The sequence below is a fragment of the Pseudocercospora fijiensis genome (assembly GCF_000340215.1).
Source record: "Pseudocercospora fijiensis CIRAD86 unplaced genomic scaffold MYCFIscaffold_2, whole genome shotgun sequence".
NCBI lineage: Eukaryota > Fungi > Ascomycota > Dothideomycetes > Mycosphaerellales > Mycosphaerellaceae > Pseudocercospora > Pseudocercospora fijiensis.
In genome coordinates, this window is record NW_006921533.1 from 2,237,189 (window position 1) to 2,306,235 (window position 69,047).

General features: G+C 46.4%; 15 protein-coding genes across 15 annotated transcripts; 6 read left to right on the forward strand and 9 right to left on the reverse strand.

Annotated features, from left to right (window-relative positions):
• Positions 1–4,297: 4,297 nt before the first annotated feature.
• On the reverse strand, positions 4,298–15,399 carry MYCFIDRAFT_171624 (uncharacterized protein; the record flags this gene model as incomplete). Its single annotated transcript, XM_007925059.1, has 19 exons — positions 4,298–4,311; positions 13,536–13,552; positions 13,585–13,596; positions 13,628–13,683; positions 13,710–13,892; positions 13,919–13,963; positions 13,993–14,061; positions 14,094–14,245; positions 14,282–14,320; positions 14,347–14,456; positions 14,521–14,574; positions 14,610–14,636; positions 14,667–14,794; positions 14,823–14,878; positions 14,910–14,925; positions 14,958–14,979; positions 15,014–15,163; positions 15,195–15,222; positions 15,264–15,399. 19 exons carry the CDS (start codon positions 15,397–15,399, stop codon positions 4,298–4,300), a joined length of 1,314 nt encoding a protein of 437 aa, XP_007923250.1.
• An 84-nt stretch (positions 15,400–15,483) lies between these two features.
• MYCFIDRAFT_213980 (uncharacterized protein) lies at positions 15,484–21,101 on the forward strand (the record flags this gene model as incomplete). The annotated part of the gene is made up of 7 exons (XM_007925060.1): positions 15,484–15,664; positions 15,741–15,762; positions 15,904–15,924; positions 16,688–16,887; positions 16,941–17,557; positions 17,632–20,456; positions 20,513–21,101. 7 exons carry the CDS (start codon positions 15,484–15,486, stop codon positions 20,538–20,540), a joined length of 3,894 nt encoding a protein of 1,297 aa, XP_007923251.1. The 3' UTR covers positions 20,541–21,101.
• A 642-nt stretch (positions 21,102–21,743) lies between these two features.
• On the forward strand, positions 21,744–22,530 carry MYCFIDRAFT_16199 (glycoside hydrolase family 16 protein; the record flags this gene model as incomplete). The annotated part of the gene is made up of 2 exons (XM_007924124.1): positions 21,744–22,048; positions 22,146–22,530. Coding segments are annotated over 2 exons (690 nt in total), but the record flags the coding sequence as incomplete, so codon positions are not given.
• A 781-nt stretch (positions 22,531–23,311) lies between these two features.
• Positions 23,312–24,678, reverse strand: MYCFIDRAFT_82518 (uncharacterized protein; the record flags this gene model as incomplete). Its single annotated transcript, XM_007924659.1, has 5 exons — positions 23,312–23,342; positions 23,416–23,550; positions 24,001–24,151; positions 24,239–24,474; positions 24,530–24,678. The coding sequence occupies 5 exons, from the start codon at positions 24,676–24,678 to the stop codon at positions 23,312–23,314; spliced, it is 702 nt and encodes a 233-aa protein (XP_007922850.1).
• Positions 24,679–25,329: 651 nt separating this feature from the next.
• On the reverse strand, positions 25,330–26,362 carry MYCFIDRAFT_99678 (glycoside hydrolase family 43 protein; the record flags this gene model as incomplete). Its single annotated transcript, XM_007925061.1, has 2 exons — positions 25,330–26,158; positions 26,208–26,362. Coding segments are annotated over 2 exons (984 nt in total), but the record flags the coding sequence as incomplete, so codon positions are not given.
• Positions 26,363–28,484: 2,122 nt separating this feature from the next.
• MYCFIDRAFT_40633 (uncharacterized protein) lies at positions 28,485–29,291 on the reverse strand (the record flags this gene model as incomplete). The annotated part of the gene is made up of 1 exon (XM_007924241.1): positions 28,485–29,291. One exon carries the CDS (start codon positions 29,289–29,291, stop codon positions 28,485–28,487), a length of 807 nt encoding a protein of 268 aa, XP_007922432.1.
• Positions 29,292–29,324: 33 nt separating this feature from the next.
• Positions 29,325–29,579, forward strand: MYCFIDRAFT_171627 (uncharacterized protein; the record flags this gene model as incomplete). Its single annotated transcript, XM_007925062.1, has 3 exons — positions 29,325–29,335; positions 29,373–29,524; positions 29,560–29,579. The coding sequence occupies 3 exons, from the start codon at positions 29,325–29,327 to the stop codon at positions 29,577–29,579; spliced, it is 183 nt and encodes a 60-aa protein (XP_007923253.1).
• A 3,322-nt stretch (positions 29,580–32,901) lies between these two features.
• Positions 32,902–33,947, reverse strand: MYCFIDRAFT_171628 (uncharacterized protein; the record flags this gene model as incomplete). Its single annotated transcript, XM_007925063.1, has 5 exons — positions 32,902–33,514; positions 33,564–33,696; positions 33,729–33,787; positions 33,837–33,901; positions 33,933–33,947. 5 exons carry the CDS (start codon positions 33,945–33,947, stop codon positions 32,902–32,904), a joined length of 885 nt encoding a protein of 294 aa, XP_007923254.1.
• Positions 33,948–33,982: 35 nt separating this feature from the next.
• MYCFIDRAFT_171629 (uncharacterized protein) lies at positions 33,983–35,220 on the forward strand (the record flags this gene model as incomplete). The annotated part of the gene is made up of 8 exons (XM_007925064.1): positions 33,983–34,117; positions 34,166–34,259; positions 34,290–34,306; positions 34,332–34,370; positions 34,417–34,441; positions 34,495–34,976; positions 35,008–35,101; positions 35,132–35,220. 8 exons carry the CDS (start codon positions 33,983–33,985, stop codon positions 35,218–35,220), a joined length of 975 nt encoding a protein of 324 aa, XP_007923255.1.
• A 133-nt stretch (positions 35,221–35,353) lies between these two features.
• Positions 35,354–37,579, reverse strand: MYCFIDRAFT_41302 (uncharacterized protein; the record flags this gene model as incomplete). The annotated part of the gene is made up of 2 exons (XM_007924280.1): positions 35,354–35,508; positions 35,791–37,579. The coding sequence occupies 2 exons, from the start codon at positions 37,577–37,579 to the stop codon at positions 35,354–35,356; spliced, it is 1,944 nt and encodes a 647-aa protein (XP_007922471.1).
• Positions 37,580–41,168: 3,589 nt separating this feature from the next.
• On the reverse strand, positions 41,169–43,647 carry MYCFIDRAFT_213981 (uncharacterized protein; the record flags this gene model as incomplete). Its single annotated transcript, XM_007925065.1, has 3 exons — positions 42,840–43,647; positions 41,531–42,257; positions 41,169–41,466 (listed from the first exon to the last, which is right to left on the reverse strand). Exons 1-3 carry the CDS (start codon positions 42,877–42,879, stop codon positions 41,169–41,171), a joined length of 1,065 nt encoding a protein of 354 aa, XP_007923256.1. The 5' UTR covers positions 42,880–43,647.
• A 232-nt stretch (positions 43,648–43,879) lies between these two features.
• MYCFIDRAFT_150806 (uncharacterized protein) lies at positions 43,880–45,768 on the reverse strand (the record flags this gene model as incomplete). Its single annotated transcript, XM_007925066.1, has 1 exon — positions 43,880–45,768. One exon carries the CDS (start codon positions 45,766–45,768, stop codon positions 44,044–44,046), a length of 1,725 nt encoding a protein of 574 aa, XP_007923257.1. The 3' UTR covers positions 43,880–44,043.
• Positions 45,769–47,322: 1,554 nt separating this feature from the next.
• On the forward strand, positions 47,323–48,060 carry MYCFIDRAFT_40934 (uncharacterized protein; the record flags this gene model as incomplete). Its single annotated transcript, XM_007924260.1, has 1 exon — positions 47,323–48,060. A coding segment is annotated over one exon (738 nt), but the record flags the coding sequence as incomplete, so codon positions are not given.
• Positions 48,061–48,882: 822 nt separating this feature from the next.
• Positions 48,883–50,061, reverse strand: MYCFIDRAFT_171635 (uncharacterized protein; the record flags this gene model as incomplete). The annotated part of the gene is made up of 13 exons (XM_007925067.1): positions 48,883–48,994; positions 49,027–49,101; positions 49,130–49,174; positions 49,201–49,237; positions 49,282–49,328; positions 49,357–49,404; positions 49,446–49,657; positions 49,693–49,728; positions 49,760–49,783; positions 49,814–49,837; positions 49,866–49,930; positions 49,962–50,006; positions 50,040–50,061. 13 exons carry the CDS (start codon positions 50,059–50,061, stop codon positions 48,883–48,885), a joined length of 792 nt encoding a protein of 263 aa, XP_007923258.1.
• A 46-nt stretch (positions 50,062–50,107) lies between these two features.
• Positions 50,108–50,826, forward strand: MYCFIDRAFT_171636 (uncharacterized protein; the record flags this gene model as incomplete). The annotated part of the gene is made up of 8 exons (XM_007925068.1): positions 50,108–50,168; positions 50,198–50,252; positions 50,313–50,343; positions 50,384–50,502; positions 50,540–50,621; positions 50,670–50,696; positions 50,751–50,757; positions 50,810–50,826. The coding sequence occupies 8 exons, from the start codon at positions 50,108–50,110 to the stop codon at positions 50,824–50,826; spliced, it is 399 nt and encodes a 132-aa protein (XP_007923259.1).
• Between the last annotated feature and the right edge of the window lie 18,221 nt (positions 50,827–69,047).

Consider the following 69,047-nt stretch of genomic DNA (forward strand, 5'->3'; position numbering starts at 1 on the left):
TAGTTTATAATGCGAACGAACTAGGCTACGGAGTTGGTTGCCCCTTATAGAAGGGTAGTTTATCTATATAGCCTAAGAGGTGTCTCGAAACTAGTAAGGTCGCGGCTATTAGGATAGAGAGGGATCTAGTCGTAGCCCGAGAAAACATTAACTAGTAAGGCTACAATACAGTTAGTAAAAGCTTCCGAGAACCTATTAGTCTCCGGAGGGAGGTTAGTATCTCTAATCGTAACTGCGTTAAACTTTTATATAGCGTTAATTAGACGGTACTTCTTTAGTTCCCTAGGAGCTATCTTCTTCTAAACTAGGAAGTATAGGTTGCGATACGAGGCATAGGAAGGCTCTAAGGTACTAGCCTTTATACGCTGCCGTATTATATCCTTAACTATACCTCTTAGGCTTAGGTTTAGCTTAAACCCTAGGTAAGCCTAAGGCTTATACTCGATCGTTCGGATCCTCTATAGAGGGGCAACCTCCGGGTTGATCCTACCTAGATACGTAAAGTTATATGCTAATACGGCTTCGCGGTTATATAGAAGCTCGTATAGCAAATCTAGTTTAAGATCCGAAAGCTCGATGCTAGGTTTAATGTTCGCTAGTCTCTCCGGCGTTAGCCTCGATCCCCTAGGAATAGTAGAGAACTTTTTAGTAATATACCTCTAGTCGTATAGACTATCCCTAGGTGTTAATATCGCTTCGCGGTTAAGGCACTTTTGTCGCTAGTTAGGATTTCCGCTAGGATTAGACCTATCGGTTATGTGTACGCTGCCTTTTACGGGCTTAATCTTGTTAGCTACCCTCTTGTATAGGGTATATACGCTAACCGCTCGTAATACCCGAGCTCTCTCTCTTTAACGTTAGGCCCGGAGATTAGCGTAATAGAATAGCGCGTAAACTTTATTAGAAGTCTCCTTTAGTCGGTAGGTATATAGCTAGTAATCCTAATTTATAATTCCGGCGAAAACGTTAGATTCCTAATAATACCCCCGGGGTAGCATTAGCTCGGCGTTCTAATTAGTTAGTTCGGATTCGGATAGATCCGCTTCCGGCGGCGATGCCTACGATAGCATTATTACCGAGATTCGTATACTAGGTAGTCGTTGTACTGTTATGCTCGCTATCGCTTCGAGCATTCGTCTCCTTAGTATAGAGCCTAGAAACTAGCCTTATCGTACGGAGCGGCGCACCTCTAGATATAACCTATTTAAGCTATATTAACTTATAGCGCAGATTGCCGGTCTTACAACCGCGCTATAGCGTTTCCCGAAGAGCGCTTAGAAGCAGTAAGGATATCCTCGTAGGACTTGCAGCTAGTGTTTCCGACATAACTAGTGAATACGACTCGGTTGCCCTTCTAGTTAGCGATAGTTCCTTCCTAGGAGCTATCGTCGCAGTTACGCTAGACACCCCGGGTTATACGAGACTATAGTCGACCTAGAATAATTAGCGTATTCGAGTTAGCGGCAATCTAGAAGGTAAAGGAAAAGCATATACCGAAAGCGTCTACTATAATATTGTAGTAGGTACCTACTAGCGCAACCTCCCTGTTTACTCCCTATATACTAAGGGAAATATCTCTATTTATTAGCAGTCGGAGCTGTTTAGCCTAGCGCTTACTTATAATAAGTGACTCTAAACCGTTATTAAGTATTGCTAGCAACTGCTAACTATAGCTTCTAATAGTAACTTAAATATAGATAGCGGGAACGACGGTAAAGGAACGGGTAACTGCGGAAAGGTCTATATTATTAGGGATAGAGTAAAGTTCCTTAGGTCGAGGAGGTCCTACTCGACCGATTTGTTAGCCTATAAATCGGACAGCCTTAATAGAAACTGAAACCGAAGCAGGGTCGGTATTATTATTATCCCCTCGGCCTATCTCCTTAATCCCCTCTTCGTTAGCATTATCGATAGTCTCCTAGCTCTCGTAGGTTACTAATTCGCCTTCTGCTAACTCCTAGGCCCCTGAAAATTTAGGAAGGAACTATAGGGAAGAGACGTCGATATAGTCCTCTCGCCCCTATTTACGTTAGAGGGCTGCAAGGTCTTTTATAAAGGTAGTATCGTTAGGAATCCGGCTCTAGAATAGGTTAGTAGGTAAACCGTATACTAGAAGCTCCCCTATAGACACGTTAGACTTAAGGTCTAGGAACTATAAAGCCTAGAAGAGAGCATTTGCCTTTATATCGTAAGAGTTAGTAGGCCCGGCACTATACTTCTTTATATACCTATTAAAGCGAAAGCTCTTTAGGTCGGCTGACTTTCGTTTGTAGGCCGGCGGGTTAGCTAGGCCTAGGGTACTACTAAGGTCGGTAGTAGCATCCTCTATATCGATATCCGGAGTCTCTAGGACCTCCGGAGAGGCTATACTAGCTCGGGCTGCACGGTCTTCGGCTGTCTAGAGTGTCTTAGTCTTAGCGACTAATTCTCGCTGTTTCTTAGCCTTATTAGCTGCCTGCTTCTTAAGTATCCTAGTAGGGGCTGCCGCACTAGGGCGGGTAGGGTTCTACGGGCTCTTACCCTTACCCTAGGACGACTAGGTTTAGGACGACTAAGTTTAGGACCTTATAGCAGCGTAGACATCTATACTGTTCTTAGTAACCGCGTAAACATTAGTAACTGCGTCCGGGTCCTAAGACACAAAGTTGACTTTAATAGGCTTAGTAGTACTATTACTACTCCGCTCCTTAACCTGTTTTGCCCTAACCTTCTAAGTTTCTCGTTTAGTAATAGCGGCGAGAGTACTGTTCCTAGTGTCCTTAAACTCGATCTTGCTACTATACTTCTTCTCTAGAAGACTCCTAAGTTAAGGCAGCTTCGGGGCTCTACGATCCTACTCGAAGTTAATCTTATCGCCGGTATCGATATAGTAGAACCGACTATTTACTTATATAACGAGCTTCCTCTTAAGAAGCTCTTTCTAGATAGGGCAGTCTAATTAAACGTGTTTGAAACCGCCGTATATCTAGCACTTGCTATCTAAGTTAGAATAGATCTTCCGTATAGCGTAGACGTTAACTAAAGGGGCCTTAGGGTAGTTAGGATCGGAGACCTAGTAGACTAGTAGTACATCCTTTAGTATACTAGCATTAAGAACCTCCCTAACTCGCTATAGTGCTTTCGTATTAAGGTTGAGCTAGGCTAGGGATTTAGCTAAGTCCGCAACGTCCTAAGAATGCTTAGTAACGGTAGGAGTTACGGTACTAGGACTACTTTGCGATTTAGGAAGAAACTTAGGCCCTCTAGTTCCCGAGGTATCGCTCCTTACCTAGGCTAGGTTATTCCGGTCCTCGCCGTAAATAAACTTCTTTGTATCGGCGGAGCTATTAATATCGTCCTTAATAGCCTCTAGGACCTCTTTATACTTCCTAAAGGTCTTAGGATTAGCTTCGCTAAGCTTATAGCGACGGAAGACACGCTTAGCCGTAGACTACGGCAACCCTTTAAGGAGCAGTCTCGTTCTCTAAGAATTCTCGAGGTCCTACTAGTCGATGCCGTCCACTAACTTAACAAACTCGCGGACGTACTCCTTTAGGTCGTTATCTTCGGTACGCCTCTCTATATAGAGGTTCTTAAGCTACGTACGACTGCCTTTAATGCGACGGCTATCGCGATCCCGATACTCCCTTATAAAGGCCTATTTAAAGACCTCCTAGTCGGCATTAGACTTGTCGTCCTTTTCTAGGTAGCTAACTAGGGTTCTAAGGGTTTAGTAAAGCTTAGTAATAGTAGTCCTCGTAAGGGACCGGACCTTGTACTAGTCCGACTCCTCTTCGAGTCCGTACTCGGCTAAGTTGTCCTTAAAGCGTTCTACGTGCGCCGTAGCGTTCTACCCTTCGAACAAAGGGTTCCTACTACTTCCTAGCTCTAGCGGGCGACGCCTATTCTAACGGAGAAGGTTAGTTTGCCCTTGAATTATCTTTATAACGACATTGTAGAGGGCCTCGGGCGTAGAAGGCTCGACAGCCCCTAGTTCGATAGCGCTTATAACAACTGGTCGTCGCCTAATTTCTTCGTTAATAGGGTCTAGTAGGTTATTAGATTCCGAAGATTCCGCTAATTCGTAATGCTCGTTTTCGCTAGAGCTAGAGCTTATTCGATTGTCGTAAAGTAGTTAAAATAAAATGCTATAGGAAAGTGTTTTTAGTATATGTTATAGGTTTGGTTTGTTTCGATGTTGCTATACGAGAGAATAGTATGCTAGGCTGTTTTCTTCTAATGTTACCCCTAGGGTAGCATTAGAGTTTAGCCTCCTAGGGGTCGCCTAGACACCCCTAGGAGCTTTAAATTAGTAAATTTAGACAAAAGCCGCTCGGAGGAAGGAACTGCAATCTCTATTTACACCTAGATCCTAGAAACTAGCTACTTTACTAACTATTGTTATTTCCTTTAGCTAGGTAGAGGGCGGGGACCTTCTTTTTCTAGTAGAAGGCTAAGCACTATCCGAACGAGGTAGCGAATCCCGAAGTAATCTACCCGGTCGATAGGGGAACTGTCTAGGTATCCGACCTGTAATCTAGAAATTGCTATCGTATAGATAGTCTTAGCAAACCAAGCAAGGCCGATAGGTAATTAGTCTATCTCCTCCTTAGGCGGGGCTTATCTCGAGCAAGTAGTGCTAAATAGGTCTTCGACCTAGAGCCGAGTTCTTAGAAGCTAGCTATAGTTATAGACTAGGCCCTAAGCTATAACAGTCCTAAGGGTTTGCAGCTTTTCGGGGTTAAAGCGATGCCCTCGTTAAGAGGTTTCTTTGCTTGTCGTAACGGCCCCTTAAGATACTTCGGTATCGTCCGTATCGTAGGCTCTTATCGTACCCTCGCTTCGGTTATAGCTATTCGTACCTAGAGACTACCTTTAATACACCCGAACCTGTTAGATATAAAGAGATAGCCCTACCTTCGGCTCTAATAAAGGACGGAAACTAACACCACTACTACTACTTATAGCAATAGTATAGGCTACCGAGGGTAATATAACCTATAGCAATATAGGCAGCTATGTTTAGCAAGATAGGATAACGAGACTGTCGCTTAGGCTAATAACTAGAGCCCTACAACATAGGCATTGTAGAAGTGTAACATAAACAATGTGCTATACGAGGTTGATAATCTGTCTACTCTATAGAAGGAGGCCTCTTATATAGGCTCAAAACTAGCCTATAGGTGTAGGGCCGGTTACTAGCCAATACTATGCTATATAGTATATTAATAGAGACCTAAAACGTACCTAGGATAACTATTTTAACTCCCTTAATAACTAGACCGCTGTTTAGTAGCAAACCTATATAACTATTATACTAGACACCCTTAGAAACCCTATACTAAGGCAACAATACGCTTAGAACTAGTACCTTCGAGCTAAACAAAAGACTAATTAATCGGCTCGCTTATTTAAGGCCTATTTAAAGACCCTTAAAGACGACTTTCCGGCTAAGACTAATTCTATATAGATCTCGGAAATACGCCTAAAGCTTAGATAGGAGCTTATCCTTAAATTAGACCGCCGCTATATATTTAAATAAGCTAACCTTATATGTATTTAATTTATAGTTAAAGTCGAAACTATAGAGCGTATAGTATAGGTTTAGTAATAGTTAGAATCTAAGATACGCCTAACTACTAACCGTAGCCGCGGAGGAAACTAAGGTTCCTACTAGAATAATAATGCTAATAACAGGAATAGTAACAACGACCGTAGAAGAGGCCGTAGCCGGCGGCTATATAGAGGAGGCTATAATAGGGGCCGTAGAAGGGGCTCGTATCCTTATAATGCTAACCGCTTAACTAATAATAGTAGCAGCAGCTATAGCAATCTCCTAACCGGATTAAAGTGCTTTAATTGTAATAGTACTAGCTATCTACTAGGCTAATACGACAAACCTAAGGACTAGGCCCGAATCGACCGTACTGCCGCTAAGCACTAAAAGCACCTCTTAGCAGCTAACGCTACCCCTATAGGCTAACCTTCGAAAAAAGAATAAGCGCTATACTAACTATTAGCCTTATACGGCGTAAAACTATCGACATTGTGCTAGCTATTATACGCACCTACCTTATATAGGATACGTATAGAACTAACTATAAGACTAACTTGTTATGCTAGACCTAGGAAATTCAGTTAGTGCCCTTATTAGCTATCGCCTAGCTAAGCAATTAGAGCTTCGACAATTAAATAGGGCTAACCTACTAACCCTTGCTTAGTTTAATAAAGCCTAGCACTTAACCTATAGGGCCTATTATGTTCCTATAGTTCTAAAAGACGATCTCGGCAATAAGCGCCTATTAGATTTTACTGCCTATATAGTAGATATAGACAACCTTCTATCTAATATTGTCCTCGGAAACCCTGTTCTTAAGGACTACGCCGTAGCTATAGATCTAGGCAGCTAATAGTAGCGATTTAGAATCGCTAGGAAGGAAGACATTAAACACATTAACGTTAGCGAGTGTCCTAACAACATTAAGGTCCTATTTATTAGCAACCTAACCTTAGCGCACCCGACTGCCGACTTACTTAGTAGCGATAACGATAAACCTATGCCTCCTAATAGTATAGACCCTAATTAGCTTGCTCGTATACTAGATCCTATTCGAGAGACTTATATTAATGTGTTTAAACACTACCTAGCATCGATATTGCCTATATTTAAAAAGACGGATTATAAGATTAATATTATAGAGGGCAAGGAGGTTCCTTTTAGTCCTCTCTACAACCTTAGTAAACGAGAGCTTGCTATATTGCGTAAGTATCTAGAGGAAAACCTAGCTAATAGCCGGATACGGTATAGTAACAGCCCTACTAGCGCCCCTATCCTATTCGTACTAAAGAAGGATAGTAGCCTACGCCTATATATTAATTACCGTAGACTTAATACTATTACTATTAAAGACCGCTATCCACTTCCGCTTATTAATAAGACCCTCGATCGCCTTTCTAGTGCCTACTACTATACTATATTAGACATTAAAGACGCCTATTACCGCATCTATATTCGTAAGAGCGACGAATAGAAGACGGCCTTCCGTACTCGCTATAGCTATTTCAAGTACCTAGTTATGCTATTTAGGCTAGCTAATGCCCCTACAACCTTCTAGTCCTATATTAATCGGGCCTTATTAGGCCTATTAGACTATCTCTATATAGTTTACCTAGATAACATCCTAGTTTATACCTATTTACCTAATATTGCAGAACACTAGGCCGTAGTACGTAAGGTCCTCGACCGCCTACGACCCTATAGACTATATTGCAAGCCTTCTAAATGCACCTTTGCTACTAAGGAGGTAGCCTTCCTTAGCTTCCTTGTATTAACTAAGGGTATTAAGGCTAACCCTAATCGGATTAAAACAATTACCGAATAGCCTGTTCCTACGTCTATTAAAGAGCTTTAATTATTCCTCGGTTTTGCTAACTTCTACCGCCGCTTTATTAAGGGCTATTCGAGGCATATAATGCTACTAACTAAGCTTACTAAAACTAAGGCCAACCCTACTAGAGAGTTCAAATAGACTAATAAAGCATAAGCCGCTTTTAACGGTCTAAAGCAACGCTTTACTAAAGTCCCCTTATTGTACTATTTCGTACTAAGCAAGCAGATCCGAATTAAGACTAACGCTTTATAGTTTGCTATATTAGCTATTATATTATAACAATCGGATAAGGACTATTATTAGCACCCGATTGCCTTCTTCTTAAGGAAGATAATTAACGCTAAGCGTCGCTACGAGACCTACGAGCAAGAGGTCTTAGCTATTATCGAGGCCTTTAAGTATTAGAGGCACTACCTCGATAGGGCTTAATATATAATATAGGTCTATACAGACTATAACAACCTCCGTAGTATTACTAAGGTTACTAGGGTTATAGGTCGATAGGCTAGATAGGCCGTCTACCTCGCTAGGTTTGATTTTAATATATTATATCGGCTAGGCGTAAGTAACCCTACTAATAGCCTATCGAGGCGACCTAATTACAATAGCGAGACCTAACACATTAATTCTTTGTTTCTAACCCTATAGTATAAGATTGCTATAGATCTTGCTATAAAGCAAGCGTAGAATAAGCGGACTTCCGGACCCCGCGGCGGCAACAAATACTATAGCGGAGTTGTCGTTCTTCTAGTATACGTTAAAAGAAAGGACGTAGATCGCTCGAGCTATAATAACTCGATTAAAGACATTGCTATCTATAGTAATAGCCTATATAGCGATAGCACTATAGAAGAGGTTATAGTAGTTCTAGCTGCTAGTACTACTAGATGCATATAGTACGTACTACGCAAGATAGCGAGGGTGCTATTAAGCGAACTTATAGAAGGGGATAGACGAGCGTTTATAAATAAGCTATTACGTACTTAGCAAAGGGACGCTTTTGCTACTGCTTATATAGATTAGCTTAGAAGTAGCTATAAGACTAGATCTAGCAAGAATTAGTCGATTAATGCCGATAGCTATTTACGCTATAAGGGCAGATTGTATGTCCCTACCGAGTATTCGATCCGATAAGAGCTTCTTAAGCGACACTATAATAGTAAGCTTGCCGGTTACTATAGTATAGAGAGGTCGTACGAGCTACTATTATATATATACTACTAGCTAAATAGTAAGCGGGATATAAAGGACTACGTAAACACGTATGCCGTATATTAACGTATTAAGGCACTAAAGCATTAGCCTTTTAGCGAGTTGTCCTTATTACTAATCCCTTATAAGCTATTTGCAGAGCTTATAATAGATTTTATTATAGGTCTTCCCCCTACTAAGCGAAGAGAAAGCAAAGACGTCTTTAACGCTATACTAGTCGTTATAGACCAATTTACTAAGGGCGCTCGCTATATCCCCGCTCGAAAGGATTAGACGGCTATTAACCTAGCTAAGTTACTATAGAATAGCATCTTCTGCAGCTATTAGGGAACCCCTAAGGGGATAGTTTCCGACCGGGGCTCGATATTTATATCTTACTATTAGAGTAAGATATACCTATAGCTAAGACTTAAGCATCGGCTATCTATAGCCTTCTATCTATAGACAGATAGCTAAACCGAGAGGCAGAATGCTACCCTATAGCAGTACCTACGTAGTTACATTAATAAGAACCCCGAGGATTAGGTTAACCTCCTATAACTAGCTAAATTCGTATATAATAATAGTGTCTACTTATCTACTAAGGTCTCCCCTTATTTCGCTATAATAGGCAGCAACCCTATATTACTATAAGACCCCCTATCGCTCGAGGCCGAGCGTAAGGAAAGGGAAGCGGGTTAAGGTTAACCTAAGACACTAGCGGCTATTAAGAGGGTTTAGAAGATACGAGAAATTTACGCTAAGATAGCTAACAAACTAGCAAAGGCCTAGGCCTATTAGAAGGCCTACTATAATAAATACTACCTTCTAATAACCTTCCGGAAGGGCGACATAGTTATGCTTAGTACGAAGAACCTACGTATCCGCAAACACCCCTCGCCTAATAGCAAAACAAGGCCTAAACTCGCACTAAGGTATATTGGCCCTTTCCGTATCCGAGAACCTAGGGGCACCTAGGCCTATTAACTATAGCTTCTACCTTATTATACTATCTATAATACCTTCTATATATCCCTCCTTAAGCTATACTACCTACGCGAAGGGGATAAAACGCCTACTAAATCCGAGGATATACTAGCTAATAGCGAAGAGCTATAGTCTATAGAATATATTCTAAAGCACCGGACTAGGTAAGGCAAGACGGAATACCTCTTAAGATAGCAGGGCTATTTACCTAAATAGGACTCGTAGGAGGCTAAAGACTCCTTCGAGGATATAGCCGAGTTATTAGATAAGTATTAGACTATCGTAAAGAACAAGAAGAAGGCTAAAAACTCGTAATATTACTAAGGCTTAGGATTAATAGCACCCCTAGGGTGCTATTAGCTAACTAATTAGGGGCCGGCAAACTAGGATAATAAGACTATACTAGGCGCGCTACGACGCGTTAATTAGTCGCTGCTCTTTTAAGGGCTCTACCTCTTGCTTATTTATTTATAGGGCCTCGAAGCCTAGGCAATTAGCGATGCGCGCGCGCGCGTACGAATAACGGTAATAAAGATAATAGTATCGCGCTACGAGCTAGTAGTGTATTAGCAGCCGATATAGCTATATTAGTAACGGTATTGCGGAGTGTATTGCTATTTAAGAAAGGAAGGATATAGCTATATTAGTAACGGTATTGCTAAGTTGTTAGTTAAAGAAGGAAATTAGAAGCAAGGTAAGGTTAGCGCTAAGACGGCTAGCGCCGCTATTATTAACATTACTTGCTATTATTACTACGCCTATAGACACAACCTTACCTATACTACGAGCCTAAAGTACTATACTAACTAGGTTAAAAGATTGAACCTACTAAGGGTTTAATTAAAACTTTAAGCCGCTTAAAAGATTAACTAGGCTAACTAAGGGCAAAAACTATAGAGCTAAGCTAGCCGGGGTCGATCTTGCGGATAATAGGTTACTCCTCGATCTTTCCGATCCTTTAAGCGAGGCGAACCTTAACTATTGTACTTATAATAGCCTTTACCTATAGAAACTAGACGAACTGCGTTTTTAAAAGGATAAGATTAATTAATAATTAAAGGCTGCTAAACCTAACTAATTAGGGCTAGCGAAACTACGAACAATAATAGCCCTCGTAATAATAAGAACAACCCTCGGAAGCGGACATTTCTAGGTCTTTTAGAGTAGACGCAAAGAACTTAGAACGACATTACTTAGAACGGGGGCAGTGCTGTAATACCCCGTATACCTGCCTATTATAGTAGGGAAGGTGCGCTCGTATTATAATTAGTCGATAGTCCTTAATTCTATTAGTTATATATTACTTTATTATATATAAGGATAGCATAGTCGGAGTTAGATATTATGCTAGAAGGTAAGGTTTAATATAGTTATATAATTAGGTAGTTAAGCGTTTAATTTAGCGCGGCTAAACAGCTTAGTTAATCTACTAAGTTAGCGGCAATAGAGATTAGGTTAGAACATAGACAGGCTACGAGGGCGCGGCCTTTAGAAGGGAAGCGTATATTAGAGGTTATACGTAATTAGCATATAACTAGACCGAGTAAAGCTAGGGTCCTAATGCCTTAGGCAGGGCTTAGCACTTAGCGTTAGGCTAACTAGCCTGCCTTCCTCCCTCTCCTCTTAGATCTCTATCGAATACTACACTAATTTACTACTACCCTATCTACCTGCTAATATAACCCTTCTTATAAGGACTTAAAAGGAGAGAGAGTAAAGAAAGAGTTTTTATAGTACGCTAAGCCCTACGAATCGGGTACGTAGCGCTACCGAGGAGCTTACGAACTAGTTACAAACTACGGTTCTCTAATAACTAGCCTAGATAGATAGAAGTAGTACTAGCTAAGAACCTATTTCTATAACTCTAGCCTTATCTACTATATCCTCGCTACTAGCCGAAGGATACTTAGAAAAAGAGATATTTCTATAAAGTACTAAAGAAGTCGGCTAGATATAAAGGCAAGGCAATAGCAACTTATAGTACGGCCTATCTAGTAAAAATTAAAGATATATAGGATAGTAGCTACTATACCTAGCTATTTACTCTAGTATAGGTAGTAGTTATAGGCCTACTTTTAAAGTAGTAGATAATATAACTAACGCTAGGTATACGCTAAGACGGCTACTACCTTAATATCTACGCTATTTAGTTAATAATTCTATTTCTACACATCTATCTATAAGCTAACTATTAGTCTGTATTCCGATAGTAGTACCCCTAGCGAGCGTTTCTATCGAGATTTACGTATAGATTACTATAGAAAGCGCGATCTTACGTTTAACTTAAATCCCCGAGCTAGGCGAGGGGCGAAGTATATAATAGAGCTACCTCTATTTAGGCTTGCGGAATAAAGAATTACGTAACGAAGACTTTTATTAAGCTTTAATTAGACTTTTACGAGATTTTAACGATACCTAACTAATTCTTCTCCTATAAGCCTAATAACAAACCGCGCTAAAATAGCCTAGTAAAACAGTCGTTTGCCCTCGAGGCCTATAACCTAGCATCTCTACTATAAGATAGGGATATAAAGGCACGGAGGTCCTTCTAAATACTATAGATAAGGCCCTCTAATTCTAAGATAAGATACGATATATCGTTATTGTCGCGTTCTACCTACTACGAGGAAACGTAGATTACGATAAAAGTCTTAGCATTTTTCCTCTAGCTCTGTAATATATGCCTCCCGCTAATAATAATAATCTAGACACTTAGAGGTCTAAGTTATCGTCTACTAGAAGGGCCTCGGCTATCGTAGTATATAAAGACAATACGTTGTTATAGTGTCTTAGCCTTAGAGCCGCTAAAATTTCGTATTTTAAAAGGATTCTATAAATAACTAGCCTTAGTATATAGAAGATAGAGCCTATAGAAGATAGAGCCTATAGTACTTGTGTTAGCGAATGCTTTATATAGGAATATATAATCTTCTTATTAAGGCGTAGGACCCTTTTTCTGCGTTTGTCTTTATCTAATATAGTTATTATCCTATATATTAAAAAGTGCTAAAATCCTATAGATAATTATATAGAGGACGAACGGTTTAGTTTTAGGCGCTCCTCTATAGGCTTCGCTTAAACCGCTAACCTAAATACAGTATAGTACAAGATAATGTAAGGAGAGTTACTTATAGAAGGAAGAAACATAGGTTGTTAGAAGGTCTAAGCAGCCTATAAGAGCGGGGCGCCTAAAAGGAGGTAGTAATAGAGCCTCGGATAGTACTAGATAGGTCGTTCGTCGACCGCACTACGTTTAACTTCTAGCTATACAATTATGTCGAATCGGAGTGCGTGCGACATGTTTGTATTAAGTTACTATAGATATAGTATTTCCTACCGCCTACGCCTCTACCTCCGCCGCCGCCGCCGCGTAGCTTATATTAGACTAGGCGTAGGTACGTAGACAGACTACAGACCTTAGCTAGCTACACTCCGTGTTAGCATCCTACTTAGGCTATTAGAAATATCCGGGGTTGCGTTAGCCTACTTTACCCCTTGCCTACGCTTAGGGATTTAAACTATACGTAAAATCGTACTTTCTTAGTAGGCTATACGTAAAACTCGACGATAGCAATGTTATAGAGTATATATAATAGGAGACTAAACATAAGTAGAATAAGAGACAAGAAACAGTAGATTTCCGGTATATTAGTAACTAAATTACGACCGTAGGACCTCTCTTCTTAGCCTTATAGAGTGCGCGAATACTAACCTTCTTAGCCGATAGCCCGATTTAGCCTCTATTACGCGGTACGCGCCTTAGAATAAGGTAGACGCGCCTGCCAAGGATTACATAAGAAAACGGCGGCAGTAAGGTCTATAGCTACTATATACTCGGATAAGGCTATATATATAATATTTAGACTCGCGGTTCCTTACTGCACCTACCTAGATATCCGAATAGGACTGGAATATACGATTATATCGAGATTTACGTATAGCCTACTAAGAAAGTGCGATTTTACGTATAGTTTGAATCCCCGCGACCGCGGGGTGAAGTGTGACTGACGAAACCCCGGATAATAATGCCGCTCACTTGGAGGTGAATCTAATAGTGCTGCTGATGCCGTGCTACATACTCACTGCTATCCACGCTTCGCAAGTCCAATACTACTCCACTGCTTGCGGCACCCATCTACAGTCAAACGCGTCTGCCATCACTGCACTGCTCACCGCCACATGACCTTGCCACGCACGCACGCATGCATCTCGACCCATCTTGCCAACCACGCGATGCTCAATCGGGCTGACCAGAACAAAGTATACTATGTCCCCAACGGTCCCGGTGCCGGTCCCACACACACCGTCGCCAGCGTCATGCACTCGTGTTTCCGGAGCAGCAATCTGGTTGTCTGGTTGTTCTGCATGACGGAATCCTGCCCTCCATCAACTCCTTGCCAGTGCGTCTCGAAATGCTTTGCATTCACGCCCAACATAGCTGCACCAATCCGACAGCCGCCTCCAGGGTGTTGCTGGCTGTTTGTGAGGCACATTTGAGATTCGTTTGGCGTTCCTCACGTTTCGCACAAATCTGCCGCGGATCACCTGCTTTCCAGCCCAGCGGCCGCTGTCCTGGGAACATAGGCGCTTCGGGGAACGTTCCATCTCGCCATGGCCCCACTTCGCTTGATCGTTTTGTGACTTGGACGGTGAAACTATTCTTCGCGGATCGGGGAAGAGCAGCAGCACGGCTTCGGCTAGACAAGCAGCTTCAGCCTAGCTCCCGATCGAACTCCTCGAAAGTTGGTAGACACCACTTGGTAGTTTGTACACTGTCCCACAACTTCGACAGCAACACCGACCAGCAAAAAGGTCAACAGACGACTTATAACAGCATTCGAAAACAATGCAATGCGATCTGGCGCCATTTGGACGCCGAGCGCGACGCCTTGGCAATAATACTGATTGCTTTGCGACCGATCAAATCTCCCGTAGAACTAAGTTAGCCCGATTTCAGAGCCGGTCGTGGCACCGCTCAGAATGATATTTCCACCACACCAATAGAATACCATCTCGCCTGCCCCACCTTTCTATACGACAGACGAAGTAATGAATGCTCACATGTCGGCACTACTTCTCCCGAGGATTCTCAGCTTTTCCAGACCGTTATGCGATCACGCCTGCTCTCTCTCGTAGATGGTCCTGCCCATGCCCGTGTTGCTGCGTCTTGTTAGCAGCGTGCCTGGGCCCAGGAGTGGTGGAGCACTGGAGGTCATGAAGTATGCAAATCGAAAGAGATTATTAATCTGATGAATACCCCACATTCGACTAAACAGCCTTGCGCTTCTTGCCCAAAGAATCTCTTTTCTTTTCTGTTATCCCACCGGCAACTCGACCCAACTGCAGCAGCCTTCCGTGCACGACATCGCGGCAAAGTCTAATCTAAATAAACTTGTCTGGTCATGTCACTTCTTCATCAAGCACACCGATTCTGAGGAGTTGCAAAAGACAAGATACGTACATACTCATCATCAAACAAACAGCGAATCCAGACCCTGGTTGCTTCTTCCCTCCCTCGCGGCAGCCGGCTTGCGAAGCGGATCTCTTTCCCGCCTTCAACGCCATCGTCATGGCACATTATTATTGGCACGACGAGTAACATCTTCACGATGGTGCTGGCTAGATCTTCGGCACAGCAACAGTCACTTCCGGCATGATTTTAAAGCGTCGGAAGCTCGTTCCCCATATGATCCACGCGCTTGCTAGCGTTGTCACGAGTCAAGCCAAAACTCAAATGTGCCGTACCACTCGGGCTGGCCTTCGCTTTCTCTGACACCAAGAGGTTCGTGACGTCGTAGAAGAACAAATATGAAATACTTGGATGTTTGATTATCACCGAAGAGCTGACCATGTTCTACGGTTTCTACCGAGGCAGATGTTATGAACGAGTTGATGTGACAGAGATTCCAAGAGAGCATGAGCCATGTCGTGAACCATGTCGAACCAGATTGAGCGCCTCCAAGTCCATGGAACGACCTTGCCAGAAACCCAGACCGTCCAAACCTCCGCACAAGGGCTCATTAGCCGACCCTCAAGGGCTCTGGAGGACATGGCCTCAGAACAACATCTGCTCATCACAACAGGCAGTTCTGGAATCTGGAAGGCAAGTCCCACTGGTATGCACCATTCTCCCAGGACCCAGGCCGCCGGCGAAAAGCAAGAAGCTACCCTACTAGCATGATCGATTGGCAGAATCGTTTGCAATAGTCATGAGGTGCGCTCTCATGGTAGTTCTAAGTATTGGCTGCGTCACCTCAGCAGTGCCCGTCTCGCTTGCGTTCATACTCGATTTGCGACCTGGTTCTTTGATTACGTTCAAAGGATTCATTATTATACATTCAACAACCACATACAGGGTCACTTTGACACGTTCAAGGTGTGAGAGAATGGGGCGCATACATGATGTCTTCCCCACCATGCTGTGGAAGATGGCAAGATGGGCTATAAACTGCATTAAAACAAGCGTTCCCTGTCTGTCACAGAGGGAATGCGTGATATAAGTGCTTTGGCTGACTTGGTGTTTTACCCTGTTGGAGAAAGCCGGCGGGCGCGAGCGCAGTGCTTTATGCCTTGGACAGCTGAGTAGTCACCACGAGATATTGTCGCTTGTCGGGTGCGGTCATCTTATCAATATGCTTCTGGGAGCTATTTTGGTATAGAGGCGATCGGCATATTGTGGTTGTTTGATAATGCAATCGTCGTCGTAGAAAAGTAGTATACCCAGTTCTGACTCGGTTGGGCCGAAAGGCCAGATTGGCACTATTGATGCGCAATCTGCGCCATTTCTCATCTCTGCACAATGTACCTCTTTCTCTAAAGCGTGTAGCAGACCGCCCTGCCGTCGAATTGTTGCTTTGTTGCGAATCCCCACGTGACCGGCCGCTGCTTGGAGAGCCTGCAGCATCCCGTCCTCCAATTGAAACGGAGAGTCGCCTATGCGCCCTTGAAGCACGGGAGTAGACGCCGTTCCCCATTGCTTCTACCACTCATATCGTAAAAGCGCGCTCTGGACGAGAAACACATATGAGGATTGCTGGCGGCTGAGACCCTTTGCACGGTCCAAAGACGCTCCAGCAGCGCTGCTTCGTGCAAGGGCAGAGACATCGTGCACGAATCCCACTGCGATACTGAGACAGCAGTGAGCGCAGGAGCGTCGTCTGCATTCCAGCGCCGACCACATTACGCCTGCTTTCCGCCGCTCACTGCGACTGCTCTGACCTCCCGGCCGCATACCAGGCCGCCGCCGCGAAACGCACCGAAGCCGCCTGCTGCCCCTGCCTCCTGGAGACCTCCACCGCTACAGCACAGGGACAGCGCGTCGTGAAAGCCGCCCGCGATAGTAGGTGCGGGGCGGAACGGAGGACCCAGGGCACAAGATGAATGGGCTCGCAGGTAGCACGTCCACCGGCGGGCAGCTGTACGTGCGAGCACTTTACGACTACGATGCCGACGACCGAACGAGCCTGAGCTTCCGCCAAGGGGACATAATCCAGGTGATAACGCAGCTGGAGAGCGGGTGGTGGGATGGTGTGATTCATGGAGTGCGAGGCTGGTTCCCAAGCAACTACTGCGCTGTGGTGACGGCAGCATACGACGATGGCATGGGCAACAGGATGGGCAGGGCTGACGCAGAGGCGGAAGAATCGGGTGAAGACGACGAGCAGCACGACCAGTTTACAGTCAATGGCGCACATGGACCACGTCTGCCGTCAAGTGCGACTCAGCAGGAGGAAGCTGCGTTTTGGATCCCTCAGGCCACCCCAGATGGCAGGCTTTTCTACTTCAATACTCTCACCGGCGAGAGCACAATGGAGCTCCCGCTCGAGGCTCCCACATCCGCAAATGAAAGAGGTCCGCGCGACCAGACGAATGTCTCCATTCCTGACCAGACGCGCCCGCCAGCTGAGTTCCTCCACAGCGCCGCTTATGGAGTCGACGATGACACCGACTATGCCTCTGCCTCCGAGACCGAAGACGCGTCGGCGACACATGGATCCAAGGCCTCGAGCGTAAGTAACACTTTCACACGTGCCCTGCACCCAATTGCTACAATACCACTCTATGTGACACGCAACTAACGTAGTCAATCTGTCAGCATCGACGCAGACGTTCGTATCTGTCCGACGGTGTGTCACCTGCGACATCCATGGATTCTTTGAACGGCGCTTCTCCGATGACCCGCTCGCGCACAAATCTTACAGACGCAAGCAACGTATCGCTTTCGGCAATGCAGCAGGGAATACCTCCAGTTGGTACCACCATGCAGTCCTTCGCTAACGCGCAGGGTCACGCTTCGAGCGCTTCGTTATTACCTCGGCGCTTCTTCGACGACGCTCACGCTGTACCATTGACTTGGAACACGATGGTTGAAGACATGCGTCGCGCCGTTCAGAGATATCGTGAAGTCATCAGTGCTGGTGATCGATCGGAATTCGTTCGCAAAGCAGAAGACATCTCCGACCACTTGCGTTTACTACTTGCAGCCGGCTCTGGAACGACTGACAACCATTCTGGCAATCCTTCCATCATATCGACGAACAAGGCACTATATCCGCATTTCCGAGAGATGATGTCAAGGTTCTCAAAATTGGTTCTTTCATCGCATATAGCCGCTGCAGACTTTCCGGCGCCGGATTCGGCTCAAAAGTGCCTGCAAGAAGCTGAAGGGGTCCTGCATGGCGTTTATGGCTTTGTTGAAGTCGCGCGACAACAACGTGGCGAGGAGATCCCGAGGCTCACGCCTGGCTTTGTTTCTGGCAGCCGGACTGCAGGAAATTGGCGCAGCAATGGGCTGGACTCCAAAGACCCTATGTCCTCCATGTCCTCTGCGGACGACGAGATTGAACACTCCTCCGAACCCACTGAGCAGCCGAATCAATCTCTGCTCGATCGCCTCGAAGATCTCAAGCGACTGATCAACTCCAACATCAAGCGACTTGATGAACATTTGATTCTGCGGGACAAGCTCGTTACTCACCACAAGCATCGGCAAATCGGCGACGCAGTGTGCAAAGCTGGTAGCCAGGTGCTCGAAGTCTGCAGACCGTACCTGGCAACGCTTGAATCCGTAAACCTGGCTCCACTCAATTCCGGGCTCCAGGCGCATCAACTGAACGATTTCTCGGAACACAAGCAGAAGATTTACGACGCGGCCTCAGATCTCATCCTGGCGTGTCAGGCAGTTGCAAGCCCACTCGGGGACGAGTGGGCGGAGGTGCGAGGTCCTTCGCTGGAAGAGCGGCTGGCGAGAGTGAAGACTGTGGGAAGAGATCTGGATGTCGCAGCTTCGCAGATACACTTCTCCTTGCAACTCCTGTCTGAGTTGATGCCTTCGCAAGACTCTGGCTCAAGAGGATCACATCGTCTGACAGATGGCGGGGCACCTACAGAACAGCAGCACCAGAGAAACAGCTCCAAGAGCTTGCGACCAAGTCTTGCGGACGTTGGACCTTCAAAGTCGTTTACAGAAGGCACGGGGTCGACAGGACCGCGAGATGCGCAGCGTCAAGGCGAGAGCTCGAAACCTACGCGATTCTTTGGAGAAGTGCCGGCACCGCAGCAGGAACGAACGTCGTTGACCGCAACAAACCGCGACTCTGAGGAGATGCCAGACTATCTCAGACTTGACTACGAAGGCGACATGTCTTATGACTTGAAGGTCGAGCCTCCGCAACTCCGAGGTGGAACATTGACCGGTCTCGTGGAGCAGCTCACGCGACATGACAGACTGGACTCGCCCTTCAACAATACCTTCCTCCTCACCTACAGATCATTCACAACCGGACCAGAACTGTTTGAGATGCTTGTCAAGAGATGGATGATCCAACCACCACATGGAGTTGGTGGTCACGATCTCACAATTTGGACGGACAAGAAGCAGAAGCCCATTCGATTTAGAGTTGTGAACATCCTGAAATCGTGGTTCGACAACTACTGGATGGAACCGGGTAACGAGGAAAGCCAGCAGCTCATGTCGAGGGTATACGCCTTTGCCAAAGACACCGTACAATCTACAAGCACGCCTGGAGCTGGTCCACTCATGACCGCCATTGAGCAGAGGATGCGTGGACAAGACGCCTCAAGTAAGCGACTCGTCCTCACATTGAACTCGCAAGCGCCACCACCGATCATTCCGAAGAATATGAAGAAACTCAAGTTCCTGGATATTGATGCCTTGGAGTTTGCTCGACAGCTGACGATCATCGAATCGAGGTTGTATGGTAAGATTCGGCCAACGGAGTGCTTGAACAAGACCTGGCAGAAGAAGCTTGCGCCCGGAGAAGCGGATCCAGCGGAGAATGTCAAGGCCCTGATTCTCCACTCCAATCAACTCACCAACTGGGTAGCCCAGATGATCCTCACACAGGCCGATGTCAAGCGGCGTGTGGTTGTCATCAAGCACTTCGTGTCCATTGCAGACAAGTGTCGGAACCTCAATAACTTCTCCTGCTTGACCTCCATAATATCTGCTCTGGGCTCGGCACCGATTCACAGACTTAACAGAACGTGGTCGCAGGTCAATGCTCGCACGACGCAGACTCTGGAGTCTATGCGAAAGCTCATGGGCTCGACGAAGAACTTCAACGAATACCGAGAATCATTGCACAAGGCCAACCCTCCATGCATTCCTTTCTTCGGTATCTACCTTACGGATCTTACTTTTATTGAGGACGGTATCCCAAGCATCATCAAGAAGACACAACTCATCAACTTCGCCAAACGAGCAAAGACTGCTGAGGTCATCCGAGATATTCAACAGTATCAGAATGTGCCCTACGGTCTGCAGCCAGTCCCAGAGCTGCAAGAGTACATTCTTAGGAATATGCAGAGCGCTGGCGATGTACATGAAATGTACGAGCGCAGTTTGCAGGTGGAGCCACGTGAGAGGGAAGATGAGAAGATTGCGAGGTATGACTTGAACGCGCAGTCTCGTGCTTGCCAACGTATACTGACTTTGTCTGCAGACTACTATCAGAATCCGGGTTCTTGTAGGGCAGGGAACGGAGCATATCTGAAGTATCCTCATTCCCAACACAGCAGAAGCTCATTGCCGTCAAGAGCAAGAAGTCGAGGGCTTCACTCGAGCACCAGCACAGCTACGACACCAGTCCCAAGAGCGGCTGGTATACATAGTGATGCACCGCCATCACCAAGAACAACGATAAGCCAGCATTGAATAAGCTCTTGCTGCTGATCTAAAATTTCGACACTCGACCGTGAATGAGATGGAATGGCTCTCGTAATGACACGGGAAGGAAACGAATGTAACGACGATTCATGGATTGTGTGCGTCGCTGGACTCTATATGTTCCTCACTTTATTGATTCACAATCTTCTCTTCGTCGACAGCTTTAGTCTAGACTTATTTCCATTCCGTCCGGCGTTCGGCGCGCGGCAGGAACCTGCTATCAGGCAGCAGCAGCAGCAGCATGGAGAAAAACTCTCGAGGCGTTGAGAATCACGATGGCGTTTCCTGTCCGTCCCTTGCTTTCGGGACTTCTCATGCTGTGTAGCCACGCCTGTGTAGCTATTCTTATCTAAGATGTGTTTCACAACAGTCTTTCCAGCGGACACCTGCAGGAACGTGAGTAGCGCTTCGATAGTCCTTCTGGTCTTGTGTTCTTGTGTTCTTGCCATACTGCACTACAGTAGACTCCGTGGTTTGTTTGACAGAACTCGACTGCCGGATTCGATACCGCTTTGGAACAGGATCATCTGAGGCACGCGACCAAAGGTAAAAGCCGGTTGAACGAGCCTTGACGGCTTGGGCGTGTGGTCGAGAGAGCAAACGGATTGGATCGGTCACTTTTCTGACATGTTGACGAAACAGGTCAGAATCTCGTCACTGCGAAGTCCACTCACACCCGCTGAATCGATCACAAAAGTTCGCCAAATATGTCAGGTCCCATTATCACTATCACCTGATCATCACCACCTCGACCGAACATCTCCTTCCAAAGCTACACCACAACAACAACCATGCGCCTTTCCGCGCTCCTCCACTCTCTTGTCTTCTTCTTCTTCTCCTCCTCCATCTCGGCGCGAAGTGCGACCGCCGTCTCAAATGGTCCATGTGCTTATTACACAATCCACAACGCCACTTCCCACTTCACAGAAATCCTCGAAACGGATTTCTTACACTACACCCAAACATGGAATCCCATCACCGGATTACCCGAGTACGACAGAGGTCTGACGTCGAAGAATTGGGTTTTGCAGGCTTATCATGTTTCCCCCGATGCGAGCAATCCTTATGGGAAGGAAGCCGAGTATGCGAATGTTGTGACGAATTCGATTGAGAGCGAGGATGATTGGGGAGGTGAGGGGAAGGGGTTGGAGTTGTGGGTGAGGCGGGTTGAAAAGGGGGGAAATGGAAGGAAGATGGTGGTGGGTATGGCTGAGATTTCAAGTCGGAGAGATGATATTTTGTTTGGGAGTTTCAGGATTGGGATGAAGATGACGGATGTGCCTGGAACGGTTGGGGCTTTTTTCTTTTATTTGTGAGTTGGCATAAACCAAAAAACAAAACCCCCCAAAAAAGTGTTTCAAAGCCGATGGATTTGCTGATTTTTTTTCTTTTGAGTTCCATATTTTCAGCAACGATTCGACGGAAATCGATGTCGAGATCTTATCCAGGGAGAACTCGAATAAGACGGTGAATCTGGTTATACAATCTCCTCAATCTGCTGCTCAAGGGTATGCTTCTGGACCGGATTTCATCAACAAGAGCCTTGAGTTTGAGCCGGCTTCTGGGTATAATGAATATCGATTTGACTGGCTTCCGGAGCGTGTCGACTTTTACGCCAACGGTCAGCTGCTGACGACTGTGACTCGAAATGTTCCCAGAAATGCTGGAAAGCTGCATATTTCTCATTGGAGCAATGGAAATCCAGGCTGGTCGGCTGGACCTCCGGAACAGGATGCGGTTATGGTGGTGAGCTATGTGAAAGCTTACTTCAATACCTCTTCGAGTGTGAGGAGTTCGTTGGCTTGTGTGGGTGCTCGGGAGGAGATGTGTGCGATTCCGGATCAGAGGGTTCCACCAGAGATCGGTGGAGTGAATGGAAATGAGACGGGTAAGACTTTCTTTTTTGGAACGAGGAATGAGACGTCTGCTGTGATGGGCGGGGAAGAAGATGGACCCGAAACAAGCGATGGGATACGGTTGACTCAAAAGCTTTTCATGAGCTGTATATCATTGTTGTTGTGTACCGTGATCATCATCCAAGGCATATGATGAGAAGTCCTGCACACACATTCATCCTGCAAACCAAAACCCCCCAAAAAAACAATTTTCACACTCCTTATATCCCCAATCCCTTAAAGTAGGCAAACCGACCTTCTGCATACAAGAACACTACCCTTCCCTTCCTCAGGCGGGAAGAGACTCTTCTTGATAATCTCCTCATCATCGACATGTCCATTCACACGCCCTTCCACTCCTCACCAGGATGACTCAAAATAGGTGTAACCTCCCAAGCTAAGATTCGATGGGAATCTCAAATGAAAATCCTCCCCATTGCTTATGCCGTCTCTAAAGTTCACGAGATCTTTTTTCTACCCCGAGCTTTCAAGTCATCAAACTCGCTTTGGATTTCTTGTCGAATTCGATGTCTTCTTCTGGTTCAGGGCTGCCAAACGAAATGGTACCTATGTTCTGGCTCACCTGATTAGTGAACGACTCCAGATACGCGATGCTGTCTGTTTCAGCCCAACTTCGATATCCTTTACGCTTGTACCGGGGTGTTGTTTATTACACAGAACTAGACTTTCCAAGGAATGTCGCGAGGCATACTGTAGCGGGATAATAATCTGCTTGAGTTCTCCTTCATAGCACGCGCGGCAGTTCTTCGTCGTGCGGACGGACCTGCTACCTTTACATGACATGGTCATTGCGATTTTCCCACTGGTCGCACGCAGGTCAAAAGTCAATTCATTCAATGCTGCCAAGGTTTCCTTGAAAAGACCTCCCGTCATCTTGCCTGCTTCTATCTCCTCGAGGCTATTTTGAGGAATATCATAATCGTCATCTAGGTCCGTGGCCATATGGCGAAGTCGTGGTGGCTCGATGCCACAGAGATTCCGTCGGCGAAGTACCAAGCGTGCCGATAGATCAAGAGAAGGAGCCGCCTGATTCGAGATAGGAGGATCATCTGTTGCTGAGCGGTATCTTGTTGCAAAGCACTTCAATAGCTGTCGTGAGCTAGTCACTCGCTCCGCTCTGGTGAGGCGATATACACGCCGATGCATTGGGGGCATCTGCTCACATACCACAAGACTTGAAGCTGGGTAGGGTATGTGCTCATTGCAAATTTGGCGTGTGCTCATACTGCTTGAAGTCCTGATGCCTATGCTCATGCTCGCTCAAATACTCAATTTCGATATTCATTCTAAAATCCGAGTCGTTGAAGCTTTCCCATCCTCGTTCTACCGACACACAATCTCCTCTCACGTGGTCGTGTCGTTCGATATCACCGTCTCATTGCCGAGGCCAGGGAACGTTGGGAGTGTTGGCTGGACATGTAACTCGATCACCTGCGTGACTGATTGAAGCCAAATGGTCTCGAATTTGGTGTGCAGTTCAAGGACGACCGGCGTGCCGCCTATGACCACGGGTTTAGCATTTTATCAATAAAAGTTCTTGCTGTCGGAGTGCTTAGTGTAGCAAGAGTGCGAGATTTGTCACAGACCAGTAGGCTCCGCCTCGCGCTTGTTTTTCCTGGTCTTGACAAGAGTGCCGTATCCGATAGATCCGACACCTGGCGACGGCCATTGATCAGGTACTTCGGCAAAGGTCTGTGTGACGATGACCTGTATGTAGGTTACAGAGGTTCCGACTTGACTGGCTTGCCAGAATGTCGTGACGACTGGCGCTTCCGAAGTAGCAGTGACAGCGTCTTGGTTGTAGACTCTGTTTTGCCGAATCCTGAGACATTCGTCAGATCGATGAATTTCTATGCAGCTACACGAGGAAATCGTACTCCAAGTGACCATCCGCCACGAGAGTTGGAACAGATTGCTCGAGTTCTGGCTCCGGGATGCGATTGTCTGAAGGCTCTGCAAGTGCTGCTGCGGCTACATTTGTGGCGAGGAAGAAAGTTGTGGCGAAGAAGAAAGTTGAAAGCTTCATTATGAGCTGCTGGATATTCTTGTAACTTGTGCGTTCGGTATATGTCGAGAGGTAGATGTTGGATAGTCGAGCGCGTTGTGTTGTGTTTTCCTAGTGACAGCTGATGTACAGCAGTAGCGATTGCGCCGTCAAAGTCGCAGGTACGAGCAAGTCTAGATCTGCCTGTGACTTCCAAATCCTCAATCCGAGCGGTTCAGTTCTTGACAATTCGAGAGTGATGTTCAGGAGAGGAAGGCAAGTTCAACCGGCAGAAGAGAGTCCCCATGTTTACGAGTCCGCAAAGGCCTTCGCACACGGACAAGCGTCTTGCTAATCACCAAAGGTCCAGACCAGACATGGGACGTGAGATGAGAGAGTGGATTCAGGTCCTGCCGCACGATAGATATGTCTCGCGTCAAGTAGTGGTCCGTAGTTTGACCGCCGTGTACCGATGCTAAGCACAACTATAAGCTTTCTTTCGGTGACAAGCTCGAATGGAGCCGAAAGTCCACCGGCTTGTCGGCTTCTTTTGGTCGGTAAAATATCCACTGCCTTCTCCTTTCTCCGCTTGCTCCATTTTGTGACAAGGGCAGAGCGCACAGCTTTCCGTTGCCAGATGAAGGTTGATCAGGAGGCAATTGCCAAGTCGCGCAGTAGTGCTCGTCTGAGGACTGCACCGCAGGGCTGATGGCCGAGAAATTCTTGAACATCTCTGGTCGCTCTTCCAACACATTTTCCCATCACTGGACCTGAATGTGTCCATGACACTCTCTGCATCCTGCACTTTCGACCTTGATTTCCATCAGTGTCTCTGTCTGTGGCATGAAAGAGTGCAACAGTATCCTCTCCGAGTTGAAGGAAACAGCCGTGACCAGGTGCGAAAGGCCCTTGGCCATGAGTTGCATTCTGGAGCAATGGCTCTCTTGATTTCTGCCAATTTGGGGCCCAGAGGGGATCGTGTCCAATTAAGCGCAAGAGGGCCATTTTGTAATGCTGAGTCCAGCTTGCGCCACAGCTGTAGACCAAGCCTCTCCACTGACCGTTTGGAGACGAGAGCCACTGAGGGCCTTCGTTGATGCCGACTGGACCTGTTCGTTCCCAGGGACAATCGGGAGTGGAGATGCATACAGGATTCGAGGCGGCAGAGATTGGATCTGAGAGATGGATAATGTATAACTCCTGAAGATCCTCTCGCACATCCCCAAAGGACCGATCGAGGGACCAGCCAGAGTACACAAAATACAGCTTGTCTGCGAGTTCGAAGACCGTCCCATCGATCGCCCACTGTCTTTGGTCCATGCCTTTGATCGGACCTAAAAATTCCCAAGGGCCGGTATGGGGATCGGCTGTCGCAGGAGGCCCGCCTAAGACATACATTCTATGCGACGCATTGCCTAATTTAGGATCCATGGCGGCATAGTAGACATACCATCGACCACGGAGGCAATGCAGCTCGGGGGCCCATAGCCGAGCAGAATGGGAGGTATCTGGAGGTGGTCGCCTGCTGCCATCAGCGCATGCGAGGGTATGTTTCTTGGGGGAACTCGTACCAGATGGGCGCAATGGTAGGGCTATCTCCCCAAAAGTCGACCAGACTATCGGCTTCCCATAGCGGCACGCGATCGTTGGCAGTGAAAGTCATGTAGAACTTGCCATTGGCGACGGCGAAGAATGGATCCGGAGTGTTCTGTGACGTGATGTTCAAGCAGTGAGAAGACGGTCTTGAGACGTCATCGTGCTTGATGCTTCGCACGACCATGGTGTAACAAGGTCAGGTGACATCGCCTTCCAAACTCGAGAGGGCAAGAAGGAAGAGAGGTCCGCGCGAGCGCCTCATTGAGTGCCAAGTGCCAAGGCGCCTTCCCTGCAAGACCAAACCTTCCTGCTCCTTCTCAGTTCCCACAGCACGCACTTGCCGCACGACTTGACTTCTGACGTCCGACGTCCCGAACAGCGAGCACGTCTTGGTCCCGGCTCTGAAGTCACGACGGCTGATGCGATTGTCGATGACCAGGCGGTATCCAAACTTTGGGAGCTGTAGAATAGTGGCAGTGCTTCAACCAAAATTAGCTCGCCCGACTCGGCTGTCTTCAACTCTGCCGTGTTCGCCTAAGCCTAAGCTGTGGACGTGTGGGTGGTCATATTCATTTGCTCCCTCTCTTAACCTCGTCCTGAGCTTTGAGCTTCCGCACTAGGTCAATGCACATCCATTCGGTCATCGAGTGCGGCAATCTGAACATCGTCTCGAACTGCAATGCATGTGGCCAGTATCCCCACACAGTTCTCCTCCCACTGCCGACAAGTCCCAGACTGCGACCATTTCTGCAGCAAGAGCCTGCGAGAAGGACTCCAAGAAAGCCTTCGATGCAGCTGCAATGGCAATATATGGGCACGGGAGTCGTGCAGAACCCGATCCCATGTTGAGCACGAGAGATGGCTTGTTCGCGATCAGCTGGGGAAGCAGTGACCTCGTCATCTCTGTCGCGAAGATGAAGTTCCCATTCATGAGCTTGCGGGTGTCTGCTGCGCTCCGTAGAGCCTGTACAAAGAAGTGAAAGCAGTCAAGCCCCCTAGGATGGTCGGGGAGGTCAGAAATGGTGATTGGCAGTACGTCTGATGGAGCTGCTCGAGGACTTTTCTTGTTGATGTAGGGGCCATAGCGGATGTCCAGTAAATGGTGTGCTGACAGCGATTTCACAGGCTGTCTGGAATTGCAGAGCTGGCCGTGCCAGTGTAGGTATGCGGCTACTCCTTCGTGAGTTGCGAAGCGATATGTATACCTCTTTTGTGGTTGAGGTTGTAAGATGTTGTTGTGAGCAGTCTCGTACAGTGGCTCAATTCCCTGTTTGACCACGCACGTGGTTCCCCGGATTTCAGAAAGCTGAAGCTCTGATTGGCTGAGTTCTACAAGAGCTGCTGGGACGGCACGGCAGAACTGAACCTCCGGAAAATCACGTGCCTGATGCCAACCATAACAAAACCTGCAACGACGGTCGACCACGACTAGCGACCTACAACGACCAGCGACCTGCAACGACCAGCGACCTGCAAGGGTGTGTGAGGCGGAAGCTTCGCTCGCGCTTTGTAGGCACGCGGAGCCGCCTACAAGCACATATTTAGAACTAGAACTAGGGCTGAATCTTGAAGGATCGCAAATTCTGGACAAGATGAGTAAGCAGGATCCGGCGCCACATACGAGTAGATTGAATGGACAGGCTTGCGATAAGAATCTGTCATGACACCATTCTCGCAAGCTGTGCTTGGTCTGACTATGTTGGATGCGCGTGTCCCAGCCTCCATTTCACACTGCAACAGGCTTTGCGGGAGGAGCCGCGCCAGCCACTTCTTCGCTCACTCGCTCTCGCTCTCACCTCCACGCACAATTCCGAGTCTCGACAGCATGCACCTCACAAGCGCAAAAGGCTCGCTCAAGTGCTGTTGCACACAGTGACTACCTAATGCCGGAGTACGATCCGTGTTGAAGCACGGCGCGAACCAAGATCTCCCATCGCAGAGCACACAATACAATGGATCTCGCCTTTTCAACCATACAATCAGGCTCGGGAACAGGATAAATGCGTAGTAAGAGCAAGGAGAAGGAAGCAAGGCGAGATCGGGGAGCGAGAAGAGATGGCGCCCAACGCCCAACGCCCATTGAACTATGGCTGGACGTGTGGTCGAAGAGCGTACGAAAAGATTCTCACGGCACATGCAGCGGTGCTCACTTGCTGTGCGAGGACTTGGCGAACGCGGCCGCAGTATCAGCACCTGAGCCCTTGCTATCCTCCGCGAATTGGTCATCGAGATACTTGAGATGCGTAATCGCTTCACCCAGGTTCGCCGTCACGCTGAGCTGCATCAATTGTCAGTATTGCATCAAGTGCTGATCCGGTAAGTCTACCTACGCCCAACCACTCTTCCATTTCAGGCGAAAGAGATTCCTTGACCTCTGGACTGAGCTTCCTCGTCCAGTTGACCTGCTGGCGGAGATGTGGCGCGGTGTAGTATCCGAACAACAAAGCTCTATCTTGATCCTTGGTAACGTTCGCACCTGATGTGTGCCAGACTGTGCCGTCCATAACAACAATGGAGCCAGCTTTCGCCTCGAACGGCCTCAATCTCTCTTTCGCGTCTTTCGGAATATCGCCTCTTCTCTGCCACTTATTGGACCCAGGAATGTACAACGTCGCGCCGTTCTCGAAATGCACATCAGTCAAACACCAAATGACATTCATGGCCTCGATTCGAGTCCATGGATCAGGCGTGACGAGAGACTGATCCGAGTGCAAGCCCATCGATTTGCTTCCTGGTCTAGCAATATTCGCAGTAAAATTACTGATCAGAAACTGCTCTCCTAGCACGCTCTTGACCATCTGAACAGCTGTGGGATGTCGGATCAAGTCTCGAAAGATTGCGTGCTCCAACAGGTAGAATACTCGAACATTGCTTGCGTTGGGGTCCAGGAATGGCAGAAAGGTGTCTTCGCCGCGCTTGTTGGCTGATTCGGCTATGGACCAGAGCTCATCGAGTGTCTTCTTAGTCTGCTCTGGACTAAGCACATCAGGAATAACACACCAGCCCTCAGTCCTCATGTGCTCCTGTGCTTCTTCAATCAGAGTACTCAGTGAACCCATTTTTCTCGAAGAGAGTTCAAGTTGCGGAAATTGATGGCTATAAAGTGATTGGGGCTTCGTCCGAGTGACAGGAAAATGCAGAGGTTCTTACGGAACTGTGTCCCTGCTACATTCCCTCGGTAATCCGCAACGCACGCAGTTGCGCACAATGAACATGGCCACTGTCACCTGTGCATCCCCGCAGGGCTGTGCTGACAGTCTACAACCGAGCTCAGGGCTTCAACACATACTTGGTGACCGTACGCTTCTGCTAGCTGGCGCACGTGAGTATACATCGAGCTTGACTAATTTGGTTGATCTTCTACGGGGAAATCATTTCTTAGGAGCTAGGCCCAGCCCTATAGGGCTAGGGTCTAATATTTATCTAGATAGAAGATGCCTTGCTCTTAGGTACTACGTCCTCTAAACATCGCATAATTACTATACTTTTAGCTATTAGAAAGATCGCAAAGACTTAGTAACCGTACGCTTCTGCTAGCTAGCGTACGTAAGTATACATCGAGCTTAACTGATTTAGTTAATCTTCTACGGGGAAATTATTTCTTAGGAGCTAGGCCTAGCCCTATAGGGCTAGGGTCTAATATTTATCTAGACAGAAGATACCTTACTCTTAGGTACTACGTCCTCTAAACATCCCTTTGTTGTTTAGAGTGTATTTTCAACCCTTGTAAGCTACCGAAGGTTAATATTAGTCTTCCGGACCTTCCGTTAAGTAAGTAACTAAACCCCTTCTAGCCTAGTATGTACTAGGGTCTTCTAAACCTTAGCAATCTTATACTATTAGCATATAATAGACCTGCTAGTAAATACTAGCTATAGAGCGGACAGAAGTAGCGGAAGTAAGTAGTTTATAGCCGTATAGAAGGCTAATTTTAACGCTGTTGCTATAAAGCTAATATTCGGATAATAAGCCTATCTTATCGCTATACCTAAGTTAGATTTCCACCCTCTCTAGTACGCCGCTAACTATACTAAAATTAATAGCAAAGGAGCTAGAAGAAGAGGATACTAGAATAATATTAAGGCGGCTTAGTAAGCCGGCTACACCCGTAAACCTAGACCTAGAAACAGACGACCTTCCTTCTATTAAAGACCGCTATCTAAGGCTCGAGTAGTTAATCTATCGGCTTGTTAGTAAGGTATATTTATTAGAGCGGCGACTCGACGAGTTTAGTCGACGTTAGGCTTAGTAGGCGCATCGTCGTCTACTAGTTAATATAGTTAAGCGGCCTTCGAAGGTGCTACGGTTAGTCCGCCGCGAGGCAACGTCTAGTCGTAATAACTAGGGGTAAGGTCGTAGAAGTCGTTATAGTACTTAATATAGAGGTACTAACCGCAGTCGTTACAACGCTATCTTATAGTATATTTATCTACTTGCTACTTCTAATACCTCTTTTTAAATACGTAGAATTAGTAGTATTTGCGGTCTATTCGAATAGGCTTGTATTTATTAAGAAAGTAGAGTTAAATAGGCAACTTAGTCTTGCCCTGTTTAATATATTCCCCTCTCTTACTAACCCTTAGTTGTTTCCGGTGTCTTAGTAGATTAATCTTCGAGGCAACCTCTTCTATTAACTTAATATTAGTCTCGTATAGACTATAGATTTCGCGTAAGCTAGAAAGGATTAGATTCTACGCTAGTCGATAGCGGAAGAGCCGGTATATATTATAGTGCGAGGACTTCGTTATCTAGTCGTACGATTGAGGGTCGCTATATTTATGCTTAGTAAGCAAGTAGGCGTTAATACACATAGCATCAAGTAGCTAGAAGAATAGCGGCATCTAGTTGCGATAGCTAATAAGCTAAGTCGGATAATAGGAGCGCAACTAGTCGTAAATATTAACGCCGCCTATATAGAGGTTGTACTCGATAGTAACTCGAGGCTAGCTAATAACCCTCCGCCTATCCGAGGCCTACGGTGCGGGCTCGTAGATAGCCGTAATAAAGTCCTTTTTCTATTTGTTAGTGTTTCCTCTTATAACTAGCGCTCGGCGCTTTATCTCGTCTATTTCGTAACCCGTATATGCTATTGTTTCGAGGTAAACGAGGTTTGAATCTTACTATAGAAGCGATAGAACGGCACCGTTGCCTAAGGCCGTAACTGTACCTACTAAAGTGCTAGGTAGGAGGCGGGTCTTCTTCCTACTACTAACTATCGCCTTCCTTAATACTTATAGATAATCTATACTATTAGACTTATAGGTACTATATCTAGCAACGCTAGCGAAGCGCATGTACGATAATAATAGTATGTTAGTAAATCTATTGTCTATATAGATGCAGTGTTGCCTACCTGCTAGCAAACTAAGTGCTAACCGGAGCGTAGCACGAGCCGTTGCCGAGAGCCGCTTAATATAGGCCTTCGCAACTATAACCTCTTCCTTACTCTTATACCCTTCTAGCACTCGCGCTACCTCTTCGTTATTAAGCGGACGGTCGTTCTCGAAGCTAGAGATAAGCGAATTAAACGTATAATCGTATACGTAACTAGCATTACACAAAGCGAGCAGCTTATAACCCTCTAGACAAGGCTTGTTCCTAATAACCTTAACGTGTCTACTACGGCTAGTAAAGCGGACAATAATCTCGTTAATCGATACCTAGCTTCGAGGTAAGTAGTGTCTCTTAAACGCGGCCTTTATACAACTGCTAATCGGCTCTAGTTTTATATACTAATGCTTCGTTGCTAGCACCTAATCCTTTACAACGTTAGATAGCTTAATAAACCTCTTTACCTACTAGAAGCGGCGTTTCTTTATAAACCGTATAGCACGGTAGTACGGCATTATTAAATCGTTAGACTAGCAGTCGCTAGGCGTGTTTTAACCTACTACGCTAATATAATACACTAGTCCGAGCTAGATATCAATTTCCGCCGCTTTAATAGGTTTATAATTGGCCGCCTGTCGCTTAACCTTATTAGTAAGGCTATTATCTTATTACTACTTAATATACTAATTAGTAAACCTAGTAACTAATTCCTTTACTTCGGGGGTCTAAAACAGCTCCTAGACCCTCTATAGGAGATTCTAGGCCTTTCCGAACTCGGTATAACTAGTAGCGTAGTCTTTATACCTATTTCTAGTAGCAGAAGCGTAGTCGCAATCCGCCGGCAATTCTATATCGTGCGAGTAGTCCCTATCGACGTCGGGGACGTAGAATTAACGCTCTATACTCGGTAGGGCCTATAGAGGATCGAAGTTCTATTACCGAGGAAGATCTAGCCCTTCTACTATAGTAAACTCGACCTTTTCCGCTCTAAATTCGCCGTCGTACGAATCGGTCTCCTCCGCCGGTACCCGGGGGTTTGCCGCATCTAGTTCCGCCCCTTCCTCCTTCTACGACTCGAGCCCTTCGTTAGGCAAGGCCTTATTAGTCACTCGATGGAAAGTAGTAAACAGAGACATTATTCACTTAAAAGAGCAAGGGTTTAATAGTTAATTATATGCTCAGCTAGTATATAAAGGGTTCTATCTAATAGCCAAGACTCGGAAGGCCTATATACTGAGTTGCCGCACCTGCAAGCTACCCTTCCTAGTGGAAACCTTCTAACTAGTAACGAAAATACTGAACTATAAAGGGATCGCACAATCACTATGCTTTCAGCTGTTAGAAAGATCGCAAAGACTCTGGCTCTAGGAGCGCGCAGCCGACGAGGACGAGACGATATGAACGGTCTATAGCAAAGAAAGCTACGAAACAGAATGTAGACAGGCTTGAACAAACTACAGCACCACATTCTCTATAAGATCTCAGTATCTCGGAGAAGTGAGTGAGTGAGTGAGTGAGTGAGTGAGTGAGTAAGTGAGTGAGTGAGTAAGTAAGAGAGTGAGAGAGTGAGAGAGTAAGAGAGTAAGAGAGTAAGAGAGTAAGAGAGTAAGAGAGTGAGAGAGTGAGAGAGTGAGAGAGTAAGAGAGTAAGAGAGTAAGAGAGTGAGAGAGTGAGAGAGTGAGAGAGTAAGAGAGTAAGAGAGTAAGAGAGAGAGAGAGAGAGAGAGAGAGAGAGTGAGAGAGTAAGAGAGTAAGAGAGTAAGAGAGTAAGAGAGTAAGAGAGTAAGAGAGAGAGAGAGAGAGAGAGAGAGAGAGAGAGAGATAGGAGCTCATCCCTGCAGAAGTTCTCTCCTTGTAACGCTAAATTCATCGAAATGACCTCAGGACGCTTCGCCAACAAGGTTGTAATGGTGGCCGGTGGCACATCAGGCCTGGGCGTAGAGACATGAGAGCTTTTCTTTCAAGAAGGCGCCAAGGTCTTCGTGGTAGGCCTCGAACAACGAGATATCCTTCAACGAGGCGGCAACCAGAGCGACATTTCGAACGTCTCGGACCGTGAGAGCGTAATGAAGGCCTGCATTGAGAAGTTTGGTCGTCTGAACGTACTCTTCCACAACGGAGCTCGACTCGCGGCCTAGCGACAGTTGTGGACCATAACGTCGCTACTTCCGATGCTGTGATCAAGACGAACTTGTGCGGACGTCCAGTTTTCTAGCTCGCAAGAGCTGCGATTCCACAGATGAGAAAGCAAGGCAAAGGCTCGATAGTTTCGACTGCAAGCACATCAGGATTGCTCGGCCAGTTTCGAGGAGGAGGTCCTTGATGTCGAGGAGGTCTGACTGGTTTGATGAGCACATAGCTGTCGCAGACCTTGTTGGCCTTCATCGGCAGGACTTTCACGCCTCGTACTCTCGGTGCGAATGGCTTACCCAAAGTTCTCTCTCTTGATTTCCACGCGGCGACAACCAAGAGGTCCTTTCAGGGAAGATTCTCTCTGCAATTGCACGAGTCTGTCTCTGCTTAAGAATAGATCATCTCTGCATTTGCATACTCCTGTCTCTGCTTAAGCCTTGGATTATCGCGGATCAACATGTGCAAATGAGCGTACGACCAGCCACAACAGCCTCAACAGCTTGGCCCTGGGCACTGTACGAGGACGGCTTGCTCTTGGTATGCTTGAATCAGACTTGCGAGAGAGTGTGTAGGTAGCCATTATGCGCAGGTCAGGATTCGCAGTGAGAGCCGTGGACGATGATCGCAATTCCTGAGTTATCGCCCAAACTCCCCGATGTGGAAAGATCAGGTACTGTGCTCGTAAATCCTACGCCAGGGCTTGCTTGGCATGGGTCATCAGCGAAAAGTTGACATTGGCAAAGTCGGTGTTTCGAGATATATAAAGGACGAAAGCGAAGCTCGAAATCGAATACTCCAGCAGTCAGCTCAACTCCACCCAGCAACAACATTCGTTCAAAGATACATACCAGGTTCAACCACTCTTTTCACAGCCACACTCATTCCACAAGCACAATGCAGTTCACAACAGCGATCCTCGCCCTCTTTGCGACCGGTGTTCTCGCAGCTCCCCACGCGGAAGCACCAGGAAAGTCGGGCCCATCTAGTCAGCCCGCTCAGTCCGACCAGCAAGGTAGCCAACAAGGCGGCTCTGGCTCCGGCCACGAAGGTGGAGGAGGCAAAGGCTCCACAGCCATAGGGAACGGCAACACCGAAACCAACACCGAAACCAACATCTGCAGCAACAAAGGCAACGCAGCCTTCTGCTGCCCCACTGCAAACAACAATTCAGGCTTATTAGCTTTGCTCGGCCTGAATGGACTAGGCGGAGGGTCGTGCACTGGCCTGACCGGAGGAAGTGATTGCTCTACGGGCACAGTAATGTGCTGCCCAAACTCCGCAGTCACGAACAATGTCGTAAGTCGCACCGGAGATTGATCACACGTGGGCTTACTTTGTGCGCAGGGACTTATTCCGATCAACATTCCCATCACTCTTGCCAGCAGCCAATGCAGCACCGGTGACCAGTCGATTCTAGGCCCTCTTCTCGGATGAAGGGCGAGCGACAATTGCGATATGCTTGCCACATAATGCTCCGGTGCGAGCACTGCAGCTATCAGGAACGGGTTCTCGGTATGGGTGGTAATGGATGCCTAGATAGAAGACTTAGTAGTATCTGACAAGCTTGGAATGCGCGGTATCTGCAAGCATCTTTCGTGCTGCTTTATACTCCCTTAATTTCGCTATCAATTCATAAACTCCGTGTCACGGAATGTCTATCACTCGTCCTGTTCGTCCATTTGCTCCTCCCAATCCAGCTGGAAGTCCGGCCTACCGTATCGCCACTCATCGAAAGGAACAGTCCCTGGCATTTCAGTGCCATCACTCAGCTTCAGTCGTGGAAAGTGGTCGTTTGACCAGATGTAATGGCAGCCTGGTCGAGGGGAAGCACCAAAGTTAGCACCTGGTCGGAGGCTACCAGAGATGGCTGTGGCATTCGCGCTTCCGCGAGGGCGTGCTGCGTCTGGGTTGTAAGCGCTTGAGTTCACGTCATAAGGGGCGAGCCCTAAGAAATAGCAACCATAATCTGCAACCCGGTCCAAAAGTGTTTGAGGCTCGTCTTCAGCACTCGAACTTGAGCTGGCTTGGACTTGGTCGTCCTTTGACGAGTCTTCCGAACGCGGCTTGTCAGGAATCTCAACCGCTTGTCGCAGACTCTCGGCCATACTCTCGTTGACCAGGACGAGGGCACCGCTGTGCCAGCCAGCAGCAGTCACATTCAGCGCGAAGTATGCGCCGAGCCCATCATCATCATCGCTCTCGGAATTGACCCCATACTTCTGAGCCCAATCTCTGCCTTCCTGCTCGATCCATTCGCTAACCTCTCCTTGAGCAGTAATTCCAGGACTGCCAATTGCCATTCTTACACGCTCGGCTGCTTCTTCTTCGTCCACGCCACCAGAAGTAATGAAGGAGACCCATTCACGTTTCTCCTGCTCGAACCAGACTCTTCGGCCCTCGGTATATGCATGCGGCACCAGGCGTCCATCTCCGCCGATGCCTTGATTCCTCATGCCTCGCAAACGGCCTTCGGGTACACCCATACCGCCAAGACCAAGTGCACCACAGGACTGTGGCTCGTATCCATAAGAAGTAATATAGCCAGGTGCGTGCAGAGCATGAAAGTGATAGTCACCGAAGGCGAGAGAGATGACTTGCTTGTTCTGCAACGCGGGAATCCGCTTGAAGACGCGGCGAGTTGATGCTTGGTTAAGAACGCGTGGCATGATGCTGTCTTGGTTGCTGGTTAAAACAGCGCCAGATTTAGTGAACACAGCGAAGTTCTGGAAAGAGCCTTGCACATCGGTGACAAATGTGGCATCAGACCCGGCGCCCTTCGATGTGGGAATAGGGATCTCAACAGGCTCAGGCATGTCCCGAGTGCGATGAGGAGAGGTGATCTCCACTGCGAAAAGCTTGCCAAGGTGTGTGTTGAAGAGGATGGTGTTTTCCATAACCACAAAGTTCAGTACCTCGCCAGTATCTGCATCTTCTGGCAGCTCGCTCTTCTGAACATGTCGTGTTTTGGAGACGACAGCACTTTCCAGAACAAGCGCCGCATCAAGTGTGTCACACTCATCAGGTTCCAGCTGAAGCGGCTCCCACAAGACAAGACCTGTGCCTTCGATCAGAGCTACGCTGCGATTCCAGCCAGCGACCACTTTCTTCACGACACCAGCTCCACTATCGCTTCCATTCTCTTTGATAGTGTGGTGGACAAATTTGACTCGCAATCCCGGAAGGTCGATGTTGTTCCAACTCCAGATCATGCCGCTGTCGCTCAGTGCTAGAACGTGAGATCTGCCGGCCGAGAATTGCTTGATGGCTGTGGCTGGGTCGTAGCGATCCTTCGGTTGCGGCAATCCCGTTGGGAATTGCAGCGGCGTCGGCGAACGGTGAGACGGTTGCAAGTGAGGTGGCCGACGATGGTCAAATTGCAGACCATCCAGCACGCCAACCGTATACAAGGCACCCTTGGCAGTTAGCAATGTAGTGCTCCAGCCACCACATTGAATGTCTGATATGACACCCAGCTCTTCAAGGCCCTCCATCTCACCTGGCCAACTTACGTGCCTCGTCCTACGCGGCACTCTGCGAAAGCCAGGGCCACTCAGGATACGTGGTCCCGGATGCTCATTGGAATGACCGAGACAGCCTTTCTCATTGTTTCCCCACGTGAAGATCTTGCTCTGGGTACGAAGCCGCTTGTATAACTTCTGCCACCGCTCGCCGTCCGTTTGGGCTACTGGCTGGTTGGGCACGCGGAAGTCGTGTCGAACGAGAGCAGACCAGAATGTGCTCTCGTGCATGAAGTCAGGTTTGTGTAAGGCTTTACATGTTGCAGTAAAGCTGAGGAAACTGGGAGCGTCGAGGTATGGGAAGATCATCAACAGGAGATCAACCGGGAGGTCGAGAAGAGTGGTAGACGCCTTGTCGGCCGCCATGCTGAAATATGTTTGAGTTGAGCTATGGGCTTCGCATGTCAGGTCGCTGGCTGGAGTCTCGTTCTGCGAATGCAGCAGTAGTGCGTCTAACTGGCATCTACCGTCGCGGCTGCAGTGCACATGAAAGTGGACCCATGGCGGTAGAACCCAGGCTGACTAAGTACTGTCTTGGCGTCAAAGTTGGCTCGCCTCGCGTTGTTTTCGACAGGCTTCATTTCTCATCCTTTCACGACAATTCAACTCATTCGCCTGCCGTGGATCATGGTTGATGCCTTATCGTACCTCACGCGTCAAAAAGGGAGGCTGCTCGCTGTCTGCAAGAAAGCGGGCGAGCAACTGAAGAAACATACCCCCTCGACATGCCAGCTAAGAGATGCAGACGGCAGGACTGTTGCTGCATTTGGATATCGATAAAGTGCTAGCTATAATACATAGCAAAAGTCTTGCGATTGACCATAGTCATCGGAGTCACAGCAGAGCTGCTTTGCTCAAGCTCTTCATGGCCGATACAGGTATGCGCATCTTAGAACGCTTCGGAATACAGGTGTTAAGCTTGTTAGAATAATAGCACCCATCAGAACCAGTTTGGCTGCGACTTTGGCTTTTCCAACAGGAACATCTCCTCCAGCACTGCCGCCCTCACTATGTTGTCCACCTTTGCTGAGACTGCAGCTTGGACATGGTCGCGTGCCCACGTAGTATGGACCATATACTTGAACGGCGAAGTCTCGTCCATTTGAGGCATGTTCAGTGCTTTGGCACGCTTATTCATCTCGTGCGCCAGCTCTTGATCGCTCAGCCGGGCAGCTCTAGGCACGATACCCCAGCTCTGCAAGCTGTTAGCACAGCCGACATGGTAGTGTCGAACGGACTTACCATTGCGCCTGTTCTGCTGTACTGCTCGCCGAGAATGACGGGAACATGTGAGAATATGCCAGGATCTCCACCGATCATGTCAAGCCAACATAACATATCTTTGGGCTCCCTTAACCCGAGGATCTGAAGGCCTTTTTGCGAAGTGGCGATAAGGACATTTCGCAAATCTTCTCCGAGAGTCCGATCGTTGTGGTGCATGTGGTAATTAATGAGAGTTTGTGCCACCTTTGCGACCATCTGGCTGCTGGTTTGTGCTTCTCCGGAATCATCCCATTGCCTCACAAGTTCACCAGTCGAGCGGTAGACCCAGTGTTTACTGAAGCGGGACAGCCGATCACTGAATAGCGAGATGCCCTTTCGATGCTTGAAGGCGTGCGAGAGCATGACAATGCCTCGAAGCTCAACGAAAGCAACAAGAGCATCAAGAAATGCAGTCGGCGTGCCTGTTGACAAACCGCAGTCATTAGCATCTTGGAACAACTTTTGCAAGTTGTAGAGTTCTAAGAATGGCGGAACGACATTACTGGTCTTCATGTCTCGGGGGGATGCAATGCTTACCATCTTCTGCAGCCATGTCCAGAGGGTAATCGCAATATCTATCGGTCAATTGCTTTAGGCGGTGGAGCGAACGAGCAATGCTGGGTCCGACACATAGCTGCTGATTCTCCGACAGATCGATCAATTGTCGGAAGTACTCGCTAATACGGCGACATTTCTGAATATCTCTGGCTGGCAGCCACGAAAGGACAGCCTGGTGATTGTCAGTACAGATGTGAATTCAACAATGGCCCACCCATACACACCAACTGGATCTCTGCTGGTAGCGCGTCAAGAGAAGTTGCCATGATGTTCGAAGTCGTTTGCAGTGCTTGAACGTGGAAAGCGCCTTGCTGCATCTGAGGCAACAGCGCGGGCCGCGCCGGACCTCCGAGCAAGGGATCTGAGCGAGTATCTGTCCTTCTGCATCTGAGAGTCTCGTTCTTGCACATTTACGGAATCGAAGATGGGTTACCAAAATTATTCTACGTAATGCTACCATTCAGATAGCCATTGTCGCGGTGCAAAAACAGCGCGAACTGAGGACGAAGCGACCACGTAAACTCCCCAAATTTCACACGCATCCCTTTCGGCCTGCTAGCTCACAGGAGCTATCCGGAGACTCTCCAGCAGCAAGGCCTTTTCCAGCGTTGTGACGTCCCTCTCAGGGGTTTCGGAGCGGGAAGCGGCCAACTTATAGGCTTTCCTGGTTGAGAATTCATATGCGAAAGGGGCAGGAAGCGAAGGCTTGGCTATACCGATAATTTCTTCCAAGAAACTCGTGATAGTGTCGGAAGAAGAGTGTGAATTGCTGTCGAGCTTTGCTCCCGGTCTCCTGAACCACGCCTCGGACCGGCTGCCTGCAGTGGTGAACAGTCCTGTTGATTGTGCCAGTTGAAGCACTGCCTCGAGTTGTGCGCTGCTCATACGCAACAGGTCGAGCATTTCAGGTTTTCTCAGTGTCCAGTATATGCGATCCCTAGTAGAATGCTGAATCCGGTATCCCGGCTTCTTGAAATGTAAGTGTAGGCCGATGAACTTCATGCATACTGATGCCAATATCGTGATCTGATGCTGAGCGCTGGCCGTCTGGGTGTTGACCACATCGTGCGCACGCCTAAGCCACTGCTCTGCGAACTGAAGATACTCTGCATGGCAACAGTCTGGCTCTTTCAAAGGGAGACCGTGTATCGCGATTCTGTCAACCAGCGCTTTCATGAATGCAGAATTCGCGAACTCGTTATGGTGGTCTTCGATCTTAAAGTTGCAAAGATTTGAAATCTGGCCCTGCAGTCGGCTCTGGTGACGTGCGACCATCTCCTTGCCCAGTGTCTTCCGCGATGATATTTTCCGGAGAATTCGTGAGCAAGCCAACACCGAGTAAATGTCTCTGGCCGTGAGATGGTTCAGGATCAGCACTGTTAGCTCTTCTGGTAAATTGTCCATGTTCCTGATGGTCTCCACGACAGTAGAACTTCCAGCACGCAGCAGTCGCACAAATCTTTTGTCGGACTTCGTTCTCGACCGTGTGCGCAACGCAGCGTCCCAGGGTATGATATGTATGGCTGATGAAGATCCACAAGAAGCCGTCGATACCTTTCGGACGGTGTTTGCAGAGTGAATAAGCGTAGGATCTGATTTTTTTTGTTTTGAAGCGGCGTCTCGAGCCACTCAATTGCGTGTGAGTGCAAGGCTCGTCCGACGCAACGTGTGTTCGCACATTCCCAAGGTCGTCGAGAGTGTCCAAGGAAGCCAGGATGTATGTGTTTGAGAAATTTCTGTGTGGAATGGCACAAAGGGCATGTAGCCACTGAGGTGGTGTCAAGAACGGAAGAAGAAATGGAAGTCGCAGGCTGTATTTTGCGCCCGAGCAATGGTGGTCCGTGCGCACACGCAGCCTGATTTCAACAAGGCTAACTTAAGGCACCCAGTATCTAGCGCCTACCTTGCCCGACTTGGCACTCTACCAACATAGAATCACATGAGCTGCTTGTGCTCATGAGAGATCAAAACCCGATGCAAAGACTCAAATTGCTTTTGACAAATGGAAACCCAGCATGACACCACGGACGCCGCGCTAACCCAGAACTAGATCAAATTTCATTGTATCCCAAAAACCTACATCGTGTAGTCGTCTAGATAGACTAGGGTAGGTCTCAAGATCCCTTGTGAGTTGTCAAATGACCTTGATGGCCTCCAGCATGCACGCCTTATCCAATGAGTCGAACTCAAGAGCCTCGCCCGATGTGATGCGTCTGACCATTTTCATGACCCATCTCGCAGTTCTGCGAGAATAGTAGGTTCCCGGTGCACTTTCCACAAGTCGCGGTATGCCGAGCGCGAGATGGAGTCTTTGCAGTGCTTCGTCGCGATCGATGTCGCACTCAAATTCGACGACCTTTGCATTATTTCGCAATGGCACGAGGGAAATAACCTCGGGAGTCTCATCCTCATGCCCGGAATGGTTTTCCAACCTATGTGCAGTGAATAAGTCAGTATATGATTTGAATTACAAGAATCTGGGCCCTCTACACTTACAATTCGGAATTAGTCATCGGTGGGGTAATGTGATTGCCTCCGCAAAGTAGGTCGTAAGGGTATGGTTGAGGCTGGTATTCGAGGCGATCTAGAAGAGAGTAGATTTCATCTTTCCCTTTGAAGGCAAACAGATCTTGACGTTGTGATAGAATCCTTTGTAGCTGGTTGACGTACTGTCTTGTGGACTGCACTCTCCTCGCGAGGTCACATTGTAGAGGCATCGACTCTAGCGCGATGATGTATCGACAAGCTGTATTCATGATTTCGAAGTCTTCTCTGCTCGGCTGCTGCTCCGTCGTCAGTATAGGGGATATTCGACGAGACCAGTGCCAGATGAATGCAGCTAAGTCATCGTAGTGTGCAGCACTATAGCATTTCTCACAGATGCCGTTCCTGTCGAGCCATTTGCGTAAAGCTCTAACGAATCCAGGCGACAGAGAGTTGGCTTCTTCCGTCTCTCTGACTAGCCTTGTTAACGCGGTCTCTGTGATGCCTCGAACGATAGCTTCTTGGTTGGCATCGATGAGGTCACGAAGACCGAAGCTCTGAGTCCTGAGCTCTCTAATCTCCTCTGCAGGGAGAGAAGAGAAGACTGAGTTCCACAATTCCACGGGTAGTCTGAGATGGAGGGCATCGATGTAGGAAGCGCCGGGATTCTGGCGGGTAGGCGCAGTTCGTGTGGACTTTGAGCGTATCGGTGCGTCAAGGGTTGCGACTTCGCCTGGTTCTGTTGCAGGAGTTGCAAGCAGAACCTCGAGGCGACGTGAGGTACTGATAGCGTGCCCTTTCGTTCGGAAAGGAGCGGTCACAGTTGTCATATGCCGGCACGATGAGCGGCCGGTCGCTGACATGCTCTGAGTTGCTGTCAAGAACGAGGATTTTCGCTGGTCTCGCAAGCTCGGGGGGATTTATTGCGCGACAGTCTTCGTGTAGGCTGAGAGCGTTCCAGCAGTACATGTACCAATAACGAATCCACCTCTCAGAGCGATGCGCGAGTAAATAATTGGCGTTGGGCTGATGTGAAGGCATGAATTTATGCTATTTCCGCGCATGAAAAAGAATCCGCAGTATGTCGAGGAATACAAAATTTAGCTGCGTGGCTGATCTAGTAAGCTGCGTATAGAATAAGGTAAGCCAAGATTCATTACAAGGTTTGAGAAACATTCAGCCAATCCAGCTCGAGTTGATGACGGCCGCACGCAAAGCTGCGATGTGACTAGTGCGGCAATGGCGAGGTAAATACAATCAGATGTTGCTGATGTTCCTGCATCCAAAGATGGCGAAAAAGAAATGAGCACGAGGAGCATACCATGACCATAGTGCCGCATAAACACCCGGCGACCAAGCATTCGTTGATTAGCGGGAAGATCCTTAAGCAAGCCATTTTGATACCGACTCAGATATTTATATCTCCGGCTGTTTGCTCATTCGTGATGGAAAGCGAATGGTCTGTTGGCCAGAAATCGATGCTTGGTACGAGATCCATACCGCCGTTGGAGACTGGTGACTACAGATGGGACGCATGCTATCGACCGCCAGTAATCCGCCCACTTCATCTCCGTCCTTGTTCTTAAATTTTGCCCAGCAGTCTGAGCGAAGAGGGTAAAAGACGCCCAGGGGAAGCTCTGTCCAGTCAAGAATTCAGCAGATCAACTGTCGCCAAAGCAATAGCCCAAATTGTTGTCCAGCGACGATTCCGACCAGTAAAACCTGAAGATGGAATAGACACTTGCGAAGAATTAAGAGCCGGGACAAGAGTTCGATGGAGAAGAGCAGATCGTGCAAGTGCGAAGACCGTAGATCATACATATATCCAAAAAAGCATTGCAGCTCCCGAGGTCGGCCCGACAAGTTCTCAGTCCTCAGAAAGCCTAGTAGTCACGGCTCGTGACAGCCCTTGAGCCTATGTGCGCAGAATGCCCCCAGGAGCCAGAAGTCCAGACATGATCCTCACAAACCCTCAGCCGAAACCCCAGAAAGCCAGATAAGAGCATGGGCTCCAAGGAATTCGACCGGGAGTGAAGACCTTGCAATGGATATATATATCCTAAATGGCTTTCCAGCTTCAGTCCTGTTGTCCTCAGTGATCTCCGCACTTCCTTCCAAAGGAGCTACAACAGCCTCGCGGGGTATGTGCTGACACGCGGGATGTCATGTGTGTTGGGTGGACGCCAAAGACATCCATTAGTGTCCGAGATTTAGAAGCCAATCATTTCCCTGGCAGACCAAACTGAAGGCAGAAGGAAAGCAAATGCCGGATAGTCTCCGTGAAATAGTCATCGATCCAGTTGTTTGCGAGCAGGTGCCGTCCAGTCCGGATTCCGCTTGAATAGAAAGTTGCCGGATGGCCACGGCTGAACAGTTTTCAGATTCTGCCATATCTACTATACAATTGCTTCTATTGTGTCACACATGGCGCTCTGCTGCGACGCCGCAGCCTCATGCTTAGAGTAAGGATATCCATACACGCTCATCATGCAAACAAAACATCCTGTACGCTCTATGCAACTCTTCTATCTCCTTCCGAGACCCCATTTTGCGATTCTCTCCTGGATGTCATTCCAAGGAATGTCTCTCAGCTGTACACCTTCCTCCATGCCTTGCTGAAGCACGACTGTGGGTGCACCAGATCCTTGGCCGCGGTTATGGACTTGGCCACCAAAGACTTGCTTTGCTACGCGTCGAAGATCGGCCATGGTGACGTTCTCAATATTTGCAGTCATCTCCCTGACAGGAATACGACGACCGTGCACCTGCACCTGTCTCCCGAGATCTTCCAGCTCGACCATTCTTGATTCCAAGTTCATGAGTAAGGACGAGCGGAGTTGGTTCTTGGCACGCTTTACCTCAATCTCCGATAGCTTGCCGAGTCCGGTCTCTGTGCTGAGGAGGCTCAGTTCACGAGCCATGGTGTCCAACATACGCGGTACAAAGGCAGTCGCACAGCTTGCCGAAATGCCAAAGAGCCCGGAGTCGGTATAGGCGTGATTGAAAGCGACGCAACTTTCCACCCAACCATACTGGTTCAGCACGTTCGTGTATAATCGACTGTACATGCCCTTTCCGGGGCCTCCTGCTGAAAATGAACCGCCACCACCGAGAAGGGTCTGCAGCGTAGCAAGTGCGTAGATATCTGGCGAGTCGATCGGGAGTGACTCGAACGCGAGGTGGATGTGTGAGATTCGTGGAAGAGAGGGATTAGGTGGGATGGGTAGAGGTGGCATCGTAAGAAATCCGCCGGTGTATTGTGCTGGTACGTTGTAGTCAATTGGCTGGTCGAGTGGGTGTGGAATGATCTGCGACGGATCGAGAGGAGATACTGTGGCTTTCTGCGAGGCGGATGTCGATAGGTTCTTGAAGAAGGGGATTTTGGACATCAGTCGGGAATCCTGTTGATGTGGCGTTTGTGATGCTGGATATGGCGGCTGCACTTGCTGTGCTTGTGGCGCGAGCGATGAAGCCTTGGTGGCCAGCGGATCGGTCATGTCGGCAAAGTATTGCTCGGCAAGCTTGATGGCATGGTTGTGCGGTACTCCTGCGAAGGCAACAACTATTCTATCCGGTCGAAAGAAGGCTCTGCGATATGCTTCCACAGTCCGCTGGTTGATCTGGTCTAACCTGTCTTTCGGGCAAAGTAATGGGTTGCCAAGAGTATTGTCCTTGTATGCTGCCATGTGCACCAGTTCTGGCAGAATTAATTCCGGCTTGCCCCAGATCTCGCCAATTTCATAGTCTGCGGTCTCTAGCTGCCTGGCCACCTCTTCTTCGGTAATGTTTGGATGTCTTATCGTTTCGGCCAGCAAGGCGACGGTCTCTGGCACGGCGGAGTTGAAAGTGGCAGATTGGTACATTAAGCTCTCTCTTGAAGATGCGCACTGGATGTTTCCACCTAGTGACTCCATCGTCTCTATCATCTGATCTGATGTTCGTTTTGTGGTCGACTTGAACGCCAGGCGATCGATGATATGCGACACTCCGCGGAGAGCGGCATTTTCGTATCGTGATCCCGCGTCTATGTATACACCGATTCCAGAGAAGTGGCCTGGCAGCGCTTCTGTAGCTACTCTGATCCCGTTAGGCAGGGTGGTGATCTGGTCAAGGTCGGCAGGCTCTTTTTCGCTGGGCGGCGCGGTTCTCGATGTGGTTGCGTACTGCCGCAATCGACCTGGTCTGCGTAATGTTGACTGTGCGCTTCTGGATATATGTCGCGGCAGTGCCAGTGCCCGCGATTTGGTCATTGTCGGCAAGCGCAGCATGCGCAGCATGTGGTAGTGGATAGTGCACGACGGCCGGGGATCAGAAACAGTGCGTCGTGAAATCTTGCCATCGCCTACGCCTCGCCAGGCTCGCCTCACCCCCGAACGCTCAAACTCTGATCAGCGGCTCGGCACGACGGCAAGCCTCCCGCGGTCGTCAGTCGATGAACAGCTGCGATTCCAGATCAAGCACTGCATGCACCTAAGTTAGCATTTGCTTGCGTGCTTACGATAGACGGCATAGCATGGGACAATGGCCACCGCTGTAACAGGTTGTCCTGACCGCCCACGGAGATGGGCAACGGTTGACTTTGCATCAAAACACACCGTCACACCTTGGCCCTTGGGGATGCGAGATAGCATGCGCGCCGGCAACCTAGAATAGCACGTGCCTGTTGTTGCAATTTCCATGTGACCATGATAGATCTCCGACAACTTACAAGTCCCCCAGGCGTTGTTGGGTTTCGTGGTTCAACTCTCGACAGCTCGCAGGCGACGTCAGCTCACAGCAGTGCTGCTCGGTGAGGCCGCGGCCGTCGTCTCCATCGCGCATGATGAGTGCCATCTGCTGCGTGTGCGTGCTGCAATAATAATCTGCCGTGTAAGCAGCTCAGCATATGAATTGGTATCGAGGCACCATCCTCGGCCCCAACTCCCAACTCTCCGCCAACCGCCAACCAAGCCAGGCCAGGCCAAACCCCTCGAGCATCGATTTGGCCTCTTTGCCTCGACAGGCCGCTGCAGATACGCCATACGCCATACGCCATACGCCAGCATTTCGCCCTCTCCTGTTCCTCCCAGGCATTTGAACGCCACCCTCCATCGAATTGCGCGTTGATGCGTACAGCGTGACCCGCCGCAGTGTCCCCGGTCAAGACAGGCTGAAGGAGGCGCCCTCGAGCAAACACAGCATACTGCATAATCAGTGCACATACACCCGACGCCTTGTTGCATGCACACAGCCGTCCAGCGATGCTGAATTCCGCCGGCCCTGCTACAGCCTCCGTATATACCGCTGCCGCCAACGCTACCGCTACCACTAGCCCTAGCCCTACCCCGTCCTCGCCCCCTCGACCCAGCCGACTGCGCGGCCTGTCGTATCTGCGCAGCTACACCCACAACCATCTGCACCGCGCAGAAACACCTCCGCCCCCCATCCCGCCCTTGTTGCGCTCGACTTCCAATCCAGACACCCCCGGTCACGAAAGGCAGGCGCCATCACCACCACAGCCGCCATCAAGTGCAAGTACAGAGCGGGGTAATCGCCAACCTGCCGCCCCGCCGCCGTCGACAATCCAGTCTGCAGAGAACGGCTGGATACCGACGATACAGGGCAGGAGCGGCCTCAACCGACAGTCGCCGCACCCAACTTCCACTTCCACCGAGTCGGCGTCTCCTGAGCCGAGTACCACCGCTGCCGATATGACGAGGAGTCGCACTGCCAGCTCACAAGGCCCAACTGCCATGGCCAATACCACGGCACGGAGAGCCTCCGCAACTGAAGCTGGCAATGGAGCTGCGGAATCGTCGAGCACGATGCCTGAGTCTTCAACACCGCCTGCAGGACAGAGCAAAGACCAGCTGCCCACCATCCGTTTCATACCACATGTCGAAACACGTACGAACCATCGACCGTCACTACAGTTTGCAGCAGTATCGCGCCAACTCAAAACACCAAATAGCGTTGTACGCGTTGGCCGATACAGTGAGCGAGACAATGCTTCCGGCGACGTCGTGGGCTTTAAGAGCAAAGTGGTGAGCAGAAGACACTGCGAGTTCTGGTGCAATGAAGGACAGTGGTATGTCAAAGACGTGAAATCCAGTTCAGGCACATTCTTGAACCACGTCCGATTGTCGAGCCCTGGCGCTGAAAGTCGACCCTACCCCGTGAACGATGGAGACGTGGTCCAGCTCGGCATCGACTTCAAAGGCGGCGAGGAGGCTATCTTTCGCTGCGTCAAGATCCGCATAGAATGCAATCGAGGCTGGCAGAAGGCTCTGAACAGCTTCAATACCTCGACCCACAAGAAGCTCTTTAAGAATGCGCTCAAGCCAAAAGGCGGGGCTGGACGCGATTCAGATGCTGTTAGTGTGAACAGCTCGGAATGCTCCATTTGCCTCAACCCTGTCGCACCCTGTCAGGCCCTTTTCGTCGCGCCTTGTAGTCACGTTTGGCACTTCAAGTGCGTGCGAAACTATATCAATGGTCCGGCATGGCCCAATTTCAATTGCCCTAACTGCAGATTGGTGTCTGATCTCGATGCAGACGTCGATGTGGAGCAAGTGATGGATGCTGACTTCGACGATCGGATAGAGGAACATGCCGAGCTTGAAGCATCTTCACCAGGGCAAGGAGACAGCAGGGTCGAGTCGAGAGCATCTTCGGAAGGAAATCCCACCTACAGTAACAGCGATGGCGAGGGCGATGAACACCAACGGTACCACACACCACCTCCACCTGAACGCGACAGTCGCCAATCGGAGATGGAGGCAGAGCTCTCCCGACTTCTTCAGGAATCTACCCTTTCACCGCCTGCTCGCAACATTCTAGTACCAGCGCGGCAAGCAGGAGCAGGCGCTTCAAGGCCACCGAACCATCGATCACGAGCAAGCTCTGGAGCTCTCGGTACCCGGCCAATAGACATCGCTCCGCCCAAATCTGGATCGCGGACACCCAACGAGCTCCACGGAGCAAGATCCGCAACACCTACCACTCACACGCAATTCGCACTGTCACCTGGCGGGCCCGTACACGATGGACCAATGACGCCAAGGAACGACGCTGGGCCATTTATTTTCGACGATCGAGATCGTGTGGACCGCAGTCTCGGGGGACATGCTGTCGGCAACATGGATGGATCGGCGCGACACGGCCATAATCGCGCAGATTCTGAGACTTACTAGAAGGAAGTCGAGGATACCAAACTCTGGAATGACCCGGAGATCGAGGACTGGATCTCCAGAGTTCGACTTTAATGGCAGATATGGCTTAATGTTTTCTCTTATTACTATATGTCTACGTACTCAACCACGCACATTGGAGTTCTCGGGCCTAGCTTGTGGATGGTGATAAGAGGTCGCTTTCCGCTTTGACTTTCAGCGAGCATCGGCGTGGGCATTGTTTGCCGGTTTTGCTTCTTGGCGCATACTTTCGGCATTGTGGTTGATAATCGATGCAAACATATTGAGGCGCATTCTGATCACAACTCTACCCCCAGTACACCCGTGTCTTCCTGTTACCCATATCTCTCGTTGCATGGGCTTCGCTGACGGTTCATTCTCGTTGAGTTTGGCAGAATCTCAGTACCGAGCAGCCTGTTCCGTGGAATTGGCATCAAAAGACCTGCGACCCTCGAAAACCTGAGCGTCAGTCGATTTTGACTTCTGACTGCAAAATGAAGCAACATTCACCACATTGAGATGTCGTATGAAATGATAAAAAGCTCATTTTCTCGTGTCACATGCAAAATTCATTCCTTCGCATTGTCTCTCAACCATTTGATCCAGTAAGCATTATTGCAATTCGTGTTTCGCAGTCTTTGCTCATGCATCTCACATAAAAGTACACACTCCTGCGGGCAGCAAGAGAGGATTGTGATGCTGATATCGCGTAGCATACTACAACGGCCCAGGGCGACGAGAAATCGTTGCAATTGCACTTAACTTCAATTTTACATACTTGATGTACCGTATCAAACGCGCCACAATGGTAGAAGACACAGCCCGTCGCTGCCCATGATCTTCCAGCCCAGAGCCCTCGATACCACCATACGCCCGAGAACGGATGTCGCAGCTCTCCCGTGGGAGTGCTATGGAAGTGCCATTTGAGATCGACAAAGCCCGCAAGCGGATAATATATCAAGACCAGCAACTTCAAACTGCTCCCGGCGGCTGGCGCGCGCGCACATCAATCTCGATGTCGAAGCTCATAGCTCTAGCTACCTTCCCATCTCAAGACTCGAAGAAGGAACACGGCTCTTCTGACCTTAGGATCGGTCTGAATTTGTTCTTCTGAGTGCTTCTACACGCTGTTCAAGGCTGTAGCAAGTTCCTGCGTCATTGACAAACATGCGGAGAACATTGATGACAAGATCTAATGACTCCATCCCATCTGCAAGCACGACCTCAAACTTGATCTTTGCACCTGATCATGGAAAGCAGGATATGATACAAACAAGAGTTCTTCAAAGAGCATAGAAAGCGTAGGAATGCCCGACGATCTTTTGATTTGCATTGGGACGGTCAGCTGTCACAGGACAAAAGGAGCACCACCATGGGACACAAGCAACTCTTATCAGATCGATAGTGTTGATCAGGCCGCATGCGTGCGCAAAATAATCTACGGCTCGTCCTGAGCGATACACATTTTCTTCTTCAATTTGGTCTAGGAAGAGGATGGATTGAACCACAGCAAGATCAAACACCCCGAGAGTAGGAGGCACGAAAGATTTCATCTCGCAGCTTAGGTAGCAATACACCAGTCGGAACCTCGTACGTTCTTGCAAGACAAAATCCAATTTAGTAAGAGTCGTTGAGATTTGTGACGTTGGCCAGACGGTGAAAATTCTCCGCTACTGTGGCTGCTTTGCTTACTGAGAGGATCAGGCATGATAACCTGTCTGCGTCCAAGTTATGTATTTCTTCTGCTGGACTTCACATTAGACAGGTGGGAGTGGGTAGGCAGCTGACTATGCCCGTTCTTGTCGGGGCAGCAATGTCTTGCGGATATTGAAGTTCTCTGACCTCTATTTAGGATACTGAGTAGTACTTCCAAAAGCCACGCATTCGTCTCACAGATTTCCAGGTCCAGAGATTGTATTTCTCAGAACGAGGCTGTGAAAATGTAGGATATATTCGTTTTATTTTCCGAGCCGTCCAATCAGAAGCCGGGTGGTTGGCGCAATGGGTTCGTCACTCTAAGTTAACGATATTATTGGAAATTATAGTTGACATCCTTGCAGTAGCGCGTTGGTTTTCGGTTAAGAACTTCGTTTCAGAACTACGGTTCAGAACTTCGGTTCAGAAAACACCAAAGGTTGAGGGTTCGAGCCCCTTGCTGCTCGTTATAGGTATAAGGCATTAGCGATGTCTTATATGCTTTTTTTGCTATTTTTTAACTCTTTAAACTGCTAGGATTCGATAGACATTGCAATCTTGTTTATATCTTTAAGATAATAGATAATAGATTTATAATTGTTTCTATATCTTAATATAGAATTTAAGATATACTCGACTTTAGATATACTCGATCTTAGATATACTTAACCTCGATAAATCGGAAATTAAACTAATTTACCTAAGCTAAGCTTTCTAACTTTTTAGACTCTCTAAGGTTAATAAGATTAAGTTCGTTATTATTCTAGTAAAGCGGAAGGTATCTAGAATAACTCGAAGAGCTTATAAAGAGAGTTATAGAAGATATCTAAAGCGAATATAAGGTAGTAACTAGACTCGGATATAGAAGAAGCGTATAGCGAGGGTTTAATTACTAAAGCATTTCTATAAGAACCTAAGTAAGTAAAGTCTCCTATTCTATCCTAGTAAATCTTATATAATAGCTATATAATATTTTTACGTATACTATGTTACTAGTCCGCTAGCGCGAAGCCTACCTAGCGCGTAACTTATTAGGGCTAAAGAGGCTATACGTAATTAGTATATAATTAGGCCGAGTAAAGCTAGGGTCTTAGTGCCTTAGGTAGGACTTAGCGCTTAGCGTTAGGCTAACTAGCCTGCCTTCCTCTCTCTCTTCCTAGATCCTTATCGAATACTATACTAATTCACTACTACCCTATCTACCTACTAATATAACCCTTCTTATATAGTATTCGATCTACCCTTTAAGGGTAGTAGCTAGATAGTTCTTATTTCAAGCTTTTAGCGGTATAGCTACGAACAAGACTAATCTAACTATATTGCGCCCGAAGAACGGGACCTATACGTACTATTCTATTAAAACAACCGTACTAATTATTAAGTAAGGCCTTCTATACGGCCTATTATACTAAGTTAATCGCACTAAGCCGATATCTACTAATTCCGCTATATCCGCATCTTAGAGGCCTATAATATATTATTAGTATTACCCCTTATAATAGCCGGCTTATTACGAAGCAATAATAACCGCGGCGCCGCTAGCAGCGCTAGCAACGACAACGCTAGTAGCATAGTTCCCGCTAAAGTACCTACTAAAGTACCTCCTACCGAAGAGCCTACTAGAGGGCCTACTAAAGAAGAACCTATAATTCTAGGTAATAATCTAGAATTGCCTATTAACGACATTCTTAACAATATTGTTAATCGACGATATAGCTAGCTAGCCTTTAGCCCTTAGCTAGTAGCGAGACTTTAAGAAGCTACTTAGAATAGGCTTACTACCTTACGATAAGAACAATAGCTAAAGGATAATCTCCTCGAGATTCGACGCTTATAGGAAGCCCTAATAACTACTGCTAAACTAGGACTAGTAGTAGGACCTTCTATATAGAAGAAAGATACTAAATTTAAGGATTGTACTATATTCGATAGCTCTAGTCGGAAGCAATATAACGACTATATTCGCGACTATAAGCTTAACTAGCGCAACGTACTAAGAGCGCTACTAGATAACTATTCCTTAGTCGTATACGCTATATAGTATATTAATAGCGACCTAAAACGCACTTAGGATAATCATTTCGACTCCCTTAGTAACTAGACTACTATTTAGTAGAAAACCTATAAGACTATTATACTAGATACCCTTAGAAACCCTATACTAAGGCAATAACACGCTTAGGACTAGTACCTTCGAGCTAAACAAAAGACTAATTAATCGGCTCGCTTATTCGAGGCCTATTTAAAGACCCTCGAGGATAACCTTCCGGCTAAGACTAATTCTATATAGATCTCTAAAATATGCCCTAAGCTTAGGTAGGAGCTTATTCTCGAATTAGACCGCCGCCGTATATTTAAATAGGCTAATCTAATACGTATTTAATTTATAGTCGAAGTAGAAACAGCCGAACGAGCTATTGTTAGAGGCTACACGTAATTGGCATATAACTAGCTCGAGTGAAGCTAGGGTCTTAGTGCCTTAGGCAGGGCTTAGCGCTTAGCGTTAGGCTAACTAGCCTGCCTTCCTCCTTCTCCTCCTAGTTCTCTATCGAATACTACCTATACCTACTACTACCCTATCTACCTACTAATATACCCTTCTTATATAGTATTCGATCTACCCTTTAAGGGTAGTAGCTAGATAGTTCTTATTTCAAGCTTTTAGCGGTATAGCTACGAACAAGACTAATCTAACTATATTACGCCCGAAGAACGGGACCTATACGTACTATTCTACTAAAACAACCGTACCAATTATTAAGCAAGGCCTTCTATACGGCCTATTATACTAAGTTAAGTATACTAGACCGATATCTACTAATTCCGCTACTTCCGTATCTTAGGGGCTAATAATACATTATTAGTGTTACCCCCTATTACAATAGCCGGCTTATTACAAAGCAACAACAACCGTGCTGCCGCTAGCAGCGCTAGCAATAACAACGCTAGTAGCATAGTACCTACTAAAGTGCCTGCTAAAGCACCTGCTAAGGTGCCTACTAAAGAGCCTACTACTAGGCCTGCCGAAGAACCTATAGTTCTAGGTAACGACCTAGAATTGCCTATCGACGATATTCTTAACAATATTGTTAATCGTCGATATAGCTAACTAGCCTTTAGTCCTTAACTAGTAGGGAGACTTTAAGAAGCTACCTAAAACAGGCTTACTGCCCTACGTTAAGAATAATAGCTAAAGGATAATCTCCTCGAGATCCGCCGCCTATAGGAAGCCCTATTAACTAATACTAAGCCGATAGTAGGGCCTTCCTTACTACCCGTCCCTATCTAAAAGAAGGATACTAAGCTTAAGGACTGTACCGTATTTAACGGCTCTAGTCGCAAGCAATATAATAATTATATACGCGATTATAAGCTTAACTAACGAAATGCGCCGAGGGCCCTTCTAGACGACTATTTACTAGTTGTCTACGCTATATAGTACATCAATAGCGACCTAAAGCGCACCTAGGATAACCATTTCGACTCTCTTACTAATTAGACCGCTATTTAGTAGCAAGACTATAAGACTATTATGCTAGACACCCTTAGAAACCCTATACTAAGGCAATAACACGCTTAGGACTAATACCTTCGAGCTAAACAAAAGACTAATCAATCGGCTCGCTTATTTAAGGCCTATTTAAAGACCCTCGAAGACGATTTGCTAGCTAAGACCGACTCTATCTAGATTTCCGAAATACGCCCTAAATTGCGATAGGAATTAGTCCTTAAATTAGACCGTCGTCGCGTGTTCGAACAGACTAATCTAACGCGCATTTAATTCATAGTCGAAGTAGAAACAGCCGAACGGGCTGTTTAGCTCTAATAGCGACTAGAATTAAGGATCCGACTAGCTAGTACTAACCGTAGCAACTGTAGTAGCCGCGGAGGAAACTAAGGTTCCTACTAGGACAACAATACTAACAATAGGAATAGTAACGATCGTAGAAGAGGCCGTAGCCGGCGGCTATATAGAGGAGGCCGCGATAGGGGCCGTAGAAGGGGCTCGTATCCCTATAATACTAACCGCTCGACTAACAATAGCAGCAATAATAGCTACGGCTATCTCCTATTAGACCCTTGCTAAGAGCGCACGAGCTACCGGTTTATTTATAAACCCCTTGCGCAGCAAGGGTCTAATAGCAAAACTAGCGATCGGATTAGATTTAAGATCCCTATTTTGCGACTTTGTATACAACGCGATATACATTAATATTTTGTAATGCGGGCGTAGAGTAGGTAATCGGATATTATTCTATCCAAAAATTATATTAATGCGACGTTAGGTTGTTATATTATAGCTTATAAGCCGACGGTACTGCCTAGCTAAAAGCCGGCTTTAGTAATAGACTTAGTCTTACTAAAAACACCTATTTTAAGATACAGCCTATATAACATAGAAATACCCGGAGGTCCTAGCGGTGCCAATTCTATAATAATCCCCGTTTAGTATATATGTGTGCGACACCGTAGTATTGTATTGTATCTAAAGAGCGGAGGTCACTTCTTGCTATATACTAAGGCCTAGCTTTATCGACTTTATACATGTTTCTAGTCCGTGCGTCTTTATATATTTGCTTATAACGCGTCGCTCGCGGGCACTAGTCGCTTCTATTACAACCTGTTCCTTCGACGCCGTCGCTATTAATCTTGTCGCAACAATCTAGCACTTAATCTAGCACTCAATCTAGCACTCAATCTAGTACTTAATCTAGCACTCAATCTAGCACTCAATCTAGTATTTAATCTAGTATTCAATCTAGCGACAATATCGGACGATAGCGACACTATTATAGCCGATATAGACGATAAGCCGCTACTAACAGAGCCTTCTAGCTTGCCTGTGCTACTATAGCAATATAATGCATTCGATACGAGCGAGCTCGGCTTAGCGCTACTATTAGACTAGCTTGTAGATATAGTAGCAGAATATAGCCTCGTAGAACATAGCCCTTACTAGACGAGCGAGCTCTTAGCGCTACTATTAGACTAGCTTAAAGACATAGTAGCAGAATATAGCCTCGCAGAACATAGCCCTTACTAGACGAGCGAGCTCTTAGCGCTACTATTAGACTAGCTTGAAGACATAGCAGCAGAACACGGCCTTCCGATAGCGCTAGCTCTAGTTGTTCCAACCCGCTAAGAGCGCCGTATAGGTCTGCACGCTAACGTCGCGCTACCTATTGTCGAGGATAAAGAGGAGGAAACAGATAAAGATAATTACGAGACTAAGGATTAGGATAATAAGATAAGCGATAATAAGGTCGAGGCTAAAGCCGCTAGTGCTAAAGGTAGCTAGTTCTTTCGACTAGAAGATAAAGGAGACTTCTTAGATAATAATAATATCGAGCCTTAGATTGTCGGTACTGCTCGCCCTAGTACCGCTCGGAAGCGCTAGTTTCCTGCTAGTTTAGTAGCTAAGAAGAAGAAGAAGCGTAAGAGTCTAAAGAGTCTACCGTAGAAGTATACTAATATTATAGACCTACTAAACTACGAGTACCTTACTGCGCTAAAGCTGCTCTTAATATAGGTAGGAGATCTAGGAACAAAGATATAGCGCCGTCGTATCGATAAGATTATCGATATCTTCTTATTCGAGGGTCTCGTAAGTACTCGTAGGCTCCGTTCTAAGTTAAAGAGGCTCGTTAGTAAGAAATTCTTCAACTAGTACGATCTAGACTCTACTATCGATAGATAAGAGAAGCTAAGTAAGATAGACAAAGTTATTAAAGATACAGCGCTAACTTGGTATAGTATCCTATAGGGTTTACTTCCTAATAAGCGCTATACCGCTAAAGATATCGCTAAGGAAGATTAACCTAGTATCCGAGACAAATTTAGCCGCTAGAAGAAGCGTATCGCTACGATTACGTAGGTAGTTACTCGCTCGATTTCGCTAAAGAAGGCATCCTAGTTTGGCAAGTCCTTTAGGCTATTCCTGTATACTAGTAGTATTAAGCGACGAGTCGTCGATGTCCTTAGTGCGATAGGTCTATATCCGGCCTATCGTACACTATAGCGGCTTACGAGGAAGACTGCTCGTACTAACCGAGAACGGGTAGTTAAAATGTTTATTAAGGGTAGATATATAATTGTATACGACAACTTTTATGTCTAGGAGAACCGGAAGGCTATCTAGACGACTAGTAGCAATACTAAGTAGCGCAATATAACGACCTCGTATATTACTAGGCATTAAGCCGTCTAGAAGGGTCTAAAGAAGCATATACTAAAGCTAAAGAAGAAGATAAACCCTCGGATTATCCTACGCAAGATCTGCGCTAATAAGTATAAGAAGGCGACCTCTTTATACTATATCGACTAGGCTATAGGATTCCTTACTAGCGATAAGCTATAGTATCTGTTTAAGGAATACGATAGCTTTAAGGGCCCTAATATAGACGATCGTATTCGCGGCGGTAGTCTAACTAAGCGGTTCCTATAGCGTACGATCCGGATTAAGGATAAGAAGGATAGTAAGACTCTAATAATCTTACTACTAGTATCCGATTATAACGAAGCCTCGATTAAAGATACGTACTAGGTATATAACGATATCTTCTAGAAGTTCTTAAAGCTCGATCTAGATAATAAGGCGTTCTAGGACTAGCTTATTATCGTTATCGGAGACTAAATAACCGTCGATCGTATCCGTAGTATTAAGCTCGGCAGCGTCGAGAGTACGCGCGCATACGATAGGAAGGACTTTATCGTCGGTATGCTAGCCTTCTTCTATATCGAGATGAATGCGTACTATACTCCTCTACGAACCTATTACGATACTAACAAGGCAGGTAAGTACCTAGCCTATACCCTTAAGGACATCGCTAAGTATTATACTATCCGCCGCTTTAGTAGTACTAAGGCAGAGTACTACATCGTTCGATAGGTAGTATTCGTAGCATATCGTACGTATGTTAGTGCCTAATTTCTTTAAGAGGTAGAGGAACAGCTCGGATTCAATTTCGGTACTCCTTAGTTTATAAGCATAAACCGTATCGAGGTAGTAAAGGCTCTAATTAAGGATTATCTTACACCTACGTAGTATATCGATATTGTAGAGGCCATTTACACTAAGCTCTTTACGTAAGCTGCTTGGACTAGGCTAAATGTTAAGGGCGAGATAGAGGATCTATCGTATACTACGATAGCCCGACTACTATAGGAGATTAAGAACTTCCTAACCGTATATATCGCTATCCGTAAGATAGACCTCGGACACCTACGCCGTATAGTCGAGCATCTAATTCTAAACTTCTTCGGTGCCCGATAGCTTAACTATAGCCGTAAGATAGTTAACCTGTCTTAGCTACTAAATATGTCTAATACTATCCTATAGGAGGCAATCCTAGATTCAGCTATCGTTAATCTCGGTAATAGTAAGGGTATTGCTGCTAATAAGATGCTTGAGCTATACAATAAGGATTACAAGCTCGATATCTAGGCTCGTAGCAACTCAACTTATAATGTCTCTACTATAATAGAGCTAATCTCGCAGAACCGAGAGGCATCGTAGGCCGTACGTAGTATATTCGAGAGTATCGGACTAAAGGGTACTAGATACTATATAGAGAAGGATACTGCTAAGTAGGTATAGGCTAGAGCAATTAAGAAGTACTAAGAGGGTAGTATAATACCGGATAAGTACGATCCGGATGCTAATTTTATAGATCTAATCGAAGCACTAAAGCTAGATCTACGCCCTATCTCTAATAATATTTAGTAGATTAGGGCAGGGCTAATCCCTAGTATATACGAGTAGCTTAACAATATTAACTAGCGTCTATTAAATAGCGTAACCCGTAGCGCTCCTAATACAGCTACTAATAGTATAGATAATATCGACGGCGTAGATGCGAGAGAGCGCATTAGTAGTAGTGCTTAGCGGGGACCTATATAAGCAGGCATTGTCGATAATGCTATAGCTGCTATATACTAGCTATACGTCGACGCTAAGGGCTTTGCTGACCTAGACCTAGATATGGTAGATCTAACTAGTAGTCCCTAAAGGCTCTTATAATAGCAATAGGTAATAGTAGCGGTTATAGCGATTAAGGATTGAATGAATCTAGCTTTTGTATTCGTTTGTAGTGATCTAACCTGCTATATCTACTATTCAGGCCTTCCTTACTATAGCTAGCTAGGCTAGGCTAGGCTAGGCGTACAATAATAGCTTAATAGCCGGCTAGGCTAGGCGTACGATAATAGCTTAATAGCCGGCTAGGCTAGGCGTACGATAATAGCTTAATAGCCGGCTAGGCTAGGCGTACGATAATGGCTTAATAGCTAGCTAGGCTAGGCGTACGATAATAGCTTAATAGCCGGCTAGGCTAGGCGTACGATAATAGCTTAATAGCTAGCTAGGCTAGGCGTACGATAATGGCTTAATAGCTAGCTAGGCTAGGCGTACGATAATGGCTTAATAGCTAGCTAGGCTAGGCGTACGATAATAGCTTAATAGCTAGCCAGGCTAGGCGTACGATAATGGCTTAATAACTAGCGTTACTAACTAGCGGCAGTCGGAGTCTTAGTTAGAGTAGAGGTCCCTACTATTGGCTTCGCTTTAGACTTAGTTCCTATATGAATTTAGAGCGCCTAATACTAAAGAAGGCAGAGCGCCTAATGCTAAAGAAGGCCTCCGGTAATTTCGAGAACTGCTAGCAATTCTAGCCTTAGGCATTCAACTAGCAGCAGTCGGCGGCTATTGCGTTAAAAGTGCGATAATGTATAGCCGTTATTATTGCCTTGCTATTATAGCGTAAATGGCGCAATCCTATTAGTAGAGGCAAACCTTACCTACGAGGCGTATATAGACATCCGCTTTCTAACCTTAACTTCTTCTTCTTCTATATACATACTAATATACTAACACCCCTAGCAACATACTAGCTGTCGGCTCTTAATAGTAATAGTGTCGATACCTCTTTGTCGTATATAGGTAGCTCTATAGCGATTAATACTATCTCCTAACTAGTCCTACGGCTTGCTACTAATAGAACCGCTTAAGTTAGTTAAGGTTCCTCGGTAGGTAGTTTGTTTAGTCCTTTTAGTCTCCGATAGGCTTTGTCGACGTAAGACGTTGCGAAGGCGACTCTCCTAGCGAGTAGGTTGTTTTCTATAGCTTTAGCGGGCGTCGACTACGTATTTAACCGAAAGAGTATAGTTTTTGTTAGAATATCGCAGTCTTAGTGCAAACTGTAGAGGTCTTAGATAGATTAGCGGAGGTAAAAACTCTTTAGTAAGGTACACCTATAATGCGGCTAACGGTCTAACTCGGTAAAAACTCTTTAGTAAGGTATACCTTAAGTAGCGGCTCGATAGCGACTCTCCTACTAAGTAGGTTAATAGGTTCGTAGCATTGCTATAGGCCTAACTCGGTAAAAACTCTTTAGTAAGGTATACCTTAAGTAGCGGCTATAGGCTTCCTACGTTCGGATTCTTTACAGGATAACATACGCGCATCTAGTTAAGTTAGCGTAACGCCTTCGTTAGGACTGTTAGTTATAATAACCTTGTTGCGTAAGGGCCTCTAGTATACTCAAGCCCGAAGGCGCTTAGTTTACTACTATACGACTATAGCACTGCTATACGACTGTAGCCCTTTGCGCATTAAGACTACTATTCGACTATAGTACGCACCGAACCGAACCGATCGAAAGCGTATTAAGACTATTATCCGACTGCAGTGCGCCTCCTCTTCTAGCAAGCGCATTAATATTGCTATACGACTGTAACGCGCTCGACAACCCTTTTCTACGGTGTCTCTAATACTAAGGGCGCGGTTACACTCTATTATTGTCTAGGTACTAATAAGTGTCGCTTTAGCGAATAAGCTATTGTTGTTTCGCTTAATAAGTCCCGTCCTATATACCTTGTCTTTAGCTATGCGTGCTGTAGTTAGTAATAGAATGCGTTGATTATTGCGTATTACGCGTAGTATATAGGCTATATGTAATGCTAGTGTACTTCGGAGTATGTACTTCTATAGCCGCTTAGTACCGCTAGTTAATTAGATCCCCGGACGCTACTATTCGTTTTCTCTACCTTGTATAGTAACTAGTTATCGGAATGATCGTTCTAGGGAGAGTCTAAGCAATAGAGGGCGTTAACGTAAGAGGGCTATCGTAGCTTCTCGAAGACTGCTTACGCTCGATATATGTTATCGCCCTACGTATCTATCCTTGCCGTATATATTGTAGTGCTAATAGCTACGGTGCAATAAGTATAGTGCTAGTCTCGCTAGTCTCGCTAGTCTCGCTAGTCTCGCTAGTCTCGCTAGTCTCGCTAGTAACTTCTCGCTAGTAACTTCTCGCTAGTAACTTCTCGCTAGTGTTAGTAACTTCTCGCTAGTAACTTCTCGCTAGTATTAGTAACTTCTCGGGTTTCGGAGGCGGTTCTTAGTACCTAAGGCGGCCGTCGTTATCGTATTAGACACTTTTGTTAGCGCTATTTGCTAGAAATGCGCGCAATCGGCGTATCTCGCTATATTAGTAATATGCTATTATAAAAGTCGTAAAAGTCGTAAAGTCGGTGTTATAAATACGCGGAAGGAAGCAGCTATAACGTTTAATCCTACTAATTAAGCGCTCTGCTATACTAAATCCGGGGTCTTAGCGGGACTCGGTATCCTTATCGCTTCCTCGAATTCACGCTTCTCGCCTAGCTCTTATATACTATCGACACCTACGACTATCTATAAACCCTCGTCGCAAAGAATACGATAGATAGCCTACTTAGCGAGCTTATAAGGACACGATAGAAGAGCCTACTTAGCGAGCTTATAAGGACATAATAGAAGGGTAGTAAGGAAGGACCTTATTAAATGCTATCTCTAGCGCTATCTCTAGTACTAATTCTAGCGCTAGCTCTCGTAGAAGTAGCTAAACTAGGCACTATACGCTAGCACTCGCAGAAGCAACTCAACTAGTACTCGTAGAAGCAACTTAACTAGCTCTCGTAGAAGCAACTCAACTAGGTATTATACGCTAGCTCTCGCAGAAGCAACTTAACTAGCTCTCGTAGAAGCAACTTAACTAGGCACTATACGCTAGCTCTCGTAGAAGCAACTCAACTAGGCATTATACGCTAGCTCTCGTAGGAGTAGCTTAACTAGGCATCCTACATTATACGCCGGCTCTCGTAGGAGTAGCTTAACTAGGCCTGCTCTTATAGAAGCAACTTAACTAGGCCTACTCTTATAGAAGCAACTTAACTAGGCCTATACTCGTAGAAGCAACGCGATCGAGCGTAGTATTACGGCTTACTTTTCCGGGGATAGGACAAGGACTTAGCGAGCTTATAAGGACATAATAGAAGCCTTATTAAATGCTAATTCTAGTGCCAATTTACCGCCAATTCTAGTGCCAATTCTAGTACTAATTCTAGTGCTAATTCTAGCGCTATTTTACCGCTAATTCTAGCGCTAGCTCTCGTAGAAGCAGCTTAACTAGGCATGCTCTCGCAGAATATTATATACTAAACATTAGCAAGTCTTCTACATCGTTACCTTCCTACTAGCTAGCCTTACGCCTACGCTCTCTCTCTCGAGCCGATAGTGTACGGCTACGGCCTAACCGACGGCTTAATCTACTATTACTATCCCCTACTTAGCTGCCTCCTACTGCTTAGCTAACTCCTACTGCCTAGCGACGCGCAGTTTCCTCGTAATCTAGATCCTATATACCTCTAGTGTTCCTTACTACTATCCTCTTACGAGCCTCGATAGTAGAGCGGGCAGAGTTCTATATATTCTTCTATAGCTGCTTACGGCGCTATTGTTAGTTAGTAGGCCGATTGGCGACAGGTTAGCTTGTCCGAGTTATAGCGGCAGCAGTAGTAGTAGTAGTAGTAGCTTCTTCGGCCTTCTTCTTCTTCTCGGCATCTCTGTTTCTAACGAATATATTATACTTAGCAAACACGCTAAAGATAATGCGATTCAGCTCTAGTAGGAGGTCTTCTTCTATCTAGATCTCTCGAAGGTTATTAGCCTCCGCTTAATACTAGGTATAGAACTCTATAGCCCGCTCCTAGATGTCCGCCTCTTTAATTAGACCCCGTAGTAGTTCGGGTTGGTTTGGTTTGGTTTGCTAAGCCGAAACTCTAGTTTAGTTTGGGTTGGTTTGCTAAGCAACTATATAAGTAGCTAGTTCGAACTATATAATTTATCGGTTTTTAAGAAGTGTACGAATGTATACGTAGCTTCAAGCAAGCCCTTTATAAGACTTAGTAGTGTAGCCGGCAGCGTAGCCGGCATTTTTAGTCCTTAGTACTTATAGAATTTTCGAATCCTACTTAGGCTACGTAGTTGTATAAAGGTACTTATATAACCTTAAATCTATAGACAATTAGCTAAGGGCACTAACCAATCAAAAGCATATACACATATATAAGGCATTATAGTTTAGTTCGGAAACTGCACTCCTTAGGTATGAATTTTATCCTTTCGTTTACGGTTCAATTCCCTAACTGCTTAGCAGAATGTCTTTATCTAGATCTAGGTAGAACTTATCGATTTCCCTAGAAGTCCTCCTCCTTAAGAAGTTTATACACTTTCCTACCGAACTATTCGACAACATTAAGTACTAGGATAGCTCCTCCCTCGGTATCGGTATAGTATATAAAAGAGCTATAAGGCAGCTCTATAGAACGTTCTACTAGTTACTCGCTATACTAAGGCCGAATGCTAGTTCGTTCCTTAGAACTCTTAGTTATTTAGGAGATATAAAGGGTAGGGCAGGTAGTAACTTCGTGTTATATAAGGAGGTAGAGGCTGCTATAGAAGAGGCCTTCAACCTATAGAAGATAGTAAAAGATATAGAGGTAGCTATAGGTCTAGGTACCTAGTTGAATTTCTAGTAGGTAGAGTATAAGGATATTTAGAGGGAGTATTAGGTAGAGTTGCGAAGGCAGGTATATAATATGCTCTAGAAAACAGGGATAGTGCCTATAACTATAACTATTAGGCTCTTCAACCTTCCTTATTTTTCCCTGTTTTCTTTTTATAAAAATCTAAACTAATACAAATCAACCGGAATGTCTATCTTCTTTTAGTTCTTTAAAAAACCTAGTAGCGTAGCTAGTAGCGTAGCCGGCAGCGTAGCCGGCAGCGTAGCCGGCCTTTTTACTCCTTAGTACTAACGGGATTTTGGGAGACTTCTATTCCGTACGGCTAATAAAGTATACTATACTATATATATATACTTAGAGAGTATTTAGAGCGCGGTATACAGCGCCGTATAATAGCGGCTTATTTCGCATATAGAAAAGCTTGTAAACGACACTACGAACATCCTTCCTACTAGTATATCTATCCTATCTAGCACTATCTCGAATGTAGATATTCTAGCCTTTTAGGATCTGATCGAGTGCTTTGAAATCCTTGTCTATAATCGTTATACGCTTCGCGTAGATAGCTATAAGGTTGACCGCTAAAATAGTATTAGTATAGTCCGAAAAGAGGTAGAAGAGAAATATATATTCGAAGATACGAACTAAGTAGGCTTCTATAGCCTCTTAAAGGGCGCCTATCGCGGAGGCTTAGAAGCGAAGGTCTATTCTATAATCCTAGGCAATTTCGCGAATAAGTCGTTAGAAAGGAGTTTTGCGGATTAGGAGCTTAGAACTCTTCTAATACTGCCGAATCTTACGGAGGGCTACGGCTAAAGAAGGATTAGTAAAAAGACAGTAAGAATGCCGGCTACGCTACCGGCTACGCTGCCGGCTACGCTGCTAGCTATAAATAGGACTTACTTCCTAGGCGCTATCGACGCTTCGTACGATTGCTACTAGCAGCAGAAGCGCTAGTTGTCGTCTTACGTAGAGCCTTGCCCGCCGTTGTCTTACGCGGAGCCTTGCTCGCGACGCCCTTTCTAGTACCGGAGCTAGCGGTAGCAGCAGTAGCTATCTTGCGTTAATATACTATACTCGTTCCTTTATTTCCGATCTTATTACGACCCGTAGAAGCAGTAGGTCCCTTCTTACGAGGCGTCGTAACTTAGTTAAGTAGATTCGCTATTGTAAAAGTCGTCGAATTAAGGAAAAAAGTGCGTTACGAAGGTATACGAAGGCGCGCGCGGAGCGAGGGTGTTACGGAGGTAGTAGATATAGAGCGTAGAGGTATAGGTATCGATACGAAGGTTAAATATAGCGAGAGAGGTAGTATCGCGGTATCGCTAGGTAATAGAGTGAGCTTCGCGCAAGCCTATATTATAGTAACGTTAGAGTAAGGAAAGAAGGTAGGTACGGCTAAAAAAGGCAGGTACGGCAGACTTTGAAATATAGCCGGCATATATAGCCGGTATAGTAATAGGCGAAAGCCTCCTTTTAATAAATAGCCGGCGTAATAATAGTATCCTACTATAGTATAGATATTCTTTAGTAATGCCTTTACTAGCTATAGTAATCTTATAAGTAACCTAGGCCTATTGCTAGTAAATATAAGAAATATCAGGTAGGCTATACTAAACAAGCTAGTTATTTAGCAGAAAAAGGCCTACTACCGTCTCTATATACCGGCTACGGGTACCGACTATCGCTCTAAATTCAACTCTGCCCTATCTCGGAGGCTAAGGTACCGAGCGGAAACCCTATAGCTTATATTTACTCGGTTGTCGCGGAGCGCTTATAGGTAAGGTATTAGAAAAGAGTATAAAAAGTACGAGAAGAGTATCCTAGGATATAGGTCGTAAGTGAATAAGAGTAGTACGCCTAGTTATTTATATAGTACGTTACTCTATACGACTAAGAGCCTATATTATCTTATACTTCGCTTATAAGACCTCGACTCTACTAGTATACTATCGATCTCCTCCTCGGTCGCTAATACGCTGTCTTAATTCTTCTTCGAGTTGCCGGACTTAGTGCGCATCTATAGCTATACAATAGCGCTACGTATTATAGAGAATCAACTCCGCCGTATCTCGAAGGCTAAGGTACCGAGCAGAAACCCGACAGCTTATATTTACTCGGTTGTCGCGGAGCGCTTATAGGTAAGGTATTAGAAAAGAGTATAAAAAGTACGAGAAGAGCATCCTAGGATATAGGTCGTAAGTAAATAAGAGTAGTACGCCTAGTTATTTATATAGTACGTTACTCTATATAACTAAGAGCCTATATTATCTTATACTTCGCTTATAAGACCTCGACTCTACTAGTATACTATCGATCTCCTCCTCGGTCGCTAATACGCTGTCTTAATTCTTCTTCGAGTTGCCGGACTTAGTACGCATCTATAGCTATATAATAGCGCTACGTATTATAGAGAATTTCTCGTTAAAGTTTCTCTCTCGTAGGCTTGCTATCTACCTCGCAGTATAGAGGATCAAAGTACTAATACTAAAGAATCTCCTTATAGTTAGGATGCTAGGGCTCCTTAGGACCTTTGTGTTTTAGGTCTAAATAGAGACGTATTATAAACGTTCTATCGCCCTTTCGCTTACTACCCGCTAGGTCGCGATATGCGAAGAAACTAATCTGAATATAGCTCGTCTCTATAATAGCCGGGTAAATATAGAGCGCTAGGTTTCTACTTCGTACCTTAGATTTAGGGACGGCGCGGAGATAAAATTAGAAATGTAGCCGGCACCTATAGCCGGTAAAACGATGCGAAAATAGGCCTCCTCCTAGGTTAATCTAACGACTAAATACAATTTCTAACTAATCCGCTATAAACCGACGCCGAATTTTAGCTAGAAGCTGTATATCTTTATTTTAAAGAGTAACCCGCTTCGTATAGATAGTAAGGAGGTTTGAAAGCTTAAGCTCGGTTACGAGAAATGCCTCCGTAGCTTCCTAAAGAGCACTAATCGCCTTAGCCGTAAATCGTATACTAAACTGAAAATCTAATGTAATTTCTCGGACGAGTCGCTAGAAGGGAGTCTTAGGGATTAAAAGCTCGGTCCCTCTTTTGTTTTAGAAAAGCCGGATCTAGCGAAGGGTAATAGTACCTAGTTTAAAGCGCCGCTTCTTTATCGTCGAGTCCTGCCTTGTTCCCTTTCTTTTAATAGAAAGATAACTTTTCTTCGCGATAGTCTTTGTCCGCCTACTCTTTTTAGCCTTCTCCTATCTACCTATAGCCTTCTTATTTTTCGGTACTATTTTCCGAGGAACCCCCTTCCTTCGTATATACTACGGAGAGCCTTGCTCTTCCGATATCTCGTTCTCGCTACGGTCTCCCTATACTTAGCTTGCTTTACCCTTGCCCTTTAGCCTCTAAAGATATTTATCTACGCGTTTAGGCGACGAGGGTATATCGGTAGGACCTAGAAATTAATAAGCATATAATCGTAAGGAGACATTAATGCTTCTTGCCTTCTAGAACAAATAGTCTTCTATTAAACCGCCTTATTAGGTTATCGTTAGATTCGAATAAAGGATAGTAGCTTAAGGAAGGGGAGGTAGCCGGCTTAGGAAGGCCCGAAGAGCCGAATCCTTAAGGTATGTTTGTCTTTAAGAATATAGGGAAAGGGAAGAAGGAGAGGAAGAGCGAATAGAGAATTAGAAATAGTCCGTAGGTAAGCGGGGTCGGTTGCTATAGCAACTAGTCTGTTTAGGTCCTAGGAATTCGAAACACATTTCGGATATATACCGGCTATATACGCCGGCTATATTACCTTATACGTAAACGCTTCGTCTCCTTAAAGCTGCTCTAAGCCTATATACGTTTCCGCTTCTCGACCCGGTATCGCCTTCTACCTCCGCCCTCCTCCTCTTCGTTATCGCTAATTAGGGTTTCGCTTAGACTAAATTTCGCATTCTCTTCGCGCTCCTAGGTTTCTTCGATCTCAAGGTTTTCCAATTCCTTAATTAACTCCTTTAGTATAATCTTTAGTAACCTACCTTAGCGATTCTAGTAGAGGAGATAGTATCGGAATACTATAATAGATTCGAAGGTAGTAGGCGAGTATATTCGATTAAAGCGGCCCTAGTAACGAGCGATACTAAAAGACCTCTTATAGCCTATGCCTACGCTTAGGATAGCGAGGACGTCCCGAGCGACCGACGCTATCGTTAGAAACTTAGGCTCTAACCGCTACTATATAGCGAGAATATCGTCTCCGAATTCGTCTAGAAGACCGGTAAGATCTAGAGATTATTAGCCCTCTTTCCGAGCCTACGGGTTTATACTTACTCGCGCGCCGATAGAGATCGAACTCTTCTTTATTTACTTTAGTAGTTGCTTCCTCTTCTGCCTCTACTTCCTACCTACGAAATAGGTATAATGTCGGAGCCTTCTAAACCTTCTTTTTCTTTATAGGAGCTGCATTTAGACTAGTTTCTTTCCGACGCTCGTAGAATATCTTTTCTAGAATAGTCTAGTAATGCTTCGGCTATACCTCGTCCGCCTTCTATTCCGGCCTTTACTAGTATATATCCTTTTCTACCGGGTTAAGTAAGTACGTAACGCTATAGATATCCCCGAACGAGTTAAAGGTAGTACTATAATATTTATGCAACTTAGTATAGGAGGTGTCTATAGCTTTCGTTATAGCTACTTTCTAGGGAACGCTCTTCTTAGCTAGCTTAGCTACGGTTTCCTCGAGCTCGTTAAAGAGCTAGTTATAGTACGCAAAGACAAGGTGGATCGTCGGTCCTCGGGTTCTTCTAATCGTAGTAGTAACCTTCGCGTAATGCTTACTAATATCGACGAGATACTCTGCTTAGCGCTATTCGGCGGCGGTAAGGCCGAGCTACTTAATACCCTCGGAACTCTAATAGATCTCGAGAGCGGTACGTAAAGTATATCCCCTCGTAACTATATAGAAAGTCGAATCGAACCGGGTCTTAACGTCTTAGGTAAAACGGAGTAGGCGCTAAGGAGGCCGCTTTTGCTATCGCTTATTCTATACGATATTCTAGGCATCGGTTTTAGGGCGCTCGATTAGGTTCTTTTAAATAGCCTCGAATCGGTTATATCTCTATAAGCTCGAGTTCGTATATATTGCTAGACGACGAAGCTAGAGAAAAAGAGTTAGAACTATACTAGGTTACCGGCTATAGGTGCCGGCTACGGACAAAAGTTATACCTTATATAAAACGAGAGCGAGGCTCTCTGCCTTATCCCGTCTTATTGCTATAATAAGTTTCTCGACTTTCGACTTTGCTTTATCCTTATCTAGGATCTTCTGTTAGTCGTCGTTTAATAGTACAATTTTAAGCGTCTTAAAGAGGGCTCGGATCGCGATTTAAACTATATAAGCGAGGTAGGGAAACTTCTATAGGGATGTAACTAGCAACGACGTCGGCTCCGATTCAATAGGGCTAGGGCTATTAATAGGCTCCTCTTCATCGTTATTATCGTGCGTATTATCGTGCGTATCCGGAATCGTAGCGAGCTTAATATTCGGAAGATTAAGCTAGATTGTAGACCTTGTAATCTCCTCTACGCACTCGACCCTATCGATACAATTAGTAATTTTAAAGATATATGCGAGTAAATTGTATATACAACGCCTTATACAATGTTCGATTATTACTAGCGTTGTCCGTAGTAATCGAGATTAGTTTCGTTATTACGCTAACCCTATCTATTGCCGTATAGACAAGCTTCGCTATATCCTTACTAGTATAGGAACCTAGAATTTCAGGGAATCCGATTATAAGTTCCTAGAGTTTCTAATCCGAATTAATAAAGTATAGCATAATCGAGAGGAAGGAGGCTCTTATAG